Source organism: Silene latifolia, chromosome 9, assembly GCF_048544455.1.
Source record: "Silene latifolia isolate original U9 population chromosome 9, ASM4854445v1, whole genome shotgun sequence".
Taxonomy (NCBI): Eukaryota; Viridiplantae; Streptophyta; class Magnoliopsida; order Caryophyllales; family Caryophyllaceae; genus Silene; species Silene latifolia.
The window spans coordinates 66,700,107-66,772,195 of NC_133534.1; the positions used below are offsets into that span (position 1 = coordinate 66,700,107).

The window sequence follows — 72,089 nt, forward strand, 5'->3', positions numbered from 1 at the left end:
TTTTGTTTCTCTCTTACCTGAACGAATAGACTTGACTCACATATTGGCAAGCTACATTACATTCTGAGGTTAGAGCTCTATAAACTAGTGACATTCATGACCGGTTTCATTTAGGATGTGAGTAGTACTCTCTGTAAGGCATGTAACATCAATTTGCATAAGCATGAGCTTAGTCTTCTTAATACCTGTATGCATTCGGTCTGTGGATGGTGACACATGTTAGGAGAGGCAATTCCCTTTTTATTTCATTCTACCCATGAGCCCCACATAGCCAAATTGCCTTTTTGTCCTATTAGCTACATTCTATAATTTTTCCTACCCTAGCCGAGCTAGTGATGAGTAGCTGTTTGGAATGCTTTACTGCAGTTTGGTTATTTTTATCTGATTTCAGAAGTTGGTGGAAGAATTGAAGGGAATGAAAAAATGATGAATGAAAATGAAAAAAAAGAATGAAAAGAAATATTGGAAATATGAAAAAGAAAAAGGAAAAATCATGTGCGAAAAGAAAAAAAAAACGAGAAGTTCTATGATGATTTTCACTCCCATGTCTAATTTATATTTTATGGGGAGCTGACAAGTTTTTGGTGTATTGTGAGTTGAGTGCATTGAATTTGCACCATTTTGTTTTGGTATATTGAGTACAAAGTTGGGATGCAGTTCAATATTTGGATTCGTTGTTGCTAGCCTGGCTATTAACTTCACATATCTAAATTCATCTTAGCCCCTTCTTACCCATTACCTTACTTACCCAAATGTAAGTCCTCGGCATATGTCTTGGTCATTAGTATGGTTGGAATGCGTATGTACGATTGTAGAGACTTTATTCATGTTAACTGCATGCATGTTCTTATAGGTCGAATTAGGTGAGTGTCTTTACTTCTTTCTATTTTTCACATATATACTCACCTCGTACCTAAATTTGAGTGATGAGCGACCCGCGAGAGTCCGATATCTCTGAGTCTTGCAAGGTCGACGGTTCAGTAAGTTTGAAACATTGATTTAACTAGTTTTCACTCATCATTTGCCACTCTGTTAGTTGTTGCATTAAACTGGTTTTGGTGGATGATTTGTAGCTGATGCATTGGTCCCGTTCCATTGTTTTATCGTAGTTGCATTCATAGTTTGCTTGGGGACAAGCAAAGGTTTGGTTTGGGGAGATTTGATGCGTGTATTTTATATAAGGTTTTTACCTCATTTTTACACGCATTTCCGTACTATTTACGTGGCATCTAGCTACAAATACCCCCTAATAGTCTACTTTGTTTAGTTTTGTGTAAATTGCAGGAATAAACCAAAGAGGAGATCAATCGAGCCTAAATTCGTCCCATTTGCATGCATTTATGGAGAACAAGGAGCCGGCGCTTGGAATCTATCAATTTGAAGACGCGTGAGCTGGTTTCGGAAGGTGTCTTAGTGCCTAATCGTGCTGAAATAGCTCGATCGACTACTTTTCTAGTCGATCGAATGTTTTATATATTGAAGGTTACTCGATTGAGTAGTTCCAATATCCAATCGAGAAGGCAATACAAGGAGTTACTCGATCGAGTGGTTTATTTCCACTCGATCGAGGGGTTTGTCGCTTAGTTGCTCGAGTGGAAATAAACCACTCGATCGAGTGCTTTGGCCCGTATAAGAGTTTTTCCGCCTAATTTCGTATGAGCTTTTGTAATTAAGCTTTGGATTAGGTCTAAGGGGGAGATTTTCGTATGCTACAAAATAGAGTAGACTGCGTAACTCTTCCACATCAATTCACTTCTACTTTATCTTTTTCTACTGCTTCTTCATTTTACTCTTCTTCTACTCCTTTCTACTCGGATTCGGATTTGTAATTGGTATTATTTCTCCTTTTTATTCCTTAATCGCAATTATTATTTTGTTTCTACCTTTCTCCCATTGCTTTTATGACTGTTTATTCGATTCTCCATTTCTATTATTATTATGTTTAATTCTTGTTATCTATATGTTATTGTTGTTGATTCGATAGTAATGTGTAGCTAATTTTCCTTTGCTAAGACTAGGGAATCCATGATTATGAAGGAATAGTAATTGCCATTTTAGGTCTTGTGCTTGTGTGGTCTCTGTTGTTAATCGCTGCATTTAATTGTTTCTGTCTAATTGTGTCGACGCAATTAGTCATTTTATCGTAGTAAACCTTGACCTAGACCGGAAGGTTGGAAAGGGCGAGACTCGTAGCGAACATTAGGGCACTGTAGTGAGGGCGGAAGCTAAGCTATTTGTGCTTTAGGGAGAATTGAGACCGGAAGGAGATATTCACTGCTTCTCAGACCATACTTGCATTGACCTGAGACCTAGATTGCTTGACTGAATGATCATGGTGAACCGTCTGTCTTAGCTGCTTTCTCCATTTTTGCTTAATCTTTATTCTCTTACTTTTCCTCTCTTTCTTAGTCTTTTTAGTTTAAAACAATCGAATACAACCCCCCAAATTGGTTACCGTGACGAACTTAGACGAAGCTGACATTTTCCCATCTCCCTGTGGAGATCGACCCGACTTCCCTAGCTATATTAGTTAGAGCCAGTTGGTTATTTTTGATAGGTATACGACTACCCTATCAAATTTTGGCGCCGTTGCTGGGGAGGTGGCGCAATTTTGTTGCTTTATTTGAGTTTGTCTTTCGTCTCAAGGAATTTATTCCTTGAGACTGATCTCATTTTTGCAAAGTTTTGATTAGTTTTGCAGGTATTTTGTTCTATAAGAGAACATCGTCACACCTGCTCTGCTTTGTAAACTCTATTTGCCAGGATGCCTAATATAGCCAGCCATTCAGAGCCTAATGTGGATTCCCTTCCAAAAGGTTTCTTACTACCCACTACTGAGTCGGGAACCTTTGGAATCCACCCATCCTACATACAGCTGGTCGAGATAAATCTCTTTAGGGGGGTACCTGAAGAAGATCCGTGCAGGCATATAGAGCTATTTACGGAGTATTGCTCTACCATTCCTCTTGCTGCTGGGGTGACACAGGACAAAGTGAAGGGAGTTCTCTTTCCCTTTTCTTTAGCTGATGATGCCCGGGAATGGTTGAGGGATCTAGATAGGGAGGCAGCCGGTGTAACCGACTGGAGTTCTCTTGCTTTAGCCTTTTACAGGCGATATTTCCCACTGCAGCGCACCAATGCCTTGAGAGCTCAGATTACTTCTTTTGAGCAATTGCCCACTGAAGACTTGGATAGGGCTTGGACTAGGTTCAAGAAGCTTGTCCGTTCTGTGCCTCATCACGGGTTCAAGCGTTGGTTCCTTTGCACCCAATTTTACAACGGGTTATATCGGAACCAGAGAGCTATTCTTGATAGTGTAGCTAAGGGGAGATTCACGAAAAATGTGGAGGATGATCAAGGGTGGCATCTTATTGAAGATATGGCTATCCATGTTGCAGAATATGGAAATCCCCGAGGGAGTGGGCAAGTTAACGAGTTGGCTTCAGCTGTAGTGGAAAGTCCTAGCAAAAGTCTAGGTAATGTGGAGATTACGGAGGCTATGAGTGAGAGTGCACAGGTTTGTGCAATTACTGAGCATGTGGAGATATGCGGTAGATGTGGCATGGAGGGGCATGACCCTATTGATTGTCTGGCAAGCATTGAGCGCGTCCTTGCTTATCAGAAATACAAGCAAGGAGTTCCTTTTTCTCAATTATATGAAGAAATGAAAAATGTTTCTACTTCTTCTACGCCAGCGCCGCAGCCGGTCTCTCCTTCTACGAACGGGGAAATTGCCGAATTGAAGTCCCTGATGTTGAACTTAACACAACAGTTTGGGGAGAAATGCAATAGGAATGAAACTGTTATAGTGGAGTTAAGAGAACAAGTCGCGCAGTTAACACTCGCGAAAGACCAAGCTAACCATCCACCGACATGCGACCCAGTTAATGCTACGAATCTCCAAGGTGGCCTTGCTCATGAGGGACCAAAAATACCAGAAGACGGGGTTGTGACAGCTGATAATACCCCGGATGATGATTTGGATGAGTTTCTAGACGTTATTCTTGCTGCGTGCTGTCCAGACACTCGATCGAGTGAAAATGTTACTCGATCGAGTGAAATAATCCATCCAATCACTCGATCGAGTGAAAACTGTGGTCGATCGAGTAGTGCCCAATTCATAGATGCCCGATCGAGTGATACTTTTACTCGATCGAGTGAAAAAGAGGAAGAAATCACTCGATCGAGTGAACAAAGTGGTCGATCGAGTGGTCCTGAAACAGAAGAGCTCGATCGAGTGGTTCAAACAGCTGGAACAAAGGATGCATCTCCAAGAATGTTGGGTTGATTTTCAAAAGTTGCTTTGACATGATTAGGAAACGTTGGAGTGTTGGGAGTAACAGCACCCCTGGTGGATTTTCTTTTAGTAACCAAGATGAAATTTTTGGGTGTTTTCTGGGTTTTTACGATGAAGATTAAAGAATAATTCGAAAATTTTTCAGAAAATTAATCGATTTTTAGTGAAAAATAAAGCAAGAAGTAAAAGAGTTATTTATAGACGGTAAAAATGGGGTTTACTGCAACTAGCCGTTTTCTTAATGATGAAGCACGCTGAATCGTCATGGAGAAGTTGTCTAAAGATGAAAAGAGAAGGTTATCTCCTCATTACTGGCCTGACCCAACGATAATAAGGAGATAATGGGCAATTGTTGGGCCTGGAATTTCGCACTACTGACAAGATAGAATTCTACCCTGGCCTGACGATCAGGTTAGGTCCGATAGGGTAGTTCAAGTTTGGCACCAGTCGCTGAGCCTAGATTCCCGCATCATCTTCAGGATCAAGTTCAAACCTGGCCTGACAATCAGGGCATGATTGTCAGGGTAGCTCGAGCCTGGCACCAGGCAGGAGAGGACAACGGTCAAATGTAAGGTCAACATTTGACCAAGTTAAGGATAATTATATAAGATTATTACCACTTAAATATGGTAATTAAGAGAAAGATTTGGTCATAAAGAAGGAGCATTAGTAGGCATTAATGCGCAATTAAGGAGCAATCAAGACAACAATTAAGGAGGCAATTAATGACGCAATTAAGAGAGAATATTTGCTCTTAATGGTGAAGATTACTCTCCCGTTTGGAGAAGGCTATATAAAGAGAAGCAAGCATCACAAGATGGGACATTCGATGGAGAACATACACAACACATTCTACATTATCTCACACAAACATACATACTACAAGCCACACAATACTTAGAGAATATTACAAGCATTATCATTATCATACTTTTATTACATAGTGAAATCCTCTCTTGGCTTGGTACCTGTGGTTTTTTTCCCATTCAAGGGTTTTCCACGTATAAATCTATGTGTCATGTTTTCTTTTATTGTTCATTACTTTTACTTTTATTTCTATTTACATTATAATCAACCATGCAAAGGTACGATCACGATAACATCAAAATAGGATGATACTAGTTAACCACCATACTATTCTAGCCTTGTCGTATTTCTAGCCCTGCGCGAAATATGGACAAAACACAGTACAACAAATCGTTACTCCGTAATTAATAGCATTTCGTATATGTCATTTTGCAAAAATATATTTAATCTAAATTTTATAAATATGGAGTATGAAAATTCATATATTCTCCGCTAAATGTTTTACGTTATTTTAATTGACATTGTGTATGAAGATATTCACATAGAGTTTTACCTTCTAATACTATAAACTTACGAATAAACATAAATTCTTCCACTTTAATTTAATATCTCTTATCCATAGTGTGTAAATATTTAAATTCGCTTTAAATTTTATCGTCTTTATTTGCTAAGTTCTCTAATATCCCGATCTAAAAAAATTGTGTATTTATGCACGGGACTTGGAGCTAATTTATACCTAACTAGTTTAGACCTCATGCATTATATGCACGGTACTTAAAGTTTAATATTTTTATAAAATTAATTATATAATATGGTATCTTATAATTGTTTACATTTCTCATCATTGTATTTTGCTTTGATAAATAAAAGGTAGAACTGGAAATTGGTCAAGAGAATTGAGTAATGAGTTGAAATATATTTTAATGAAAATATTTTTATAGCATAAACCTAATGAGTTTCAATTTATATATTTTTTTTCAATTTTTTTGGTCACGAAAGTAATAAGAACGATTTCTAGTTTTGGTTTTATATAGAATATGGGTCAACCCATCATCTAATAATAGGATCAATAAAAGATTTAGCAATTTATAGTTTTATATCAATTTTATTTTATTTGAATTAATATATTATAGTTTAGAGTTTAGTGAAAATAATATAATTTGATGAAAAGATTAATTTTAATGAAAATATAATAGATGAATTTATAATTTTTAGTTTCCTTATTTAGTGAATGAACATAATTATCATTAGTTTCATTTTTTGAGAATATGCTTTTTGGCGGAAAAAATGATAGAAATTACCTATACTTTTAATAGATAGGGGATGCAATTTTGAAAGCGCCTAATTACACACAAGTCTAAATATTTGGGGTCCAATTGCTACTTTGCCCCATAAATGTCGCATAGAATGACGAAGTTTTGGGTCCAAAATGATGTTCGGCCGTTGGTTTGTCAAAACCACTGTACAAGAGGTAGCTTCATTGGCTGACTCACGCCGCCTTCCTACCTTCTTTCGCTCTCAAGTCTCACCTTTTCTCTGTCTCCATTTTATATATACAATTCACAATGTTTTCCCCAAATTTATCATTTTCTCTTCTATTTTCCAAAATTCAATTCAATATAATCACATAAATGGCGGAATCAAGGACGAGCTTAGAATCAGCTAGACACTGGGTGGCACAACACAAGCTTCGCACCGTCGGTCATTATTTCTCCTCTTTTTTTCTTTAATTATTTAATTATTAATTTAAAGTGTAATTAATGGATTGATTCATAATCTGAAAATAATAATGCAGGGTGTTTATGGGTGAGTGGAATAACGGGATCAATCGCATACAATTGGTCTCGTCCCACCATGAAAACTAGTGTCCGCCTCATTCATGCTAGGTTTCTTTCTTTCTTTCTTCTCTTTTTTTTTTGTTTTTTTTTTTTTTTTTTGTTTTTTTGTTTTGTTTTCTTGTATTTTATTCTTCCCCTTTTCCTATTTTTATGCATTTTGTGATGAATATTAATACCCAATTCATTTTATTCAAGGTCATTTCTTTAGATTTTGGGTTTAGAAGTCGTGTTCTGGGGTCTTAAAAGCCTACAACTTTGGACCATTTTTGGTGGATGTTATTGGTATAAGAGTATTAGGTAATGGGAGAGTTAGTTAGTTACTTTATGACTGCAAATGAGGAGTTAACACTCTCTCTTTACCCTTTAGCTTAGTTAATCCCTTCGTAGGGATTGCTAAGACAAGAGTCATATTTGGGGAGGAAAAAATTGTTCATTAGGTTGTTTGCCAAAGTGCATTGTTCTCCTAAGGGATACACACGTGAAGAGTAGTATTTTGCTTATGTGGTCTGACATGTTTTTGTTTGCTTTTGAATGCTGAAACAGTAAAGTCACTTCCCTTGGTGCTGTTTTGGCCTCCATGGCTCTTTCGATGAATTTGCATGTTAGTTCTTTTGATATAACTGGCTAAATCTTCGTTGCACCGTCTGGAATCGGATTAGTTGCTATTCGCCAAAGCGAGACTTACTAATCGTGTTTTGGGATAGAATAATATTGCAGAACTTTAGTTGCTCTCCTCTTCCCTCAAAGTTGTGAAGTACAAAGGCTCTTTTGACAAGAATTTCTTAAATGTTTGTTCTTAGTGAATTACTAAGAGCAAGTGCAATGGATGGTTCTTACCTTGAGTTTGTCAATAAGAACTTTAAAAATAAAGTTCTTTCCATTGTGGATGTCCTTGAGTTCAAAATAAGAACTAGGTTCTTAATTTTTTAAGAACCAAGTTCTGTTGATTTCAATAAATTAAATATTGTGATGGAGAGAAGAAAAATTAATAATGAGTCCTAATTAAGAACAAAATAAAAGTTCTTCCATTGAAGAAAAAAGTTCTTAAACTTAGAAAATTGTGAAAAATGACTTGGCATTGGAAGAACTTTATTTGAAGTTCTCCCATTGCACTTGCTCTAAAAGAGTTAGAACCCACAAGATTGCAATGGGTGCATGAATGTTAAGTAGTACTTCGTATGTGACAAGTACAATAAGGATCCTAAAAGGAAGAGAGTGTCAATTTCCTATTATGGTCCACGTTTGTTCACGGATGTGATTCGGCGTCCATATTTTACCGTGTTAAATAAGGGAAGTTGTTTCATTACCCATCTACGTCCATCCCATTGCTCTACATGGTGCAATGAAGACCCTTGATCTCATCTTTGAATCAACATGGACCATTGGCTGGAAAAGGATCATCCATTTGTTTACGACTTCACCCGAGTCGAAGACCCTTCGACTCCACTGTGGGATCGCTTGTGGTAGAGATATTACGTGGAAGTGCTAGTCAGCTAGTGTGGGACTATCCACTTTGACCCGTTTTTACAGTTTACCCTAAAGGAGAGGACTTGCTACGAATGTCTGAATGTCTGCTTTTATCAATATTTAGTCGTTATAAACAGCGCTAGCTCATTACCATCTAAAATAGGCCTCGAAGCAGATGAGGATGTATTGATCTCAAAACTCAAAAATTCACATGTCACTGGCTCATGATATTCCACAGAACTTACCTTACCTTCCTTTTTTACCCCTTAATTTTTCGACTTTCTATATGGTACTCCTACACTTTTTAAAACATACATGATAGCCCTAATTGTTGTCATTATCACTAAGTGCACCCCTAAACTTTATTTTGCGTCAATTAAACTAAGTTTTAAGCGTTAAGTGATGACTTGGACGCGTAACCAAGCTTGTCATTTATTATGCCATGACATAAGGACTCTATTAGGCCCAATATCTATCTCGATCCTAATATTTATTGATATATATGGGCTAAAAAAAATTTGACGGAAAAATAATTGATCCCCTACCAAATTTTCACGTCCAAAGATGGATATTGAGCCTAATAGAGTCCTTATGTCATGGGATGATAAATGACAAGCTTGGTTACGCGTTCAAGTAATCACTTAACGCCTAAAACTGAGTTTATTTGATGGAAATTAAAGTTTAGGGGTACACTTAGTGATAATGACAACAATTAGGGGTACTATGTATGTTTTAAAAAGTGTAGGGGTACCATGTACAAAGTCGAAAGATTGAAGGGTACCATGTAGAATATCCCTTTTCTTAATTTCTTGGTACTAATATTGGTTTTCGTCTAAACTTTGTCCTATTCTCTCTACTTTTCATTATGTTATTTGTATAATCCGTATTAGTTTCCATGTAAATTAAGATAGAAAGATCACACTAGCACAAAAGGAGTATATCGTTATTAAAACTCCTCTGATTAATTAGGCCTTCCCATAATGGCAAAGATGGAGGTCGTAAGGATGGTAGGCTTTAGGTTCGAATCTCCCCTTCCAGTGTACTGCACTTAAACATGGCTACTCAATACTCATACCTTTGCTGTTTTTTTGCTAATGTAGGTTGCATGCTCAAGCCCTTACATTGGCTGCCCTGGTTGGAGCTGCAGCGGTTGAATACTTCGACCACAAAAATTCCCCACCTAATGATGACCCTTACTCAAAGTTTGTTCCTCTAAATAGCTCCAACAAGAATTAAGTCGGGTCCTTTATTATGTCATCTTCAAACTGGAAAAGGTTCAACTGTGTGTAAGGAGCCCTGGTTTTCTGTCACCCCTTTGTTTATTTCTAGTACATATTCTTCATTTTATCTTCCCAATCTACTCAACCTGAGTAGATACAATAATGAAAGGCGTGTGGCTCCTCCACAGTTTTCACATCAGTGCAGGAAAGTTGCATGCCCTATTGCGATATATTTGCCGTTGTATTCCTAATTTCCTACTCGATGTTCGAGTTGAATTTGTGTCTTGTTGTACCTTGTGCCTTAGTTGTAGCTTGATTTCAACCGATCTTAAAAGAGTATTTCATGGCTACCCGCCTACCCTTTATTCTCGTTTTGGCAGTATGAAGTATTTAGAGGAGGGACAATTCTAAACAGGAAGAAGTAACAAAATATGTGGGTCATGGGTGCTTGGTGGGGGATTTTTAGAACAATCCGGATTCTTTCCATTCCCTCAAAAAAAAATAAACCTCCATTTCTTATTAACGGTCCGGTTCAAATATTGTGATAATCCAATGCGCTTAGGGCACTAGTAATAGAGATTTGTCAAAAGGTTTGTAAGTTGATGTGTCCATTATTTTAGAGGTTTGTCTACAAGCCCTCTATTGTTGGAGATGTGTGTTGGGGTTCATGGATGAGATGAGTTATAATATAGTATTCAGGTTTGTGGAGGGAGAATGCGAGAGAAGAAATAGTATAGTGGGCCATGTTATGGACCTTGAAGAGGTTTATTTATTGTTGCTACGAGGTTTGTAAGTAAATGAGTTTGTATATTATCTTATGTGGCATGAGAACAAACCAATTGAAGATTTATCTATTGCTAATGCCTTTATAATTATTTCATAAAAATAAAGTTTTAATGGATGGTGAGATAAAATATATTAAAATATGGGTGTTATAGAGGAAATGGAGAGAAAGTAATGGAGAGGATTCAAATTCGTTTTAAAATGGCATTTTGGTATTTGGTTAGGGTATTTTGGAACGAAGTCTTGGTCATTTTAGTATGAAAATGGGATAATTCATGAATTATTAGTGAGATGACGTTGATTTGCAAAGGACAAACCCAATTTTCGTTCTACCATTGCTAATAGTCTCCGCTTGTTGTAATTGGAGTTTCACATAAATTTCAATTTTACTTATAAAAGATTAGGTAATTTATTTTCTCTATTTCAATTGAATTTCCTTGGAAGTTTCAATTTATATAAATTCCGAAATGCTTGCAAAGGAAAAGAAAAATGAAATAAGGAGCATAAACCTAAGTACAAGATGCACAAAAATAGAAAAACTAGAGTGTTGGGCCCTAAATTATCCTGCCTGATCAGATATAGGCCAGGCAACAGCCAAGGACAACTTCCAGGCAAAAGATATCTAAAATCAGGCATTACTTCAACACGGATAGGCACCAAGCAGGAGTTAATAGAAGACAGGCGAAAGATAACCAAAGCGAATTGAAAAAGAAAAGCACCAAAGCTCTGCAGGCAACAAAATGCTTTTATATATGTTCCCTACAAAAAGGAAGACCAATTCCAGAAAGCAAAGATATAGGGAGCAGTCAAAGCAACGGCTAAGAAAGAAGTAACCATCTCCGGGTAAATAGGGCACATCCCCTATTTACCAGGAAAACCTAAACGGCACAAAGACAATGGGAAGCAACCACCTATAAATAGAAAGGAGGAGAAGACAAGAAGGATCATCTGAAAGACCATCACTTTTACTCATATTCTTTGTATTCTTAAGCAATATATTCGCTCGTCACGCCCGATATAACAATACTCGTCAAAGCTACCTAAAATCATAGTAACAATCACTCCCGGCTTGGTGCCCGTGGTTTTTTTCCCTTATTCCTGTGGTTTTTCCACGTATAAATCCTTGTGTCATTATTTATTAGTTTGTCTTACATTTAATTATACCAATCAGGCAAATTATTCGAGTTAGATCACCCTACATATAAATCCCTCGGCGGGACGCTCTAGATCAATAAAAATCCCGCCAAAACAATTGGCGCCCACCGTGGGGCATCTAACTCAAAAATAATCAAAAGCCCACCACCAAATACCACAAAAAACTAAATGGCAGGAGATAGCATTGAGCAACAATTAGTCGCCAAACAACGATTGTTGGAGATGGAACAACCGAAACAAAAAATGATCCAGTCAAGTCAAGTGGCGAAATTGAAAGAATCGAGAATCCACCCTAAAGATACAATTTGGGAGAAAAAGCTTCAGGATCAAAATTGAAAGTCCACTGGCACACCATTCTCCTCCATCATAAGGAACATTGACTTCTCCAATATTGGTACTCCAACTCCATCAAAATCCAAAGCAGGAGAAGAAATGGACTCCGGAGAACTCCAAAATCAAGAACTCCAAGATCAGACTAACACGGCCATTATGATGGCTATGCTCCAGAAATCCGAAACTTCATGAGAGATTTGAAAAGATCCCAGGAGTTCCTACCCCAATTGAAGAAGCAAATCCAGAAAGCTATGCCGATTCACCCTTCGTGGATGAAATAGCAAAAATAGACGCTTAAAGAAATTTGTGATTCCCTCAATGAGAATCTATGATGGAACCACTGATCCACAAAATCATGTTGCCTATTACAAGCAAAAGGATCTTCAAACATCAATTCCCGATGAACTATGTCAAGTCCGTATGTGTAAGGGATTTGGAACAACTCGAACGGACCGCCCCGCAATGGTACATAAACTCGCCAAATGGAAGCATCAAGTCCTTTGTCGACCTGGTCAATTCTTTCAATCATCGTTTGTTTGCCACAGGAACTAGAAAAGAGATCCAGTGACACGTACGGGGTTAAACGAAGCCTGGAGAATCCATCGATCATACATGACAAGATTCAACAAAGAAAAAGTGTCAATCCCGGATGTGATGTTGGAAGTACCGTTGAAGCTTTCGTGCAAGGGCTACCCCGGACGGTGACTTCTACGATGAAATGACCATGAAGCCCTGTCATACCTTTGAAGATGTCCAAGCATTAGCCATAGGCTATATCAGCCGGAAGAAGACAAAGGCTACAAGGCGATAATGCCGACAACAACTCAGGATATGACAAAACCAACGAGAAAAAGCTTTAACAACAAAGGAAGCGTTCCAGGCCATCTCCTACACAAGACCCGATGCATCGAAGTCAACTATACACATGAACAACGAGGTAACTCCTATACTTATCCTCCCGTCCAGGAATATAACTTCTCTGTTGACATTGCAGGATTAATCAAGAGGCTTGACCATATGGGAGACATTGTCAAGTGGCCAAAGAAGTCAGACAACCCCAACTCAAGAAAGGACACCACCAGGTGGTGTGAATTTCACATGGACATAGGTCACACAAATGAGAAGAATGCCCGGGATTACGGAGACAAGTGGCTTACCCGCTAAAGAAAGGATACCCGAAAGACTTGATGCAAACAAAGAACGGGGAAGACGATGGAACAAGAAGAAACACAGAAAGGCAACAACGTGACCTACCCCTTGCACCACCCATTTATGAAGTCAAATTCATCAATGGAGGATCGAAAATTTGTGGCTTTGACGGTTCAAATTTTGCTAAGAAAATTGCCGGGAGTCAAAAATGAAATCTCCTTTTAAACCTATCAATTTACCTCAAATTACTTTCGACGACACCGATATGCGGGGCATTCGGACCTCCACCATGATGACTAGTGATCACCATGCAAATAGGGACCGCACGAGTCATGAGAATCCACGATAGATGGAGGCGGCTCAAGAAACCCGATCATGCTTGATGTCCTTAAAGCAATGAAGATTGATGAAAGCCAAATCATAAAGAAGTCTAATGTACTAGTAGGATTCAGTGGAGAAACAAGAAACACACTGGGAGAAATACACCTGCCCACATATGTGGAAGGAGTATCTTCATATGAAAGAATTGGAGTCCCGGATCGCCTATCATCCTATAATGCCATATTAGGAAGACCATGGATCCACAACGTAAGGGCCATACCCTCCACCTATCACCAATGCATCAAAATACCAACAGAATGGGGAGTAGCAACCATTAAAGGTGAACAAAAATCGCCCGGGAATGTTATCCGAGTCACTAAAGCCTTCCAAGCGGGTAAGTCCCTCGCCTAGCAATTACAAAGTACTCGTCGGGACAACTCATGTGGCGAAACCAAAATGGAAACCGATCAAGTAATCTTAGACCCCGATTACCCCGACAGGCATGTCTTGGTAGGATCGATGTCCCCGATAATATCGGACGAATTAGTAAATTTTCTTAAAAGTAAATCTTCATGTTTTGCCTGGTCACATTTTGATATGACCGGAATAGATGCCAATATTATTACACATAAACTAAATGTTGATGAGTCTTATAAGCCTGTCGTGAGAAAAGAAGAAAGTTTGCATTTGAAAGACATGCTATCATTAATGAAGAAGTAGACAAACTATTGGACATGGGGATGATAAGAGAGGTCATGTACCCTAGCTGGCTAGCCAACGTAGTGGTGGTTCAAAAGAAGAATGGCAAGTGGAGAGTTTGTGTAGATTACACGGACCTCAATAAAGCCTGCCCAAAAGACCCATTTCCACTCCCACACATAGACGCAATGGTGGATGCTACAACAGGACATGAACTCCTGACATTCATGGATGCCTCAAGTGGATTCAATCAAATCAAGATGCACCCATCTCGATCGGGAACATCTTTCGCATTTATCACGGAAAGGGGCATATATTGCTACACAAAGAATGCCCTTTGGCACGAAAAATGCGGGGGCAACATACCAACGCCCGGTCAATACAATGTTTAAAGACCAAATAGGGGACACCATGAAAGTCTATATTGATGACATGGTAGTTAAATCAAAGAAAGTCAAGATCATGTCGGGGACTTGGAAACGACCTTTAAGATCCTAGAAGATTTCAATATGAAACTCAACCCATCCAAATGCCATTTTGGGGTATCCTCAGGAAAATTCCTGGGGTACATGGTGACCAAAAGAGGAATAGAAGCTAGCCCAGAACAAATTAGAGCCATACTAGAACCGGAATCCCCAAGTCGGTCAAAGATATTCAAAAACCGACAGACGAGTTCACCACTCGAATAGATTCATTTCCGGATCATCGTAAGATGCAAGGCATTCTATGACCTACTCGGGAAGAACAAAACATTCAAATGGTTGCTCGAACACGAGTCACCTTCCAGAGCTCAAAACATACCCGACTACACCTCCGCTACTTGCCAAACCGGACAAAGGAGAACCCCGACGGTCTACCTATCCTGTCACGTAAAAAAAGCGAGTAAGTGGAGTCCCGACCAAAGAAATTGATGGCCAACAACATCCATCTACTATGTAAGTAAAAGTCTCCTAGATGCGAAACGTGTATGGCCTACTTGAAAAATATGTACTTGCTTTAGTAATGTCCGGCACTAAACTTCGACCTTATTTTGAAAGTCACCCAATCATTGTAAGAACCAACTTGCCTATCAAATGCTCCGAGAAAGCCCGAGTTATCAGCGGAATGGCAAAATGGTCAAGACAAATCAAAGACCTATGATATAACCTTTGAACCCGGGGACGCAATTAAATCTCGGGCATTAGCAGACTTTCGTGGTGAATTCGGTCCTACCCTAGAACTAGACCTCATAAAAGAGGTCAATCTTCTTGACACCCAAAAAACAGACCAGGAATGGACTCTCCATGTAGATGGGGCAACAAATATGAAAGGCATTGGCCTAGGATTAGTCCTAAAATCACCACAGGGAGACCTAATTGCACAGGCTATTAGTTGTGAGTTCAAAGCCACGAATAATGAGGTTGAATATGAAGCCCCGATTCTTTGGATTAAAGGTATGTATAGAACTCGGTGTAGCAAACCTCAAGGTAAAAACCGACTCTCTTTTAATTTCCAATCAAGTTAAAGGAATATATCTTTGCAAAAGATTCAAAGATGATACTCTATTTGGAATATGTCAAAAACCTTTGCAAAAAATTCAGAACCTTTGACATTGACCAAATACCAAGAGACTTAAATACCCAGGCGGATGCCCTAGCCAGCCTGGGATCAAATTTCACCTGTTTGTGTTTGACAAAATACCCATCGTCCACTGCTGGAACCAACCATAGAAAGGCTCGAACAAATTTGCCCTATCCAGGAAGATACAAATTCTGGACTAAACCTTACTATGATTGGTTCCTACAGGGATACTCCCTACAAATAAAAACGAAGCAAGGGCCACGAAAATCAAAGCATCCACTTATACCATTATAAATAACACCTTGTTTAAAAAGTCTCAGACTGGACCTTACTTACGTTGTTCGGAACCAAATGAAGCCGGACCAGGTCATAGAAGACATACATAATGGATCTGCGGAAATCATAAAGGTGGAAGGAGCTCGGCAAGCAAAATTCTCGGATGAGGCTACTCGCCAAGCCAACCCCGAGAGCCGATCGCATAGCATACGACTCAAAATGTGAAGCTGTCAAATCCATTCCCCTTATATCCATCAACCATCGAATCGCTACATTCCATCTCCCCCGGCCATTCATGAAATGGGGCATGGACATAGTAGGCAAGCTACCTCGGGCACCTGGACAAAAAGTCTTCATGCTAGCAATGACCGACTACTTTTCCAAATGGATAGAGGCGAGACTCTTACAGCAAGTCAAAGAAAAAGATGTCATATCATTTATCAAAAGGAATATCATATGCAGATATGGAATACCTTCGAAATAGTCGTGACAATGGAACACAATTTGTGGGAAAAAGAACACTAATTTCGTGCACAATGGAATATCAATCTAGTCACATCTACACCAGGCTACCCTAAAGCCAACGGCCAAGCGTAATCAAGCAACAAAGTAGTAATCGGTTGCACGAAGAAAAAGTCAAAAAAAAAAGAAGAAAAGGAAGATGGGGTAAGAGCTCCCCTAGTCCTATGGGCCGACGGGACCATACCCAAAACGACCACAAAGGCCAAACACCATATTCCTTGGTCTATGGGTGCAAAGAATAATACAACAGAAATTCATGTGCCAACTACCGGTAAGCGGCTGAACACAATAGAGGAGAGAACAGCCCCTATTACAAGATAACCTACTCTTAACGGAGAAGAACCGAGAGATGCGGCCAAAGTCGGGATAGCCGCCTACCAACAGCAAAGAGCTTGAAGTTACAACAAGAATGTCAACATCGAGTATTCAAAGAAGGAGACCGGTACTAAGGAAAGTCTTCCCCAACACCGAGAGAAAAGAACGCAGCAAACTAGCCCCTACATGGGAAGGCCCGTACTTAATTGATTCAATAGTGGGACAAGGAGCTTACAGGCTACAAACTTTGGAAGGAGAAATGATCCCCTGATCTTGGAACATTTCCCACTTGAAACTATTTCATATCCGAGAAGCGGTAAAATTACCCACCCTATATACATGTGCTAAATTCCATACCTGCTATGTGCTAAGTTACCACTTAAAACTATTTCATACCTGCTATGTGCTAAGTTGCTTACCTGTTATTCTTAATCTCACCTAAAAACTTTATTTCAAATCCTGAAAACTTGTTTTACGCCTTCTTTCCACTTATTATATGTTACACTTTAGGCTTAAACAAATGTTCAGGATTGAGGGCCACTCCACCCAACCCGAACAAAGCATTTCTAAAAATGCTCTAATTTGGCACCGCCGCTCGATCCGAAAAATAAACCGAGCTCAAGATACATAAAAAGACAAGTACAAAGGTGGAATAGACCATAGTACTTGTCAAAAAAGCCCTCCGACAGCCGAGGGCCATAAGCCCTCCCGACCAAGCAATCACCCTCATTCTTATAAGCCCTCCCGACAGCAAATAAAGCCACCATTTCCTATAAACACGGGAATGAGGGCCATAAGCCCTCCTGACAGGCATTACTCTAACAAAAATAATATCACATGAATGTACAGTACAAATTCCGTCAAAAACAAAGAAGAAAATCAAGGAAAGGATATATATATTAAAACCTACCCAGGAATACATCCCTCCCAGTGGGGAAGAACACACCGTTTATTCAGCAAAGCCAACAAAAACCAAAACAAATCCTAAATTATTTGTTGGGGAACATCCCCCCCGAATAGGCCAAAACAACACAAAATCCCACAAACAGAAAAAAATCAAACTAGCCCATCTTGGACACGAGTGCAGCCAATCCCCTCATCGTGACCTCCTCTTCTTCATCTCCATCCCCTTCAACATCACTATTTTCCCCTTTGGATGGAGGAGAGTCCACCTCCTCGTCAGCATGCAACTTACAAAGCTCAGGATAAGTGGTATTGAGATCACCAATTCGATCGGGATTCCAAAAGGCTCGACTTCAAAGATGCTCTTTCATAGCATCCACACGACCCTTGCCAAAGAAATACGGCAAAGATCTTTATACCCGGCCCGAACCTCATCCCTCTCTACTGACCAATTCTTCATTTACCTTTAATCGCTTCGCATAGCTTTGTTTTTCACCTTCAATTCTTCCTGGGCAATATCAAACTTAGCCTCGAAGAGCTTTTAAGGCATCCCGAGCGATTTTAGCTTAGCAGACTCCACCAAAGAACCGAGCCTTCCCCGCCTCATTATCCTCCTTCAACGAATGATTCTCGGCCTTGGACACCTCCAAATCGCCTTTAAACTTGTCAAGCATCTTTTTCAAGATTTGTACCTCCCAATCCAAGGCATTTTTAGACCATGGATCGATTCCGGTTTGACAGCACTCCTCAAAGACATCATTAACATTCTAAAACAAAAGAAAAATGCCCATCTAAGCCACAAAAAAGAACACACACACAAAGACCCACAACAAGCAAAAACAAAAAATATATACCTCCTGAAGCATGGTAACCAGGTTGGCAAAGATAATCCCCGGAACGATACATAGCGCCCAAAGCACGAGCGAAGCTTCCTCCGCACGGTACTTGAAATAAGGATCATCAACCACAAAAGCCCGAGCTCGAATTTGATCCTTAGCAACCGGACCTCATCCATACGAGCCCCGACTCCCCGACCTCATGAACTCCTCCCAAAGACTCATCCACCCTTTTCCTCTTTCTCAGACGATCACTTTCATCCACAATCTTTTCAGCGACACCAATCGAGCCCCCGTACATGCATTCCCGAATTTGAACAAGACTATCACTCCCCGTTGCCTCACCGCTCTTTGACTTCTCCCCGTAATTTGAGAAACCCCCGCTTTCACCAGAGACAGGACCAAAGCTAGCATTCGGCGAAGCCCGGTAGCCGCACGACGAGTTTCTAAATCAAGCAATATAAGCATGAATCCAATACAGAAAGAAGGACAAAACAAGCAAAAGAACTTACTCCCCGACGAAGATGCCCCTGGAACCTTAGTGCTCTTCACGGGCTTATAAGTGCTCAACTTAGCCTTCTTAAAACGAGGCATAGCGACTTGCCCCTGCACAGGCGAGGCCAAGCCCTCTCCTCCTCAGCAACGCCATAAACGCTCGCTATCCCGGTCACCGACCCCTCAAAGATCGGGATCATTCACCCAATCATTTACTAAAAGAAAGCACGGACAAAGTAAGTGAACTCTCCAAAAAATACTATTACCAAACCGAAAATTATGCGGGGAAAGAAAGATTACCTCCTTCAACAATTTGGGTAATTGAGATAGTCCAGTCGGGGCAATTGAATCACCTTGATAAACATATAAGTCCGAGCCTCACCCTTATCATCCCCCGAATCAAAATTGGTGATCGGGTGAGCCATCTTTGACCGACTCGAAAATTAAACCTCCCGAGTAGAATGACTCTTCAGGTGATAGACATTCTTAAAGTCATCCAGAGTAATAACCAACTTATGCTTAGAACATAAATGCTCAATAGAATGGACAATCTTCCAAACCATTGGCATGAGTTGAAACGGAGGAACCCTAATAGCCCTAATCACCTCGGTCATAAAAGGAGAAAGGGGAAGTTGACCACCACCCCTGAAAGCCCACTCAAAAATACGAGAACCAACCGGGCTACTCCAATTAGCCCCGACGGGACCATTTTCGGGAATCCAAACCTCGGCCCCATGAGGAATGAGACCCCCGCCCTTTATATAATGCTCAAAAGCGGGTTTGATTGATTAGCCTCATGGAAAGAGATCGCCAAAGCCTTATTAGGAGAATACTCAACCCCCTTATAAGACATAGACAGAATCTGCGGAGGAGGAACAACCTCCACCACATCATCCTCGGGGATGACATCGGGACCCCTCAACCTCGGCAGAAACCATTTCAACTTCAACAGAACTTTTTCAACCTCGGCGGGAGCTTTTGAAGCCGATGTCCTTCTCCCGCCACCACCATATATTATTTTTTTCCGGAAGATGAATTTTTGCAAAGGGAGAATTTTTTAGAAAGAGAAAGAAGAAAGTTAGAGATTGGAATGTGAAGACATACACGGAATAAGCAGGATATTTATAGCCGCAAAACCATAACGGCTAGGAAAGCAAGTGGTTAAGATTAATCATGACTCTCCTAGGGTTTTGTGAACCTACCCTATTTATGGCAAGTAACCGTTACAAGAAGTTGAATCAAACACAAACTCTGAATCCGATAGAAAGTCCCTGCACAAATCACTTGCACAGCCCAAATTTTTATCTCCTCATTCCCTGGCCGGACTCAATAAAGGAATAAGCGAGATAAGGGGCAATTGTTGGGCCCTAAATTATCTGCCGATCGGATATAGGCCGGCAACGACCAAGGACAACTTCCAGGCAAAAGATATCTAAAATCGGCATTACTTCAACACGGATAGGCACCAAGCGGGAGTTAATAGAAGACAAGCGAAAGATAACCAACGAACGAAAAGGAAAAGCACCAGTTACTCTGCAGCAACAAACAAAGCGGCGTTTTATATATGTTCCCTACAAAAAGGAAGACCAATTCCGGAAAGCAAAGATATAGGGAGCGATCAAAGCAACGGCTAAGAAAGAAGTAACCATCTCCGGGTAAATAGGGCACATCCCCTATTTACCAGGAAAACCTAAACGGCACAAAGACAATGGGAAGCAACCACCTATAAATAGAAAGGAGGAGAAGACAAGAAGGATCATCTGAAAGACCATCACTTTTACTCATATTCTTTGTATTCTTAAGCAATATATTCGCCTGTCACGCCTGATATAACAATACTCTGTCAGGCTACCTAAAATCATAGTAACAATCACTCCTGGCTTGGTGCCCGTGGTTTTTTTCCCTTATTCCCAGGGTTTTTCCACGTATAAATCCTTGTGTCATTATTTATTAGTTTGTCTTACATTTAATTATATCAATCAGGCAAATTATTCGAGTTAGATCACCCTACATATAAATCCCTGGCAGGACGCTCTAGATCAATAAAAATCCTGCCAAAACATAGAGTATCCTTATTGATGCAGTAAGGATCCTCTCCAGTACCCTTAAAAGTACCCTTAAAGTACTGTAGGGTCCAGTTCTTTTATAGAAACACGATTGCTTTGGCCTTACAAATCTAATGGCTCATATTATTCATTATCATTAAAAATAAAAAAAATAAAAATTATTTAATAGGACGGTCTCTTATCATAAAACCACTCCAATTAAACAAAAGCCCAAAATAATGTAAGTTTATCAAAGTAACCAGTATTTCTTTCATCTCATTTCCTACACATTCCTGTCTCTTTTTCCCAAGTTCTATCTCACTTTGCTCCGCAACTTACATCAGTTACTCTACATCAACTTTACAAGTTCATCACTTTTACAAAAAATACCACATACTATATTTACATTTTGTAGGTTTTAATTTGAAAACTCGTGATTTAAATTTACTATATTTACATTTTGTAGGTTTTAATTTGAAAACTCGTGATTTAAATTTTGACCGACTTTCTTTAAAAATACAAAGTAAAACACGACACGATTCTAAAACTAGGATTTTAACTTTGAAAACATCGTATTATAAGTTATAAACTTTGAACTAAAAATTCAAAGTTTTTAATATAAAACCACAAGTATTAAAATTATAACTACAACTCACAAATATAAAACCATATACTAAAGCATGGAAGTATTGAATTAAAGTTTTCAGTATAAAACCATGAGTATCAAATTATAATCACTCCTCACATATATAAACCAGTAATTAAAGCTTGGAGTATTGATTCAAAGTTTTCAATATAAAACTCAAAGTTTTCAATATAAAATCATGAATAACCATAATTAAAGACCGAAAGTATTGAATTAGTAATTAAAATCTAAGATATAAAAGATCATTTCCAAACCTAGCAAGCTAATGCTGGTTGGCGTCAAAGGTCGTCGGTAATGATTATCAACGATTTTCATGTTTTTGCTTAAATTGATTGGTGACAAAGAGGGGGAGAGAGAGAGAGATGAAGGAACGTGAAAGTGGTTTAGACACGGTAAGAAGGCAGTGGTGGCGGCGACGGTGTGGCCTTGAAGGCCAGTGGAGGAGATGGAGTAATGAGATCTAGAAGATGTGGTGGAAGACGGAGTGACTAACTGACTAGTGAATATAGGACTTATCAATTTTTATTTTTTTAGTTTAAATTTAAATTCCTTTTGTTTTGGGCTAATCTCTTATTGGGCTCGTCCTATGCTATAGGACAATCCTATAAGAGAGTTACTGTAAAAAAAAAAATACACAGACATTTCTCCCTCCTTACTTCCTAAGTTTATCATTGATTATTCAACACAAATTGCCACTACCACAAATACTCAGCCCTGACAGCCACAGGAAAATCACCCAACCTTCAACACTTTCGTACCGTCACCTTTTTTCCTACCGTCCCACTGAAAAGCCATGTTAACCGTCACTTATTTCCACCTCTCTCGTCACTAATCCACCCCCACTAAATTTCCAGCTTATTTCCGTCACAAAACCACAACCATTGGCACTAAATTTCCGTACCGCCACCATTTTTCCATTTGTTCACTTCTCCCGTCACACTGAAAAGCCTTAAATTTCCAGCTTATTTCGTATCTTTCAAAACTTTGATCGGGTAAATTATTTTGGGTAAAATTGGGCAAATTGTCTTAGCTCTAATCAGTTTTGGGTAAGAGCGATGATTAAAGCTTTTGGTTAAAAACGATTTTGGGTAAGAAATTCAAGACCAAATGACGAGATTTGATAAGAGTGTTGATTATGATATTTTTATTTGTGATAAGAAAAAGATTATAATGATAGATTATGGAATGAGGATTGATGGTTGGGTATGAAAATAAAAGCTCAAGAAAATAAAATGGGGGAAAATTTGGAGAATATAGTGATATGAAATATCTGAGAAATAGGAATGAGTAATCTTGACCCTTGCTTTTTTCATAGTCCACGTGGCTGAAGATTAAGCATGTACGGGACCTCCAGTTCCTTGTAAGAACTGGAGAGGAGCTAGACTCACAAGCATGCCTTTGCCTCTCAATTTCCAACATCCTTTGACTTTTTTAGCCTGTGGTGTAGTATGTTTGGGCTAAAAATCACATAATAGGGAAAGGCCCACTTAAACAAATAATGGGTCATAAGAAAAAGGATAAGGAGAAGGGGAGCCCATAGTTGGAGTAAAGCGCGGGGGAAGGGGAGTGGGCTGACATACGCGGGAAGAGACCGAAAGCCCACTGAAGGAGATGCTTGGAATTAGGAAAGAGGAGTTAGGGAGAAGTTAGGGAGAAGTCAGGGAGAATTGAGCGACCAAACATGGAAAGAGTTGTTATGGAAGTTATATTCCCTTTCCATAGCCAAGGAAGGATATGACTAGGGTTATTACCCTATAAATAGCCAAGGGAGCAATCAAAGAAGGACACTCACATTCATATTCATTCATATATACACATACATTCGTCCAAGATCATACAAGGCCGATACCTCGCGCCAGCAAGATTTGCATTGCGATAATTGTAATCATCCTCCTATTTGAAAGCTAGTGCAATATTTGGCAGGGTACCGTCCCTCCCGCGGTTGTTCCCACATTGGGTTTTCCGTGTCACCAAATCTCACGTGTTAATTTATATTTCGTACTTTATTTCCTTATTTAAATATCGTCATACAAACAAATTATCAAACATTCGACGAGTAAGACCGCATTGACCCGAATCAACCAATTTGGTAAAAAATACCTAAACAGTTTGGAGCCCACCGTGGGGCATTGTGGTCGTCAATCGTTGATAATCTAAGAACGTAATGGATAAGTAAGCATCAGAATCCGTGTCAGGGAGCAGACAGCCGTCACCACCGCCGACCTCTACTCAAAATCCAGCATCGACAGTGGTAACGCAGGCTCCCGGACATACTTCAAGAACCACACCAACAGAAAAAACTTCTTTGCCTCCTAAAGCTCCTGCTGTCACGACCCAAGCTAGATCAGATAAGGGAGCGACAAGCTCAGGCCTCACCCCGCCACCTAGCCCCACACAAACCTTGCTCGCTGGCGTGGAGAACCTCAAGAAAGCCATGGAAAACATGAGAGAAGACCAGAAGAAAGCTGAAGCTGAAGCAAGGAAGAGGGACAGAGAGCTCTGGGCGCAGATAGACATCCTGAAGCAGCAGTCTGCCACCTCGATAAGCAGGGCAGGGGAAGGAAGGTCTCCACTAATAGATCTGACGCAAGGGGCATCAGGCAGCAGGAATTCACTTCGACAGATACCAGCCGAACTGGTAACAAGGTTGGATCTAACTACAGTACCGACGGATGAAAGAATAACCCCACAGGGGCTGGGATACCTCACACCAGACACTTGGCCATCACCGGTGTGCGGAGGCACGAACAGTGGCATCCCCCGTCGGCGTTTCGCGCGCAAAGAATCGATCGGACACTGGAGCAGACCCGAGTGGAACCAAAGAAGTGAATCGGGCGGCAGGAACAATCGTTACTTCTACTCCCCTAGCTGCTGGGACAAATCAAAACCTTCAAGAATTCGGGTTAGGAGGCAAAGATATTGAACCGGCCCGGGAGAGCGACGGGCGGACCCGACTCAGCAAAGATAACGAACCAAAGAAGATTGGAGCTAAGAGAGATGCTAAGCAGGGTCCCAAGATTGCCGCCCCCACTCGAGAAAGCAGCACCTGACAGCTATGCCGACTCACCATTCGTGGACACCATATCCATCACAGCCATGCCAAAGGGATTTACAAACCCAAATATGCCTCTCTTTGACGGCACAGCGGATCCCTTTGACCATATAAGTCAGTACAAGCAGAAAATGATGACAATAACAGCCGTGGGGCAAATCAAGGAGGCTTGCATGTGTAAAGGATTTGGATCCACCTTAACAGGACCGGCACTTCGATGGTTTGTAAGCCTGCCCAACAGGTCGATATCCACATTTGCCGACTTAGTGAACGCATTCACCCAAAGTTTTGCAAGCAAGCAGAAGCCGCAAAAGCATGCGGGAGATCCGTACGTAATCGTCCGGGGCGGGGAGAAACCATTGGAGAATACAATACTAGGTTCAACAATGAGAAGGTAGCGAGACGAGAGTGCGACGTTTCGACAATGCAGTAGAAGCCTTCGGGAGAGGCCTCCACCATGACTCCGACCTATATCAAACGGTGACTATGCATCCCCGCCATAGTTTTGAGGCAAGATAAGAAAAAGCAAATTTGCCGCAATCGAGGCCGAGGAAGAAGACATCCTAGCCGAGCCACCTACCTAATACACCAAGTGTTTCTAGTACCTCGGCCATGGAGAAATCGGAAGAAAGCAAACCACCAAAGAAGAAGGATGAGAGATATAGGCCATATGGAAGGGGAGTCAACAGAATCGAAGAAAATCAAGCAACTCCCTACTGCGCGCGAATACGGATTCACTACAGGCATCGGAGGAATCCTGAAGGCACTCAAGGAAATGGGAGATGGAGTAAGGTGTCCCAAACCACCAGTAGAAGGGCAGGCATGGCGGAAAGATAGCAAGAAGAAGTGTGAATTCCACCGCGACATCGGGCACAACACTGAGGATTGTTACACATTACGAAGAGAGATCAAGCGCCTATATGAGCAAGGAGAGCTGAGCCACTTATTACCACGTGGGGGCAAGCAGCAGGATAAAGTAGGCTCTACGAAGCCTGCAAACCCACCCACATGCACTAAAATCATAATAGTGATAACAGGCGGCTCAAACCTGAGTGGACTGACATACTCAACAGCTAAAAGGCATGCCACAGAAACCAAAGGAGACAGGCCAGCAAATTCTTGCAGAATTTCTCACAGCGATCTGCCAGCAGTCACCTTCGATGAGGGAGATACGTACGACGAACGGGAACATCACGATGCACTCATTATCACCTTGTCAATGGCTAACTGCACAGTCAGAAAGGTCTTGGTAGATACAGGCAGCTCGGTCAACCTGATTATGCTGAAACCCATAGAGAACATGGGATTCAGCGAGAAGGATTTGCAGAAGAAGACTATCCCACTAGTAGGCTTCAGCGGAGAGACAGCCAACTCACTGGGCGAGATAGTCATCCCAACCTACGTGGGAGGAGTCAACAAGCAGATCAGGTACTTGGTCATAGACGGGCCCTCTACCTACAATGTCATCCTGGGTAGGCCGTGGCTACACCAGATGAAAGCAGTCCCTTCAACATATTATCAATGCATAAAATTCCCCACACCATGGGGAGTAGAGACAATAAGAGGAGATCAGGAGGAAGCTAGAGCCTGCTATAAGAAGGCACTAAAGTGCACTGCCAACCCCCTCGCATAGCAATTACAGAAAAAGCCTGTCCAGGATGAATATATCGAGCCCCCAGCAGAAGAGCTAGATCAAATTAACCTGGACAAGCTGCACCCAGAAAGAACTGTGCTAATTGAAGCAGGATGCACAGGGAGCTTGAGACAACAACTAATCAAATTCCTGCATGATAACATGGATTGCTTCGCATGGTCACACGACGACATGATAAGAATAGATCCGTCCATCATAACTCATAAGCTCAGTGTGGACCCAAAGTGTAAACCCATCCAGCAGAGAAGAAGGAAGTTTGCAGCAGAAAGAAACAAGGTAATCAACCAGGAGGTAGATAGCCTCCTGGCAGCAAATAAAATAAGAGAAGTAAAGTATCCAGAATGGTTGTCGAACGTAGTAGTGGTGCCTAAGAAGAATGGAAAGTGGAGAGTATGCGTGGACTTCACCGACCTCAACAAAGCATGCCCTAAAGACCCCTTCCCACTGCCTCATATTGACGCAATGGTGGATGCAACAGCTGGGCACAAAATGTTGACGTTCCTGGACGCATGGAGTGGGTACAACCAGATCAAGATGGACCCTGCAGATCAAGAGAAAACGGCATTCATGTCGGAGAGAGGAATATATTGTTACAACGTCATGCCATTCGGCCTAAAGAATGCGGGCTCCACATATCAGAGGCTGGTTAACCGCATGTTCAAAGAATAGATAGGAAGAACTATGGAGGTATATATTGATGACATGGTGTTAAAGTCGGAAAAAGTCAAAGATCATATGCGGCATCTGGCAGAAACATTTAGCACCTTGAGGGAGTACAAAATGAAGCTAAATCCGTTTAAATGTACCTTCGGGGTATCCTCTGGCAAATTCTTAGGCTACATTGTAACTCAAAGAGGGATAGAAGCCAACATCGAGCAGATCAAAGCCGTCTTACAATTGGAGTCACCTGAAAAGCCTAAAGATGTTCAAAGACTAGCTGGCAAGGTAGCAGCCCTGAGCAGGTTCATCTCAAGATCCTCAGATAAGTGCAGGCTATTTTACGACATACTAAGAAAGAGCCAGAAATTTGAGTGGACCGCGGATCACGAGCAGGCATTCAGAGAACTGAAACACTACCTCAACAACCCACCGCTACTATCAAAACCGGAACCAGGAGAACCACTATTCCTATACCTGGCCGTCACAGAGGTGGCAGTAAGCGCTATCCTAGTCACAGAGCAGGGAAAGGAGCAGAAGTCAGTATACTACGTAAGCAAGTCTCTGCTGCCGGCAGAGACCAGGTACACATCTCTTGAAAAATTAGTACTAGCACTGGTAGTAGCATCTTACAAGCTGCGCCCCTATTTTGAGTCCCACACCATACATGTTGTGACCAACTACCCGCTAAAATCTATCATGAGGAAGCCGGAACTACCAGGCAGAATGTCAAAATGGTCTGTACACCTCAGTGGGTATGATATCCAGTACGACCCCAGAACAACAATCAAATCGCAAGCACTGGCAGACTTTGTGTCAGACTTCAGCCCAGCTATCCAAAATCTGGCAGACGAGGAAATCCTCACCTTGGAGGGGAACAAGGTGGCAGAAGTCTGGCAGATGCATATTGATAGAGCCTCCAACTAAAGGGGGGCAGGTGTAGGGTTGATCCTGCGGTCACCACAGGGAGACCTGATAGCACAAGCGGTAAGGTGTGAATTCAAGGCAACAAATAATGAAACAGAGTACGAGGCCTTGATATTAGGAATGAAGCTAGCTCTTGAATTAGGAGTCAGGCACCTGCACATATCCAGTGACTCTCTACTAATAGTCAACCACGAAAATGACGAGTTTATAGCCAGAGATTCAAAAATGATTGCATACTTGAAAGTAGCAAGGGAGTTAAAGCAAAAATTCGAAACTTGCAAGCTTAAGCAGATCCCCAGAGATCAGAATGTGGAAGTAAATGCCTTAGCAACCCTGGGGGCAACATTCAAACCGACAGAATTGTCCAGTATCCCCATAGCACACATGCTAGAGCCTTCTATCCAGAAGGCAGATGAGATAGATATAGGAGAACTGGAGGATCCACGAACGAGAGAGGAGTCCAGCGATTACGAGATAGGCGAGGACTCTCGGCCCCACCAATACGCCGCTTTGACCAAAAAAACGAACAGCGAGATGACGGGATTGGCGCACACCCTACCTAGATTGGCTGCGTCATAGCAAGCTGCCAGATGACAGGAAGGAAGTGAGGGCTTTTAGAATAAAGTCCTCCAGGTTCATACTTATTGACGGTATACTATTCAGGAAGTCACTGGTAGGCCCCTACTTACGATGCCTGGACAAGAAGGAGGCTCAGACTGTGTTACATGCTCTCCATAGTGGCGAATGTGGAAACCATGCAGGGGGCAGGAGACTGTGATGTAGAGTGATGTCGTCGGGTCACATCCAATCAAACACATTTATAATACTCAACAAACAACTAGTTAGTGGTAAGTCGAGGTCGATCCAAGGGACGGTGTGCTTTGGGTTCTAAGTCTATCTATCTCAATTTATGCTAGTGTCACAATTAATTGGGTTTGTAGTTGTGTTCTAAACTAATGCAAGCAATATAGTAAACAAGCAATAAAAGGAGGATGTAAACAATTAATTAAAAGTGCTAGGATATCATGGGGTCATAGGGGATTCATGGTGTTGATCATACAAACATGTTTACAATTATAAGCAAGCAATTAATGTTGTGGAGGAACCGAGTTGGTTTATGTTTTACGGTTCATAGGAAGAGTTGGGTCCCGGAGCCGAATCGATTAGATTGTACAACACCTACAAGTCGACTTACTTTCCTCCTATTCAACTTCTATGCATGGTCTAACAAGACTCGAGTTGATTTATATCTTACAAGTCAAGTTGAGTAGATAAGAGATGGTTGTAAATGCAAGGATTCATAGGCTTAGCATTTCATCAAACATAACATGTACATAAAGTTAACATCACAACAAGCAAGCAAATAAACCATGAAAGCATATTAATTTAAGCATGAATCAATCCCATGTTGGTTTCCCCTAATTACCCACTAATCCTAGCTAAGAGACTACTCACTCATTATCATGGGAAACATGTCATTAATGGTGTCAATCATCACAACAAGTATAAACATGATAATAGAATGAAGAAATGAACAATAAAGATTAAAGAGTAAAGGAATTATACCAAACTTGAAATGATCCAAATAATAAAGCAAAGAATAATAGAAGAAACTTGATTGATTGATGAAGGGTTGTCAATCCTCCAATAATAACCCAATAATCTTCAATTACCCAATAATAAACTTGAATAATAAACTTGAACAATAATTAAGGAGAGATTAATGTGAGATTTTGTGGAAAGATTAAAGAGTAATCTATTCTAATCTACTCCTAATCTAATCTAAAGAAGGATTTTCTACTCTAAAAACTTGATAAAAAAGGTCTCTCTTTGATTATTTACAAATGGGGTATTTATAGTGGAAATTAGGTGGATGCATTAGGGTTAACTAAGGGCTAAACTAGTAATTACACTTTTTAGTTTAAGCAGGGAGGAGCCGGTATTTCTTGAAGGAAGGGCTTCTTTCTTTGAAGCTTGAAGAAGACGAAAATGTGCTGAGCTGGAATCCGGGCGGATTGACGTCGGGACGGGCGGATTGTGGAAGGGGAGGACGGGCGGATTGGGGTGAAGACGCACGGGTTCTGTACATTGGGGACGGCCGGATTCCAGAGAATCCGCACGGGTTGGACTGCAGTTCTCGTTTTCTCTTATATTCTCCCCTTTCCTCTACCTCCATGTTATTCTTGGTCTTTAGTTCTTGCTTCCTCCTCATACTAGTCCATCAAATATCGTTAAATAGCTTCCGAATACGCACGAAAGACGGGAATTTCCGCCTTATTAACTCCTTTCCTACAAAACATATAGAATGCGATAGAAAAGCAAATATGAAGGTTTTGACGGACAAAATGGTCAAAGAATGTTATAATAGTATGCAAAATAGGCTCAATCAGGGGACTAAAGGTGCGCAAATAATGATCACATCAGTCTGGCAAATAAAGCTCTCAGGCAGGGATACTTCTGGCCCACAATGAAGGCAGATGCAGCAGAATATGCACGCAAGTGTGACGCCTGCCAGCGCTCAGCACCAATGATCCATCAGCCAGCAGAACCCTTACACCCTATCATTTCTCCCTGGCCATTCATGGCATGGGGCATGGACATAGTAGGACCTCTGCCAAGAGCCACAGGAAACAGGGCATGGATGCTGGCAATGACAACTTACTTCTACAAGTGGATAGAGGCAGAAGCATTCACAGAAGTAAAAGACAAACAAGTCATTTCGTTTGTAAAACGAAACATCATCTGCAGGTTTGGTATCCCATCAGAAATCATATGTGACAATGGCTCACAATTCATCTCCAACAATACCGAGGGATACTGTGCCAGGTGGAACATCACCCTGAAAAAGTCAGCACCCAGGACTCCAAAGTCCAATGGGCAAGCTGAGTCCAGCAACAAAATCATCATGGACAACCTGAGAACGAAGTTACAGGAGTTAGGAGGAAAGTGGGCAGATGAATTGCCACTAGTATTGTGGTCAGATAGAACAACGCCAAAGATAGCAACAGGTCAAACACCCTTGACTGGTGTTTGGCGCGGAAGCGATCATTCCATCGAAGTTCTAGTCCCCACTCACGGGTATGGATGTATGACAGGGAACCGAACAATGCGAGAGATGGTCAAAAGCCCGGACACGATGAGACGAGTGCGAGCAAGTGCAAAAATACGTCGATCGCCTACAAACATCGGTGGCAGGAGTTACAACAAGAATGTGAAAGTCAGGCTCCTGAAGGTAGGAGACCTGGTTCTCCGAGAGGTATTTCAAAACACTAAGAATCGAAAGGCAGTTAAATTCGCCTACAAATGGGAAGGACCATACCAGGTAGAAGAGTTGTTGGCCATGGTGCATACAGACTGATGACTATGGACGGTCAAATCATACAACGCCCATGGAACATACTTCACCTGAAGAGATATTACTTTTAATAATAAGTAGATTTTAGCCTTCAGAATGATGTACTACGAAAAGCCAAATCATTTTGAAATAAAAATCCGGTGGTAGGCATACCGCCAATTTCATTCCTATTTTTGGTGTCTCTAACTATTTCAAACTTTAAACTGCTATTAGATGGTGTGGTCTGGCAGCGTCCTGGGACCACAATTGCTCTAGTACCCCATGAGATGGCGTCTGGTACTTCACATCATTTTAATAGATTTTCCTATTTTCAGGCTTCTCTAGGTACATCACTCTGAATCCTAGTGTCTATGGTATGTTGAAAGGGTATCTAGCAGGACTGTCAACTGCCAACGCGGGGTGACAAGGCACATGGCACTCCAACATGCTAACCTATTTTCTTCACAAGGAGCACCCTCACCAGGCGGATTGTGGAACATACGAAAGGGAGCCTGGTTGACAGCTAAACACGCTTATCCAGCTACCCCTGATACCACCCCCTGGACGTAGCTCGCACTAATCGTAATTAATCAGGACCCCAGCATGCATGCACACATACATGGAACGTAGGGATCTCTGCGCTACCAGAATCCTGCAGCGTCCCATTGGTCCTAGAATGACGATAAACTTGCCTAAATTACGCCCCTGTTGGCTTTAAATGTGATGAACACACCTTGCGTCATGAACAAGGTTAAGTAGTCCAAAATTGCGGCATACGCCTAAATCAGTCGTCAGACTGACATGACAGCTAGCTAAGTCGGGATCAGCCTTTACAGGCTGACACGACTGGTCTAAATCAACCTCTCAGGTTGACACGGCCACCACACCTTACATTGCGGCATACGCCTGAATCAGTCAGCAGACTGAAACGACAGCTAGCTGAGTCAGAAAGTCAGCCTTTTCAGGATGACAGGACTCGCCTAAATCGGCCAGCAGGCTGACACGACAACCTCCTAAACTAAGGAAACCTAAGAAACAAGCACACAGGATATAAGCTAAACTTGCCAAAAATTAAGGCAAGGGGCATTCCAAAACATGGCCAAAATACGGCCCCTGAGTTTAACCGCCACCTTGGCGGAGCTACCAGAAAAAGTTTAAAAAACTTACAAGTCTGCCACCACTGGGCCAGACTACCAAAAAGTTCATTGATATAAAAAAAAACAACTTAATTATCGGTCACATTAATGACCTCCACTTCTGGCACCTCCTCCGCCTCGCCGACCCTCTATTTCGTGTACCGCACCGCACTTTTGGCCTTGCACACCCTCACCGCCATAGCTTCCCGAGCTCCTCGGCAAAGCATCCTGGGGCATCCCAAAGATCTCCACCGGCTTGCTCGCCCGGTGTAGGAGAATTCACCTCCCCAACTTCGGGCATCGGCGCACTCGGATCGGGTTGGGTGGGGTAGAGCATCTCCACTGTCTCTCCTCCTCCTCTATAGCTTCTTTGGGTGGGAGCCTCCTCAAGAGCAGCACGCATCCCGCTGATTTTTCCCCGCCAGGTAGCATAAACAACAACATTGGTGGCCAGGGAGATCAGCTCGCTGATCTTCTCATCAGAACGCTTGAGGGAGTCAGAGAAGGTCCGCACACCTCTTGAGTGCGTGCGGTGATCGATCGCCCCTTCCTTGACTTCTTCTTGGCAACAAGCAAGCTCGGCCTTCAATTCTACCACGCATTCCTTCGGATCGGATCATTTCTTTGTGCCAAGTCGGAATCGTCCCCTTGACTCTTGGTTTTTGGCGTTGGTGGCACGACTGGTGGTCTGCACTATGTTGATCATTTTCCTGTTGTAAAGCGCAGACTGGAGGGTCTGGGGCAGGAAAAATCAAAAGTTAGCAAGAAGGATTCAAAAAAAAAAATATATATTTTGGAATAGGTAGAAGACGAAGATCGCTTACCATAAAGGCGTTGTGCACATCGTTCTCAGCCATCTCCTCTGCAGAAAATTCCGAGAAAGCCTCTTTTAGAGGAGGGAAGAGCAGCTGGTCAATCTCTGGCCAGTAGGGCACTTTATCAACATTCCCAAAACCTTCTGGGAAGTGTGCAATAGTGCCTCAGCTAGCTGAAGCACGAGGACTGGCAAGAGGAGTAGGGGGATGGCGAGACAATGGATTAACCTCCAAGGGCTCAGGCCCAGCAGAACTGGAATGCGTAGGAGGGGTCTCGAAAGAGGCAGTAGGAGCACTCCTCTTGGAGGCGGATGCCACGTCAGGACTGGCAGTAGATCTCTTTCTTTTTGTACTTTGGAGGATGACTTCAAGAGGATCAACTTTTGAACCTACAAGCAGACATCATCTCAGGCGTCAGAACAATTAAAGCATTAGTAAAAGTTGCATGCAAACTGAAACAACTGTAGGAAGCTTACCAGAAGACATGCTGTGAGCTGATTGGAGAAGGTTGGAGGAGAAAGTAGGTGAGAAACCAGGAAGCAGGTCAGGAAACTTTCTCTCGGATTCAGAGATACAGAACAACTTGCTGCGAGCAGGAATCTGGGCACCAATGCGAGTCAGATCGCAGGGACCTACACGAGGGCGATGAAGTAAGCTAGTAAGAAGCGAGATAAATAAATCAGGTGACAGGGAGGCTAATTACTCGAAGTTATGACTCATTTCTCGAAGATGTAGTCGGCAGGCGGCTGGATGGAGTCCTTCCTCACGAAGAAGAAGTCCTCAAATCATTTCTCATCTCGGGATTTGGACACATGCCTGAAGGGAGCCTCTCCACGGCCCCAGAGTGAGAATTGACCCCTACCCAGGGACCTAATGTTGTACATGTGGGCTAGATCACCTAGGGAAAGAGAGTTGCCGGTGTTTTGACTAGCAGCCAAGGAGTAAAGGAGAACCCTCCAGACAGTGGCAGAGATTTGCGCCATGGCAAAATTATTTGTAAAGATGAAGTCTTGGATGAGTTTGGGGAAAGGGAAACGGAGGCCATATCTAAACGGGTACAGATAAAAACAAACCCATCCTGGACGAAGGGCATCAGCTTTCTGACCCTGATCAGGGATGGCAATATCCACCCCATCACCAAGACCAAGAAAGCCTTTGATCATGGGAATGTCAGCAGGAGTCAAGACAGAGTCACAGTCATGGGGGTAAGTGGAGAGTCCCCGAGAAGGAAAGATTGGGTCAGGATTACGGTCAGTGGCGGTGGAGGTTGATGAGGAGTGTCGGGTTTTGCCCATTGTGAAGAAAGAGAGAATGGAAATTAAGAAGAAAAGGGGAAGGAAATACCTGGTGGAAGGAATGATGGAGGATGAAACAGTGGAGCCGGCGAGGTGAGAGAAGAGGGAGGTTAAGGGTTTTAGGAGAGAAATGGGGAGTTTTTATGAAAAGTAATTAATGGAAGTGGGGGTGGAGGTTGAGGTTATAAAGGAAGAGAGAGGGAGTATGGTGCGAGAAAAGAGGAGGAGGGCGGCTGAAATGATGGGTTGCATGAAAAGGAGTGAAAATGACGGCTTAGGGTTTTAGCAGACGATTACATAAAATTCCTTGCTCGACACCTCGAAGCGTACTTCGCAAGAAATTTGGGGCAAACTGTTTGGGCTAAAAATCACATAATAGGGAAAGGCCCACTTAAACAAATAATGGGTCATAAGAAAAAGGATAAGGAGAAGGGGAGCCCATAGTTGGAGTAAAGCGCGGGGGAAGGGGAGTGGGCTGGCATACGCGGGAAGAGACCGAAAGCCCACTGAAGGAGATGCTTGGAATTAGGAAAGAGGAGTTAGGGAGAAGTTAGGGAGAAGTCAGGGAGATCAGGGAGAATTAAGGGAGACGACCAAACATGGAAAGAGTTGTTATGGAAGTTATATTCCCTTTCCATAGCCAAGGAAGGATATGACTAGGGTTCTTACCCTATAAATAGCCAAGGGAGAAATCAAAGAAGGACACTCACATTCATATTCATTCATATATACACATACATTCGTCCAAGATCATACAAGCCCGATACCTCGCGCCAACAAGATTAGCATTACGATAATTGTAATCATCCTCCTATTTGAAAGCTAGTGCAATATTTGGCAGGGTACCGTCCCTCCCGCGGTTGTTCCCACATTGGGTTTCCGCGTCACCAAATCTCACGTGTTAATTTATATTTCGTACTTTATTTCCTTATTTAAATATCGTCATACAAACAAACTCTCAAACATCCGACGAGTAAGACCGCATTGACCCGAATCAACCAATTTGGTAAAAATACCTAAACATAGTACATGGACTAAATGTCTACATGCAAACTTTGCAACTTTGGCTAAATGTTTAAGACTAAATCAAATTTGTGATCTTTTATAACCCTTCTTTTATTTTTACTTTATTGTAATCGATCGTAAGTGCAGCTTATACGTAAGTGGGGTCCTTACTGGTGATTAGTGTTCGGACGTGTAAGGTTCCGGGACCTTGCTTAAGGCTAAGGTCATAGTTCTCTCTAAGAAGCTTATGTAGTTCTAGTTTAGAGACATGTTATGTTATTGTGTCTGTAACACCCCCATTTATTTAAGGGCCTGAACTAGGACTCCTCAGATAAATGACGGTGTTACCATCTCGGAAACCCGAGGCAGTAGATAACAAAGGAAAGAAACACAGTACTTTATTAAAATGTTTATAGTGAGATTACAACTGTAATTAAAAACAAAGCTTCCAAAAATATGACCAAAAGATAAGTCTGATAAAACTCCTAATAAGACTAAGGTGGGCTAGGCACTAAGTCAGTCATCCAAGCTCTCTCTTCCGCCGGCTCCCATCGGTCTACGAAATACTGTCAATCTGCTCCCAATAATTGGATCATCACAGCGTACACGAATACACGTGGTCACCCGAAGGCGAGTAGGGAAAACAATGCAACAATAAAATATGATATGCATGCTCCTCCGTCACCTCCATCTCCATCTCAACTCATATCTCATATCTCATACCCGGACAACCTGACCATACCGATCCCCGGTAAACTATATATATCGACCATAGCCGATCGCCGACTTCCTTGTTGAGGACACCAGGGCAAGTCCTGAGAACCCGCCTGGGCCTTATTACAACTCACATCGTATCTCAACATCGTCACTCCTACACCATCCTCCAACTCCAATGCATATGAAATGCTCAACAATAATAATGCAACATAATATGTATATTAATGAATGAAATCATGCCGGCTACCGAATGTTGTGATAACATACTCAACACGATCAATTGATCAATCACCTTCCCGTATATGAATCATAACGTAAATCAACAATCCACGAATCAAGTCAACACAATTCAACAACAACGATAATAGGTCAAGTGTATTTCCCTACCTCAAGGTGCCAGCAATTCCAATTAAGTAGTTCAAGCGATCCAGAAAATAAAGCAACAAACGATTATCGATCCTTCACGAATCCGTCACCTAAAACAATTATAATATTTATAATTACTAACTACTAAGTATAGCAATCTCCCAAAATAGAAACTTTCCCGATATAGTAACTTTCCACTTTAACCGATCCGACTCAAAATCCATCTCTAATTATTTAAACGACTCGGGATTAAATTAAATAACTAATATGATAAATAAAAGATTAAACGAATTATACGATTAAGAAATACCCGAATCAAACTTTAAACAACTCAAACATCCCGACTCAAACCCGTCTCTAATTAATTAATAACTCGGAATTAGATTAATTAATTAAGCATGCGATACCTTAACGAATTCTAATGATTAAACAATGACAAAAACCCGTTTCGAAATCAAAACAACCCGTTATCAACACTACCCCTTCCCACGTGCTCACCCGCCACCACGCGCCACCACGAGGCCGTGTCAACCACCAGACACGTTCCCCAACACGACCCCACCACCAACCACCGGCACCAGCCTGGTCGACTGCCGCCGGCGAGTCGAACCAGGGCTGCCAACACCACCCTAGCAGAGGGTGCCGCCACCAATGTACCCCCTTTTGCAACCCCATCGCCACCATCGCTATCAACGACACCCTATCCTACCACCACCATTCGCTCGTCGTCAAGCCCCGCACCTGACACGGTGGCGCCGCCGTTTCGACCTCCCCCGAGTCCACGGTAGCGCCACCCCAATCCTAACCACCTAAACTCGCCTGAAACTGCATACATAAACTCGTTGCTACCCCCCCGTCAAAGCCGCCTTTCACAACCACTACCACCACCCATAACCACCCCAACAACCACCACGTCACTCGTCTCTCACCACACTACCCTTATACCCTGTCAACAACTACCATAGACGCCAATATAAGACACGAAACAATCAACCAAAACCCGACATCAATACTAAAACAGAGGAAATGGGTTGAGTACTTACCTTTCCGCCGCCACAACAGCCACCACGGCCACCCACAGTCGTCGACAATAGCCCCTACCCCTTCCCTGCTGCGCCGTCAACACCCAGGCTCACTCTCTCTCTCTCTCTATGCGTGAAAGTTGATGTGGAAGCTGATGAAGGAGGGAGGCGTGAGGGAGGCGGGTTGAGGGAGGGATTTGGGTAGTGTTTAGGTTAATTAGGTTTAGGGTTTAGGGTTAATTGGGCTGAACATGCTATTGGGCCAACTCAAATGGGTCGAGGGTAAATGGGTTGGCTCACATTTCGAATTCCTTTTAAACCCGTCTTAATTAACTTAGCTCGATAACTTAACATAATTCTCGACTAACAATTAACCCGACATAATTAGTAATATAAAATGTATAATAATAAATAATATATAATAATATCCGTTTAATTAATTATATAAAATACGGGGTATTACAGTCTTCCCCCCTTAAAATGAACTTCGTCCCGAAGTTCGCTCCCGTACCCAAACCTTATAAGGGTATTGCATATCGTACGACGTCATGCCATTCTAACACAGTTAACACACGCTTTTGACACAGTATTTAACATAACAAACACGAAATGTTACATTCTGCCCTCCTAAAAATAAACTTCGTCCCGAAGTTTAACTCGTCATTATTTAACCCAACGGACTACGACTAATAACTACCTGAGAACGCAAATGTATAACCACTTAACTATTCATCTGAGAACACCGTCATCTTCCATTTAAATTCCGATCTCGAACTCAAGTAACTCAATAACCATGATCGCACTGGACCGTAAACGTAACTCGGCACAAAGGCCCCACAACTCAATACTAGTGGCCAATCTCAATCTCAATATCAATAGTTTAACTACACTCTCCTTTTACACATCAACCAACTAACAGAAGTAGGAACAAAACATATAGAACTCATTTGCAGAGATACCCCACAACGAAACATCTACTTGATCAAAACTACCATCTACAAACAAGTGCAATATAAACATTAAGATTTTACAATCCTACCCGACTAGAAACATGGTTACGTCCTCGTAACCTCTTTTCAATTTTCATATACCTATGCAACAAAATCATTATCAACCACATGTGACAGGAAAGAATACATGATAAGAGATTGCGCATCAACATTAAGGTCGAAACGAGGTTTTATTAAGGAATTAACTGATTGTCCACAAGTAGCATTTATTACTAGCTCATGCTTAACTTAAAAACACAACATCAAACTAAAAGAACAACAAGAAAGGAACCAAGGTTTACACGGTTTCACAACTAAACAAATTTGATGATCAATTATAGACTATGAACGAGCGAGAGCAAAATCAACAAAACAATTTAAGAACTTCTCACATTTGTAAACATATCACAGAAATAGATCTACCACTACTATCTATCACAATCACAGGATCTTATTGACATGTCCATACAACCATTTACTCACTCACTGGTTTAGGTCACGAATTAGGTCGATAAATTTAAGCAATCAACAACATACCCATAATTCATATTGTAAATTATAAAAATTGTTTGCACGATATCAATTCTGAAAACATGTTTCCCAATAAAAGTAACTACATATGATCTATGACAACGACAACATTACTTCCATATCACACCTATGTTTCACATTTTAGCAACCATATCATTCAATTGTGTCCAGCAACTTAGTATAATTCATTCTCAGCAAAACAAGAGATATTGTATAAATAGTTTAAACATATACATTTGCCATCATATACTTTGTAGAACACTAGCTATGATAAAAGATTAGCAACTTGAACAACTTCTCTGATTTGCATGATTGAATAATTAGGCAACTCGTAGGCTCAATTAAATGTAACTATAATGACTATCATTTAAACCAATGCATATCATGTGAATCATCAAAAGAGTTATCCCATTATAATTGCCAACATAGTTATCATGACAATTTTTATTATAATATAATTGATAGTAACGACTCGAGAATATAGATATGCCAATTGTCATGTTATATCAAACAGTTTCCTTTATATCACACCCATACAATTGCAAGAATCACTTTAGCATTTTATGACAATATAATAACGAACATATTCAATAAGGAATAACAACATTGTTTATTATCAGGTTATAGTTTTAGGTCCAACTGAAATAATTTAATGCGATGAAGGTAATAAATATAACTATGGCACACAACTCATATAAAAGACATTAGAACTCAGATGCATCCTACATGTGTGAACGTTTAGACACAATCATTACTACCATCCATGTGTAAACTTTTAAACATAACTATTATAATTTTTTTATGCGAGTATATTAGAACAATCAAATTACTTTTAATACCATCAATTTTTACTAAGATATGACAATATAGTTTTATATTTATATATATCCGACCACTATGCAAATATGATGAACATACTAGAGATATTACAACATGCCAAACATGCATAAAATATGCAACAACTGGACTCGTATAAAATATTTCACCGTTGATTAAGAATCAATTTAAGCTATCCAATTTTACTCACGCTATCATGCCAACAATGTTATCAACTAAGTTTTAATCTTATCACTTGTTAAGATACATAACTACTGAACATGCGTGCTACTATCGTCATATAAAGCATTATAAATTCACATTACTAAGGCTCATGAATTAATCAAACAACTGTATGAAACTCAACTTAGAACACACATTTTACAAGTCATGTTTCACGTTGTAACTTTCAAAGATCACGAATAAATAACAGTTCGATTAAAACTTGATTCATATTATTTTTATAAAACACGGAGAGTTAAAAACATAGGGGAAAAAGAATTAGGTCTAAAGCACGAAAATTTCATTCTTAACGAATTTTACAACTCAGTTGGTCCAAACAAACATGTGACAGCAATTGGTCCAAAACTTGGGTCAGTTTGCAAAACCTACCGTTTAATATAGAGACATCAAGAATTTTCGTGGCTTATCAATTTGAAAACATATGCGAATTTTATGATTGATGGAGTTGGAATTATGCGAAAATGATTAATACAATTTAAATGAGGATTTTTACAAAATCGTTGGTCAAACATCACTCCACAGAAACTTCCTGACCACAGCCCACTAAAATATTTATTACTCCTAATCCGTATATCCTATAAGCATGAAACCAACGCCAAATGAACACTAACTCACGGGGCTATATCCCATGAAATTTTCATCCATAGGCAATAAACAGAAAAGAAATGGCAGTAAGGTCAATTAAAGAGTACAATCAAACAAAACAAGTTTCAGCACTAAGTCGTTCATTTTCTATGTTCCAAACTCTTACAACCATATTATCGATACTAACCCATCCTAGCTTAAATCTCACACTGTACTTTCGTAAACATCTATCCCGTAGAATCCCTTCGCATCTCGATCTACTCCGTACATCTAAATCACGATTGTTATGACTATAAACATGCAATTCAAAAGTGTTTCTAATTACTGTCACAAGACTATACTAGCATGGCTTTGGGATCACATAACCGCATATTACTAGACATAATAGTACTATCAGCACATCATTCAACATCCACCTAGGTAACTATCATCGACTCGCAATTATTTTCATGCTCACGACTACCACAACACTTCATTGATTATTAACCTGAACTCGAAATTTTATTTCTCATATCCACAACATTATATGATCACGTCATCATTCATACAAAATACTTACCGTAGCGTTGTCTGCGAGAATGGTTAGAATATATGGGTCTCAAGGTATACATCAACTCCTTTATGCAATAATCAATGTATCAATCAATTAACACTTAGGCAACGATATAGGAATTTCATGCTCAACCTCAAGCAACTTTTGCTACCCTTTCTCTCATATACACTCAGGGTTTCCGGGTCAAACCGAGAGGGGGCTGGTTCGGTGTGAGGGGGCCCCTAACTCATACCTTACCTTAGTGTGCTCCTAACGAGTTCTATCCGGGGTTCATTTTATTTAGACACATCCTATGTTCATTGGGCTCATTGGTTTAGGTCTGAGGATCGTTCGCTCTGATACCACTTTGTAACACCCCCATTTATTTAAGGGCCTGAACTAGGACTCCTCAGATAAATGACGGTGTTACCATCTCGGAAACCCCGAGGCGAGTAGATAACAAAGGAAAGAAACACAAGTACTTTATTAAAATGTTTATAGTGAGATTACAACTGTAATTAAAACAAAGCTTCCAAAAATATGACCAAAAGATAAGTCTGATAAAACTCCTAATAAGACTAAGGTGGGCTAGGCACTAAGTCAGTCATCCAAGCTCTCTCTTCCCGGCCAGCTCCCATCGGTCTACGAAATACTGTCAATCTGCTCCCCAATAATTGGATCATCACAGGCGTACACGAATACACGGGTGGTCACCGCGAAGGCCGAGTAGGGAAAACAATGCAACAATAAAATATGATATGCATGCTCCTCCGTCACCTCCATCTCCATCGCAACTCATATCTCATATCTCATACCCCGGACAACCCAGCCATACCGATCCCTGGTAGACTATATATATCGACCGTAGCCGATCCGCCACTCGCACTTGTTGAGGACACCAGGGCAAGTCCCTTGAGAACCCGCCCTGGGCCTTATCACAACTCACATCGTATCTCAACATCGTCACTCCTACACCATCCTCCAACTCCAATGCATATGAAATGCTCAACAAGTAATAACGCAACATAATATGTATATTAATGAATGAAATCATGCCAACTACCGAATGTTGTGATAACATACTCAACACGATCAATTGATCAATCACCTTCCCGTATATGAATCATAACGTAAATCAACAATCCACGAATCAAGTCAACACAATTCAACAACAACGATAATAGGTCAAGTGTATTTCCCTACCTCAAGGTGCCAAACAATTCCAATTAAGTAGTTCAAGCGATCCAGAAAATAAAGCAACAAATCGATTATCGATCCTTCACGAATCCGTCACCTAAAACAATTATAATATTTATAATTACTAACTACTAAGTATAGCAATCTCCCAAAATAGAAACTTTCCCGATATAGTAACTTTCCACTTTAACCAGTCCCGACTCAAAATCCATCTCTAATTATTTAAACGACTCGGGGATTAAATTAAATAACTAATATGATAAATAAAAGATTAAACGAATTATACGATTAAGAAATACCCGAATCAAACTTTAAACAACTCAAACATCCCGACTCAAATCCGTCTCTAATTAATTAATAACTCGGAATTAGATTAATTAATTAAGCATGCGATAACTTAACGAATTCTAATGATTAAACAATGACAAAAACCCGTTTCGAAATCAAAACAACCCGTTATCAACACTACCCCTTCCCACGTGCTCACCCGCCACCACGCGCCACCACGAGGCCGTGTCAACCACCAGACACGTTCCCCAACACGACCCCACCACCAACCACCGGCACCAGCCTGGTCGACTGCCGCCGGCGAGTCGAACCAGGGCTGCCAACACCACCCTAGCAGAGGGTGCCGCCACCAACAGCCCCCTTTTGCAACCCCATCGCCACCACTGCTATCAACGACACCCTATCCTATCACCACCATTCTGCTCGTCGTCAAGCCCCGCACCCAGACACAGTGGCGCCGCCGTTTCGACCTCCCCCGAGTCCACGGTGGCGCCACCCCAATCCTAACCACCTAAACTCGCCTGAAACTGCATACATAAACTCGTTGCTACCCCCACGTCAAAGCCGCCTTTCACAACCACTACCACCACCCATAACCACCCCAACAACCACCACGTCACTGGTCTCTCACCACACTACCCTTATACCCTGTCAACAACTACCATAGACGCCAATATAAGACACGAAACAATCAACCAAAACCCGACATCAATACTAAAACAGAGGAAATGGGTTGAGTACTTACCTTTTCGCCGCCACAACAGCCACCACGGCCACCCACAGTCGTCGATAATAGCCCCTACCCCTTCCTCGTGCGCCGTCAACGCCGGAGCTCACTGCTCTCTCTCTCTCTCTCTCTATGCGTGAAAGTTGATGTGGAAGCTGATGAAGGAGGGAGGCGTGAGGGAGGCGGGTTGAGGGAGGGATTTGGGTAGTGTTTAGGTTAATTAGGTTTAGGGTTTAGGGTTAATTGGGCTGAACATGCTATTGGGCCAACTCAAATGGGTCGAGGGTAAATGGGTTGGCTCACATTTCGAATTCCTTTTAAACCCGTCTTAATTAACTTAGCTCGATAACTTAACATAATTCTCGACTAACAATTAACCCGACATAATTAGTAATATAAAATGTATAATAATAAATAATATATAATAATATCCGTTTAATTAATTATATAAAATACGGGGTATTACAGTGTCTTACCATAAATGTGGATATAGAGATTGACTGTACTTGAATTGCAGACATGAGGGTGTTCTCTTGATATTCGACACGGTTGGCTCTCGGCTCATTGGATTTATGTGGCATGTATAAGCCCCATCAATTTGCCCAAGCGGTCTCGATTTACCTTTTTCATTCAATAAAATTATTATTTGATTTAATTTAATTTAATTTATTGTTTAATTGATTATTTGCTCTGTAACATCGACATTGATCAAAATAGATCACTAAGTACGTGACTTAGTTTTGGAACTCTATTTGGATGATATTTTTTTTTTATCAAAGTCTCCAATTAAGGCATTAAATTAGAGCACTTGAATACCTAAATGATTAGTATATGAGGCTAGTTAATGACTAAGTTCCTAACTCATATATATTTGTCATATTGATATATCAAACCAAACATATAGGTATGTGTTAGAAAACATGTACAAGATAAACCTCTTAAGAACTTAGTGTCACTAGAGTATCTTATCACTAGTTAGTAGTGAATATATAGTCTTTAGACCCGAGTTTTTCACTATTTATACATGTTAAGTAAATTGTTTTGACATTATCAAACGTCAGCCGTGATTGGTGGCTATAAAGGCAATGATTGGACTTATTATGGATCATGTGATAGTATGTGGTTAAGAATTGTTCCTTTCTTACTGAAGGGAGTTTATTTTTTCTGGCCTCTCTAACAGTATGAATAGTAAAATTGCGTGGCCGGGTTCATACAAGGTGATTTTCAGTTGCCTGTTTTAACAATTCAACTCAGAAATTCAGGAAAAATGATTGGGACATATATGGTTGGAACTTTTCCCACCTTAACCTTGATTAGGACAATAGTAGTAAAGAGAGATGTTTAACTCTACATCAATAACTGGGAGACTGTTGGATTTATGTCTGGAGTCCGCTTAAGGTAACCCGATTTATATTCTAAGTAACCGTAACGTTTAGGTAGAAGCCACTTATGGGCCAAGCATTTGCCAAATTTTGGTCCGGCCCGGCCCATATTAATTTAATAATAGAGTGATACTTTTTTTTAAAAAGTTTGTTAAATTAGTTCAAACCGTTAAATAAGGGATAAATAGGCCCAAACATTTGACCCGGCTCTGACCACACATATGGGCCATTTTTATCTTCCCGACCCATGATCCCCTCTACCCCATATACATAGATATATTGGAGACAGTTTTAATCATCATATTCTTCTGTGAGTTATGATATCGATAAATCCATGGGTTGTTTGGTAAATAGTAAATTGCAAAAAAAAAATAAAAAAATTTAGCATATTTGGGGCTTTTAGCATATTTGACTAATCAATATGCTATTTGGGGTGTTTGGTAAACAACATATTGAAATAGTAGATTAGTGTCATTTTACAAAGGATTAAGATAATCTGCTAATTTAAATATGCTAATTACCAAACACTTTTAACAAAATTTGCTAATCGAATATGCTAATCAAACTTATCAACAAATTCTGCTAATTATAATCTGCTTTAACTATCTGCTTCTGCCAATATTAATCCGTTGTTTATCAAACAGGGCCTTAAACTCTTTGTATTAGCATACAAATGGCAATCTCCTGTTCATTCGGGTGGATACTAGTGGAGGCACTACAATTAGAGTACTCTTGGTTATTTATAGCATTTGGATTGATCGGATTCGGTTCTTAGTTCTTATTTATTGTATATTATTTACTCATGTATTTAATCCGCTACGAGACATTTCAATTACCCTCTTTATTTTAACTAGTGTTAAACCCGTGCAAAAAATGCACGGGGCGTAGTAACAATCGCTAAAATTAGATACGGAAGCATATAAATGAGCATGATTAAATTTGTAATTTCGTGACAATTTAAAAAATCCACAATTGAATATTCGACGTACAGGTTACTACGATTGTTACTACGCTAATCACTACCATACGATACAAATTATCCAACAAATATATAAGTAATATGAACTTTACAAATACTCAAAAATTTCTTGGTAAACTACGTTGGTTGTAATATTCGATGTACGCTTGTTACTGTCGCAGATTAATAGTTTAAGGCCTTGTTTGCTTGTAACCCTCGAGATCGCGACATAAAGTTATCCATGACTGAAGACCGGTCTTGTAAGATAAATGCTCACTTGAGATAAGGACTGGCCCTGGCTTTTGTTTATTGTCATGGCAAAACAAACAATGGGAAATTGTCTTCTACTGAACCGGACCGGAAATTTACTTGAATCTGAAGGCGCGAGTGTAATCGGGCATTGTGCACATACGACTAAAATATGAGTATAATCTCGGTAAGAAACAACCGACCCAATAATACCATAAACTGGGTAAATAATCACCGACCCATCTAAACGATCCAATAATAAAACCTAATAGAACATCCCCATATATATACACTCACAGTTCAACAATCCCATTACAGTAAACCTATTTTTTCGGCCGTCACTCTTTCTAATCGCCTCACATCTCACACATCCGCCGCTCTCTAATCTCCTCACATCGAGCCGCTCTCTGATTTCTCATCAACGATCTCAATCAAATCATGTGATCGTCGTTGCTTTCCCGTCGTCTATTGCCTTTCTCAGTTGATTTCCCGTCGTCTATTCCCTTTATTCGGTATGTCAATTTCATATTCGTTTAATTATTCATTTTTTCATGTTGATTTTGTTGTAATTATCATGTTTCTTGATAGTTTTTCAAATTTTCGATTGAATTTTGTTAAAGGTTTCATAGATCTGTCCATATTTTGTTTTAATTTCAATATTTCGATTGAATATTGTTAAAGGCTTTGTTTATGATGTTTATTTTTGTGACAAATTTGTTGATCTTAATTTTTGTGACATATTTGTTAATTATTTTTGATTTTTTTCGTCTCAAGGATGTTAATTTATCGAATTTGTACAAATTTGTGTATACATTGAATTTCTGTGATTTTTTTCGTCTGAAGGTCTCAAGGATGTTAATTCATCAACGATTTTTTATCATCATTTTCGAATTAACAAAGCAATTTCTGTGCATGTTCAATTTCTGTGATTTCTTTGTTATTTCAGGTGTATCAAATTTATGTTCATTGTATCATTTTTGTGTTAATGTTCTTCTCTACACCTCAATTTGAGAGACTAATTTCTGGGTTTGAAACCCATGAATTCAACCCCAATTGTTCAAATTCAACCCTAAATGTCTAAATCACCAACCCGAATCACCAACCCGAGTCAAAAACCCAAGTCAAAAACCCGAGTCCGCAACCCGAGTCAGAAATAACTCGAGTCCGCAACCCGAGTCCGCAACCCGAGTCAGAAACCCGAGTCCAAACCCAAGTCCAAACCCGAGTCCAAACCGAGTCAGCAACCCGAGTCAACCTTGTGAGCAACCCGAGTCTGTAACACCCCCATACTCCAAGTGCCTTACCAGGACCACTCAGGTATGAAGACATCACCATCTCGGTCGCCCGAGGTATGATAATCAAATAGACAAAACAGAAACAACATTTATTATAAGTAGTTTAATGAATAAGTACAATCCTCGAAACCAAACTGAAAGTACAATACATTATTCCAAACTATCTGTCCTCAACTGAAATGTAAATAAATGCTAAACTACAGCGGAAGACTCTATCGTCATGTCGTGGCCATCCCAGCTATCCCAGTACTCATCTCTATACCTGCTCAATATCTGCTCACCATCCCCGAATGGATCACCGCAGGTTTACAAAACAACACCGGGGTCAGTACTAATCACACAATCAATGTAGACAACAATAATAAGACAAACAGACAGCTGAACTGTCACACACACACACACACCACCAACTCCCATCATCTCAATACTGACTGTCCACTGGACCAACCCTGCCAGTGGGGGACCGCAGCCGTTCCCACCTAAGCCCCGCTCATCGTACGAGCGATAACCCTGTCCATTAATGTGCACATCCCCTTCCGTGGCGGGTTCCACGAAGGGCGAAACTAGGGCGTGAAGTCACTCCCGCAAGTGACCCCACTCAGCCGAGAACGCATCTCGAGAGCTATAGACAACCAAGCACAATCACAATCACAATCACAATCACAATCATCATATCAAACAACTAACTACAGCACATCACCAATATCCCATTATGGGACTAATACTGAGTAGGAAATCCTACCTGGAAAGCACAACACGCAGACGGTATCTACAGCTGTATCAAAACGGCTCCTCTACGAATTCTCCTCCTATCATACATAACACATAAAGACTACCAATTACTTACTACTCAAAACCCCCAAACCCTAAATTAGGGTTTGACCAAAACTAGCAAAACATTATAAAAATTATGCTAGAAGCTTACCCTCGACGCAAGGAATCCAACAACACGAAAAACAACAAGAACCGACCGTCTGAACTCCGGGAATTGTTAAGGATGCGATTAGGAAGAAGAACTGACTGCTTTCTCTCTTAAACAGGTTTTAGGTTTTGGTAAAAGTGTTTTAAAAAAAAGACGATTATATTTAAATACCTTAATCGCATAATTAACAAAACCCGCGAAAAACACCCCGTAAACCGGACACTCGATCGAGTACCCAAGGTACTCGATCGAGTACCCCCTTACTCGATCGAGTACCCCAGCTACTCGATCGAGTACCCGACAGGTCAGAAACTATTTTATTTCGCAACTTGCCCTTACTCGACAGAGTAAGGGCTACTCGATAGAGTACCCCAAGACATATAAATACGGAGTATTACAGTCTTCCCTCCTTAAAAGGAACTTCGTCCCCGAAGTTCAAACCACCACTAAACGAAGGTACTCCCATAAGCCTCCCGACTCGAAGGTCAAACAAAACACAACGTAAAACATGATACTAACCCCAACCTATCCCGACAAACATACCGACACAACATATAAAAGGTGTATATAGAACTCTTAAAAACTCTCGCGATCATCTCCTACCCCCCTAAAAGAAACAAGGTTACGTCCCCGTAACCATACATACCTGATCAAAAAGGAAAGGGTAACGCTCTTTCATGATATCCTCCGCCTCCCATGTAGCTTCCTCAGTCTCGTGGTTAGACCAAAGGATCTTAAGCAAAACTGTCTCACCACTCCTAGTCTTTCTAACCTTTCGGTCTAGAATCTGCTTAGGCACCTCAAGATATGATAAAGACTCATCTAGCTCTAAGCTCTCTGCCTCCAACACATGTGACGGGTCACTCACATACTTCCGCAGCTGCGATACATGAAACACATTATGCACTCTCTCCAACGCAGCCGGTAAAGCCAAACGATAAGCCACTTCCCCAACTCGCTCTAAGATCTCATAAGGCCCTATAAACTTCTGACTTAGCTTGCCTTTATTCCCAAATCTCATAACTCCACGCATCGGAGATACTTTCAGAAGAACCTTGTCCCCAACTTGAAACTCTATGTCCCGACGATGTAGATCTGCATAACTCTTTTGTCGATCGGGTTGCTCTCATCCGTTCCCGATCATCTTAATCTGTTCCACCATCTCATGCACCATCTCTGGTCCTAAAACCACTGCCTCAGCACTATCGTCCCAACAGATTGGACTCCTACACCTCCTCCCATACAAAGCCTCAAACGGTGCCATACCTTTACTAGTGTGATAGCTGTTGTTGTAAGAAAATTCTATCAAGTCCAACCTCTGCTCCCAGCTACCACCAAAATCCATCACACAAGCTCGCAACATATCATCCCAGGCCACCAAAACGTTTTCTTCAAATCCTTGTATAGCTTGTCTCCACCTGGAGGAACTGAATATGGTGTGCAATGCGCTTCTGTCATGATCGTCTTTTTCAACTCCTCGTCATTCGGAACACACCACCTACCATCAAACCTCAAACTGCCATCTGTATGAATAGAAAAGCGGGACTCTGTCCCTTTCTCTACTCCAGCTCTCCACTCCACTATCTTAGGATCCAACGCCTGCTTATCCCGAATATCATCATAAAACTCCATATGCACTGTCATATCACCCACGACATCTCCTTTCTGCATCATATGTATCCCAAAGCTCGCTACCTCATCCCTCAGCCTCATCAAAGATAGAGCTGTACACAAGGAATGTACATTCTTCCTACTCAAAGCATCAGCTACAACGTTGGCCTTCCCTTCATGGTAGATGATTTCCATGTCGTAGTCGCCAATCAACTCCATCCACCTCCTCTGTCTCATGTTCAACTCCTTCTGCGTGAAGATGTACTTAAGACTCTTGTGGTCAGAAAATACCTTAAAGATTGCTCCATAAAGGTAATGCCTCCAAATCTTGGGAGCAAACACCACTGCACCCAACTCCAGATCATGAGTAGGGTAGTTCTCCTCATAAGGCTTCAACTGCCTAGAAGCATAGGCAATCACTTTACCATTCTGCATCAACACACATCCCAACCCATTCTTCGAGGCATCTGTATAAACCTCGAAATTCTCGCTCCCCTCAGGCAATGCTAGGACAGGAGCTGTGGTCAAACGCTCCTTTAATGTTTGGAACGCCGTCTCACAACCCTCATCCCAACGAAACCTGTTCTCTTTCCTCATCAACGCTGTCATCGGTCTAGCTATCTTGGAGAAATCTTTCACGAACCGTCCGTAGTATCCAGCTAAACCCAAGAAACTCCTAACCTCGGCAACATTCTTTGGTGCTTCCCACTTTGTCACCGCCTCAATCTTCGCCGGATCCACTGACTACCCCATCTTTAGAGATTACATGCCCCTTAAAAGCAACTTTCTCTAACCAGAACTCACACTTGGACAGCTTAGCATATAACTCATGATCCCTCAAAGTCTGCAACACGATCCTCAGATGCTCCTCATGCTCCTCCTTAGTCTTAGAGTAGACTAAGATGTCATCGATAAACACTACTACAAACTTATCCAAGAACTGTCTGAAGATTCTATTCATCAAATCCATAAACACTGCCGGCGCATTAGACAACCCAAACGGCATCACCACATACTCATAATGGCCATACCTTGACGTGAAAGCTGTCTTTGGTATATCCATCTCTCTAATCTTCACCTGATGGTACCCCGACCTCAAATCAATCTTAGAAAAGACCGTTGCACCGCTCAACTGATCAAACAGGTCATCTATCCTTGGCAAAGGATACTTGTTCTTTATCGTCACACGGTTCAGCTCCCGGTAATCTATGCACAGCCTTAAACTCCCATCTTTCTTCTTCACGAAAAGAACTGGTGCTCCCCAAGGCGATACACTTGGTCTAATGTATCCCTTCTCTATCAAATCATCCAACTGCTTCCTAAGTTCCTCCATCTCCTTAGGACCCATACGGTACGGTGCCTTAGAGATTGGTCCCGTCCCTGGCTTCAACTCAACGGTGAAATCTATCTCCCTCTTCGGTGGCAACCCCGGAATCTCCTCTGGAAAAACATCTGCAAACTCTCCCACCACCGGTATCTCGTCAACTGTCGGGCTCTCTATCCGGTCATCTCTCACATGGCACAAAATCAACGGACATCCCTTCCTCAGATACGACTTCAAGGTAACAGCTGCAATCAACTTAACTTTGGGTTTGACTAGAAACCCACGATAAGACACACTAACACCCTTAGGGCCTCTTAGGGACACTTTCTTTTGATGACAGTCTATCTTAGCCATATACTTCCCTAACCAATCCATCCCAACTATCATCTCAAAACCATTAAAAGGAAACTCTAGCAAGTCTACAGGGAAATCGACTTGCCCAACTATCAAAGATACATCTCTAAACAACCTCCCACACGATACAGACTCACCCGAAGGTATGAAAACTTGCTCCCTAACAGACTCATATACTCTCAAACCCAACTGTTTTACATGACTCGAAGACACAAACGACTGAGAAGCCCCCGAATCAAACAAAACAAAGGTAGGAACACCATTAACAAGAAATGTACCGGTGATAACATGCGCATCCTCCTCAGCTGCTTTCTTCTCCATCATGAATAACTTGCCATCGGTCTTTCGCCCACCTCCCGGACAAGATCTTGGCCGATGCGGTCGGCTTAGCACCCGACCCTTGATTGTTGTTGTTGTTGATCGGTGTCTTCTGATAAGAATTACCTCCGTTGCGGTTGCCTCCACTCTGGTAGCTCTGACTTCCCCGGTTTGGCCATGATCCCGCCGGTCTGTTGCTCGCGAAGCTGCGCAGTCTCTCGGAAAGATCCGGTGCACTTGTGCACTCATGTCTCTTGTGGCCTACGCCACCACAACCAAAGCAGGTCACTCCCCAACTATTGCTCGCACTCCCACGGCCACGCCCAAAGGAAGCCCCAGCACTAAACCCAGACCCAGAAGAAAACCCCTTAGATTGATTGTGGTTGCCTTTCTTGAAATTAGATTGGCCACCACCCTCGCTCTCAGACTTCCTCTTCTCTCCACCAGACCTCTCCTGAGCCATCTCCACCAACCTCTCAGCTCTTCCAGCCCTCTCATAAGCTTCCTTAACATCGGTAAGGATTCCCACGGGTAACTTATCCATAATCTTGGTAGTCAATCCACTCTCAAACCTCAACGCCAGGTTCTCCTCACTCAAACCCATATCCTCAGCATACCTGGACTTCTCATTGAACTGTCTGTAGTACTCGGCTACCGACATATCAGCGGTCATCTTAAACTTATCAAACTCCTCCCTCAACCTACTCCTCACATGCTCCGGTACGAACTCCTTCCTCACGACCCCCTACGAAACTCCCCCAAGGTATAGCGGGTAAGCCTTGGTTGGTGTATATCTCCTTAGCACTCACTTTCACCGAATCCCACCACTTGCCAGTTTGCCTCCCTCGGATAGAATGCAGCTGATCCACTCTCATCTCATCGGGAAAGCGAACTAAATCTAGTATGTTCTCCATCTCCCTCAGCCAACTATCAAGAAGGTTAGGCTCCTCAACTCCCTTGTACTCCTTCGGGTTAAACCTCGCAATATAGAGGATGACTTTAGCATGGTCAACCTCCTTCTCCTTACTCTTATCCTTGTCCTCATTCACTCTCTTCAGGGTCTCAGTAAGAGCATCCTGGTGCTCCAACATCTTAACGATGTCATCCGTGGTCATAAGCTCTGCTCTCGCGTACAAAGCATTTCTCTTGGGCGGCATCTTGAAACTATACATATATAAGAAAAGGGGTAGATATGAACATACGTACTAAACTTCAAAACACGAAAACACGCTGCCCAGAACCTACTCGGTCGAGTATCCAAACCCACTCGATCGAGTAACGGGCTACTCGATCGAGTGCCCCCATGTACTCGATCGAGTACCCAAACTCCAGAACCAAACAGACTTTCTGATCTCTTACCTACTCGATCGAGTATCTAGGCTACTCGATCGAGTGACCCCCTACTCGATCGAGTACCCCTAGTTACTCGATCGAGTGCCCCAAAACTCGATTCTGGATTCAAAATCGCCAAAAACCCACCCGATCGAGTCAGTCTCACTCGATCGAGTAACACTAATACGTAAGAGCTACCCGCATGTTACTTCGTACACTAACATGCTAACCTTATAAAACCACATAATAACATAGTAAATATGCTACGCATCTATTCTACTATCAATAAGATCAATTCATCATGCCATTAAAGCCACATTGTAAACATCCAACATGTTATTCCAACATCAAATCTACACATATATTACTTTTCTTTCACATTCCCAACTTCTCCTTCAACATCCAACAATACACACTTCATCACATTGTTAACAAGTTAACCAAGCATACATATACTCGACAAACACTTTCCCCCGTGATCGGTTCAAAGTTGTAGGGCGACCCCCGCGACTTTAGGACGTCTCCCAAGCCTTTGCACTAGCTCCTACAACTTTTACCCCGGGTTCATTTTAATTGACTCCCTATGTTCATTAAGTTCATTGGTTACAGGTTTCAGGATCGTCTCTCTGATACCATTTGTAACACCCCCACACTCCAAGTGCCTTACCAGGACCACTCAGGTATGAAGACATCACCATCTCGGTCGCCCGAGGTATGATAATCAAATAGACAAAACAGAAACAACATTTATTATAAGTAGTTTAATGAATAAGTACAATCCTCGAAACCAAACTGAAAGTACAATACATTATTCCAAACTATCTGTCCTCAACTGAAATGTAAATAAATGCTAAACTACAGCGGAAGACTCTATCGTCATGTCGTGGCCATCCCGGCCTATCCCAAGTACTCATCTCTATACCGCTCAATATCCGCTCACCATCCCCGAATGGATCACCGCAGTTTACAAAACAACACCGGGGTTAGTACTAATCACACAATCAATGTAGACAACAATAATAAGACAAACAGACAATTTGAATCCACACACACACACACACACCACCAACTCCCATCATCTCAATCTTCGACCGTCCACTTTGGACCAGCCCCGCGATGGGGGACCGCACCGTTCCCACCTAAGCCCCGCTCATCGTACGAGCGATAACCCTGTCCATTAATGTGCACATCCCCTTCCGTGGCGGGTTCCACGAAGGGCGAAACTAGGGCGTGAAGTCACTCCCGCAAGTGACCCCACTCAGCCGAGAACGCATCTCGAGAGCCATAGACAACCAAGCACAATCACAATCACAATCACAATCATCATATCAAACAACTAACTACAGCACATCACCAATATCCCATTATGGGACTAATACTGAGTAGGAAATCCTACCTGGAAAGCACAACACGCAGACGGTATCTACAGCTGTATCAAAACGGCTCTTCTACGAATTCTCCTCCTATCATACATAACACATAAAGACTACCAATTACTTACTACTCATAAAACCCCCAAACCCTAAATTAGGGTTTGACCAAAACTAGCAAAACATTATAAAAATTATGCTAGAAGCTTACCCTCGACGCAAGGAATCCAACAACACGAAAAACAACAAGAACCGACCGTCTGAACTCCGGGAATTGTTAAGGATGCGATTAGGAAGAAGAACTGACTGCTTTCTCTCTTAAACAGGTTTTAGGTTTTGGTAAAAGTGTTTTAAAACAAAGACGATTATATTTAAATACCTTAATCGCATAATTAACAAAACCCGCGAAAAACACCCCGTAAACCGGACACTCGATCGAGTACCCAAGGTACTCGATCGAGTACCCCCTTACTCGATCGAGTACCCCAGCTACTCGATCGAGTACCCGACAGGTCAGAAACTATTTTATTTCGCAACTTGCCCTTACTCGACAGAGTAAGGGCTACTCGATAGAGTACCCCAAGACATATAAATACGGAGTATTACAGAGTCAACCGAGTCCATGCTCGAGTCAAACGACTTAAAACCCAGATATGCAACTCCAAACCCAGAAATATTCAGATCTAACCCGAGCCCTTCTCAAGTAATAACCCCAATCAGAACCTTAAAACTAACTTGGATCCGAACTCAAAATTAAACCGACCTAAAGCAGTATCCTAATGAATTCTGTCTAATTATTCTGTCTCTTGTATATTTAAAAATAATTATTTTAAAATCTTTTGTTCTAACCATTATGTTTTGGTTTCTCTTAGGTTTCAAATTGTAACCAATTAGAGTATGTCTACACTTATCGAGATAAGTACAATTACTATCATTTACATAGAACAATTGTTGATTTTCATTTTTTTTATGTTGATGTAATGTCCTGATTCACCCATACTAAGTATTTTTATTTCAATGCCTCATCCATAGCATAATGAGAGAAGAGAGTAATCTACAGCATAATGAGAGAAGGGAGTAATGATGATTTATTTGGGATATATTCGTAAAAGGTAAGTAACACTAATTTTCATTACTTTTTTTTATATGTTCCCTCTAATTGAAGGAATTTGCCAATCTAATTACTAATTTTATTGATTTTTCAGATTGTGTTTTAAATATATATAATGATATTATGGGATATTGACTGAAGTATTCTAAAAAGATCTACTTCTGATATATAATTTTTGAGGCATAGAAAGATAAGTATTTAAAACTTGATCTTATGAGATGCTTACTTGTTTCTTTTCCTCTATAGTTTTTCCGCTTCTGTTTTGAGTTTGAGTTGTTGCCCTGTTCCATTGCTAAAACTTTAGCACATCTAAGGCTGTTAACCTGCTGATTCCTTGTCTCTTTTCTTATTTGTTCTTCTTTCTTTCCTGATTTGTTTTACTTTGTACAACCAAAAATTAAGTGAGTTAAATAAGCTTTTCTCTGAAATAATTTTTTTTAAGGACCTTAGTAAATGAATGAATGTTTGTGAACTTCTATTTTTGGAATATATAATGGGATAAAGCTGCTGTTAGTGGGGAACATGTTAATTTTTGCAGTTAGTATCTTTGTTTACAACCAGTAAATAAACTTTTTTTGGCGCATTTTTTTGAAATTTTGATGAAAAATTCTTTTAGCGCATTATTTAGAAATTTTGCTGGGTTTAAATTTTCAAGATATAATTTATTTAAATTTTCATTTTGCAAATGTTATTGTACAATCGGTAATGTCATTTTTAACCTCACGTTTTCAAGGACACCCCATATTTATTTTGTCATATTAAATGTTTCTCAGCTATTTAGAATTACAGAATCAGTTCTACTGTTGTAATTATTTTGAGACCATTATGTTAATAAATTCATTTTTGGAACGAATATGAATGTCTTTATAAATATTTTGAGACCATTATGTTAATAAATTTAGTTTTGGCTGATGATGACTATTGTTTTAATTAGTTATTATTTTGGCATGTTTTTTGAAAGACTAATTTTGAGACTCGCAATTTCGTTAATAGCATGATTTTTCGGAACACATGAATGCCTTTATTATTATAATATGGATGTTGTCGATTAAAATTAGCCTTTGAATGTTCGGCTATTTTTGGTTGAGTATTTTTTCTGTCTCCTTTTATGATATTGACTAATTAAGCAATTATTAGGCCAGCAATTCTGAAATAAACTTGCGTCGTCTAACATTGAAGAGAAAAATTAGAACTATTGTTCCGAGTGAAACAAACAGCCATGCTAAACTACTTGAAAATAGAAAAATAATATCCGAACTATTGCTGAATTACGTCAAACTAAAATAAAATATAAGACACTTTTTTGCTTCTTATGCCATCTAATTCTTCGCTGATTTCCCTTTTTTTTTTGCTGATGCTTCGTCTTGCACATCTCCGTCCTTGTCTATCGCACATAATGTCCTCTTGCTTGACGGTGTCAATGACTCCGTGTTACTTCCAGTTTCATTTTTTCCATCCTGCATTTTTTCTTGTTTGCATAAGTTTAAGTTCTAATAGATCATAGCCTATGATAATTAGCCTTCGAGGTAGGTATGATGACTATTGGCAGCTAACTAAAATGCCACCCAACAAAAAGTGGTATGGCGGCATTTAGTTATTGTTACCGAGTTTTCATTAAATTTCGATGATTCTCGATGATGAGTGGTATCATACCGATCTGAGAGATATTTTATATTTTGTCATTTTTATTTTAATTATTTGTTTTTTTTTGCTTTATAATTTATATTTTTATGTTGATTTAATTGTCTTTTTTTTTCTCGTCTTGATGTAAAGCAAAATAAAATGGAAGCGAAGGTCGTCCGATATTTGATGAATCTAAAAATGCATGGATTGTATTTTGTATTTATCTGTCTCTAATTTTATTTATGAATCTTAGATTTTATTGATGTAATTGTTGTAATTTGTAATTTATGATTTTTAGATTTTATTGATGTAATTGTTGTAATTGGTAATATTTCATCTGCCTGTAATAATGTAATTTTATATATCTGCCAGAATCTTTAGACGGAATTTAGACGGATTAACACCAAATTTGTAATAATTTGTAATTTGTAATCTTTTGTCTAGCTAAGATAGAAATTTAATGTAATTTTGTTTTGTAAATAATAGATTTTGAATGTAGATTTTTTTTATTAGCCGGCAGAATATTTAGATGGAATTAATAGCAACTATTTCCAAAGACGGAAATTAAACCGTCATTATCAGCCATCAGCAAATGTGGAGAGAGAGTAATTAATTCCCCAAAGTTTTGTAGGGGTCCTCCATTGCTGAATATAAGGAACCAATAGGAATCCAAAGAAAAACCTAGCTTTTATACTAAGTAGATTCTAATCTCGAACAATGCATATAATCTTAGACTTCGATATCAAAGTTAATTTAAGCACTGGCAAAATCCTTCATACTTCACTAACAAATTTATATTGTAGGCTGTCAAAAAAAAAATTTATATTGTAATACGTATACGTATTATTAGGGGGGAAAAGATTCGTATGCGTTTATTAACATTGGAACTTGCCAAATTTTCATTTTGGACGGGTTTTTTTTTGTTTGAAATTAAGACGGATAAAATGTGACTATTTTACGATAAATGGAACATTTCTTCAAAAAATGTTACTAATAGTATATTATTAAAAAGTGACAATTTTATTTATAACATTTTATCATTAAGTGCTCACTTTTTACTATAAAATATTGACATTTTCTCGTCTTAATTTAAAACCCTCTCAAGGGAGACTTAGGCTATGTTCTTTTCGACATCTATTTGTCTCTTTAAGTTCAGTTCAGTTCAGTTCAGTTCTTATAAGTTCAGTTCCTATAAGTTCAGTTAAGTTCAGTTCCTATAAGTTTAGTTTAGTTCAGCTCTTATAAGTTCACTTCAGTTCGTATAAGTTCAGTTCAACTCCTATAAGTTCACTTTAGACAAGTTCATACAACTTATATTAACTATAAATTCATACCCGTTTTTTTTAATATTGGCGAATTAAAAAAAATAGTACGTTTTTCATTAAAATCAATGCAAAAAATTGAATATTAAAATTGTCATATACTCCCTCCATTCAACTCAATATTGCATATATCACTTTTGCACAAATATTAAAAAAAGTATATTATAGTAATAAAAGTACAACAATTGGATGGAAAGTGTTAGTATTGTGTTGAAAAAGTGGGCCTTAATAGTGACATTATAGTATTATAGTATTAAAAGTACAACCAAATAAGGAAAGGTGTAATGTGGAGTTGAATGGACCAAAAAGGAATATGTGTAATGTGGAGTTGAATGGAGGGAGTACACATTATTGTTAAAAAAAACATGCAGTAACTACATCCACACAAATTAGTGTAAGTAAAATAGTCAAACACATACTACATGTTATCTTCTTCTACATCTAACATCTAACAAATTAGTGTAAGCGTAAGGAAGCTATGTACAAGGTACGAAATAACATAGTAAAAGACATTTGGCGAGACAATGATTTCGATAATGTCAGTGAAAATGAAGATGAAGATGAAAATGACGAGAAGAATGATAATATGGAAATAGATGGTTAGAAAAAAAAATGTAATATATAATTTATTTTTTATTGTAATGTATTGTAGTACTTGTATAAAAAATTAACTTATATAAAACGTAAAATTTTTATAAGTACAGTTTGACTTCTATAAGTTCGGCTCATATAAGTTCAGTTCAGCTTCTATAAGTTCAGTTCAGTTCAACTCTTATAAGTTCAGTTCAGTTCAGCTCTTATAAGTTCAGTTCAGCTCCTATAAGTTCAGTTCAGCTCTTATAAGTTCAGTTCAGCAACTTGAAGTCCAAAAGAACATGGCCTTAATAAACGAACTTTTGCCTAACTCCGCTGCGCTACCTTTCAAGTAGACCCGGTAAACGGGCCAATTCAGGTTGGGTCGGTTCGGGTATGTCAACATTATCGGGTTAATTCGGGCCGGGTCGGATTGTTTCGGGATTTGGTGTTTTTAGGATATGTTGGTCGGGTGATTTTCCGGTCAATCGGGTCAGGTTATTTCGGGTACGAGTCATTTTCGGGTCAATGATTAAGAGAGACAAAAAAATTACATTTAGTGTTATTACATATTTTAAAATTAGTTTTAATAATTGATACTTTATTTTAGCATAAATAAAATTAAGCATCCTTTTAAATTTGTCATTTTAGGTCCTTTTAATTCAACTAGAGTTATGTTTTGCCGGGTAATTTCGGGTCAACAAAGCTCGGGTTGGATCGGGTTGATTCGGGTTTTGGGTCACATCCGAGTGTTGTAGTTTGGGTCATTTTTGGGTCTCGGGTAAGCCTTTTTGGGTCGGGTCAATCAGGTCGGGTTGATTTTGCTAGGTCTACTTACCTGGCAAACGGGTCAATCGAATCGGATTCGGGTCGGGTCAGTTTAGGTTTTTCATTGATTTCGGGTTAATTCGGGTCGGGTCGAGTCATTTCGGGTCTCGGGTTTGTTGTTCAGTCTGTTTTGGATCAAGCGGGTTGACTCATTTTCGGGTCAATGAATGAGAGATAAACAGTCATTTTAAGTCTTTTCGGTTCAATTAGAGTTATGTTTTGTCAGGTCATTTTCAGGTTTGGTGGTTCCAGATTGGGTCATTTTCGGGCCAGGTCAGTTACGAGTCTTGAAAGCAAGGGTCATGTTCGAGCCGGGTTGAGCCAATTCGGATTTCGGATCACATTCAGGTGATGTGTTTGGGTCAATTCCAAATTTCGAACCAGCCTTTATAAATCGGGTCAATCAGATCAGGTTGCTTTGCCATATCCACTTTCAAGGCACACTAGCTGACTAGCATCGGTAAATAGGAAATGCGATGTAGCTCTATTTTGGACTGGCAAATCAACAATTTGTCAATCGTCAAGCTTGCGTAAAACTTAATTTAGCAGTTTCTTGTTGCAGTAATTTCAGTCAGTAACTGACACTCTGCATAGCAGAGTTGTTACTTTACCCCCGTACTTCACGACGTAATCTGTTACTTTTACTGCCATTTTCTATCATTCTTTGTATTATTTTCTTCTCGTCCTATGTTTTTACATTTCTTTCCCTTTTTGCGTAAATGCCCCAGTTTTGTACGACTAGTTTTTGTCAATCTTTTTTTACACTTTCGAAACGAAATAGACTCATTTTTGGTTTAATTGCATGTGAGAGCTTCGGAATAGAAGACGAAACCAATCCACATGTCTACTCAAGCTGATATACATTGGCACAAATTCCTAGTAGATGATTTGAGTTGTATATAAATTAAAATGTATAATCCGTCTCATTATAGACGGGACACTATTCGTCTATAGCTATAGACAAATAGTGTCTGTCTATAGCTATAGACTATAATGAGAATTTGTGTAAAATGTATTACCAAGTAGATACAATATACAAATCATCTATTTTCATAATTACTCGTATAAGTTATACGGAGTATTACTTGAAATTTGCAAATTAAAGGTACGTTTCTCATTTCTTAAAAAAAATTAGATTCTGGAAGTTTTAGTTTTTTTAAGCTCCAAAATCAATACTAATTGGGTGAGTCGGGATGCAGCATGCCGGTTACATCTTAGGTAGAGTCAGGGTGGATTAACCCTTGGCTCATGTTAAAGGTGGGTCAACCCAGGTTAGGACCAGTTCACTATTGGAAAGTGGGGTATCCCCAATAGACGGCGGGGTTGAACCCTTTTTCGCTACCTCAACCTATAATAGTATGACTATGAATCAAAATGGGTGCCGAGGGAAAAAAAATGCAAATAAATCTTTTAAATTCTCAATCCATGACTTTAAATAACTTGGTTATTAAGTTTTAGTTTATAATTGTATTTATACAACACATAAATAAAATGTGCACTAAAATAATGTTATAGAGTTATTTTGTGTTTTATATGGAGTATTTAGGGATTATTACTTTTAAAATACGTAATCTAATCCAATAATCGGTATTTATTGGAATGTCAACATCATTAGCTTTGGATTATAGAAAGGTAAAATACAATAGATTATATAATTTTAGCAAATTTAAGATTATAAAAAATTTCATAGTCATACACTGTAATACTACATTTTTCTAAGTCCTGTTAATCGGCCGAATAGGGCTTACTTGGCCGAGTAATGCGTCGTGTGTTTCTGGTCAGGCTATTATCCAGGAATACTCGGCCGAGTATGGTAATACTCGGCCGAGTAAGGGATACTCGGCCGAGTATACTCTATACTCGACCGAGTATCCGGTCTGACGGGAATTATTTCCGCGGTTTGATTAGAGATGATTAAAGTTATAAATTAAGTTTTAACAGTTTCACTTTTACTTTTTACAAACCTTAAACCCTCAAACGTAACTCTAACCACCTCTAATCTCTCTTAAGATCGTTGATTGCTCGTGAGTCTTGTTCATTTCTCCCTTGCGTCGATTGCGTCGGTAAGCCACTAGTCCTATAAGTTTTGTCAGTTTGTCCTTTTAGGGTTTACCTTAGTTTTGTAATTTGGGAGAATGGTTTATAGTGATGGTGTTGGGGTTTGTGTCCTTAACAGTTAGTGCAAGGACTTATAAACCTCTAAAAGGATCAAAGGGCATACTTTGGTATTATTATCAGTTGATCCACGTTTATCAATAACGGTTGGCTTGCTAGATAAGTTTGACGTTATTGTCATACAGATGGCGGTGATCAACTGGTCCCTAAAAGTCACACCTATAGGATACGTTCGAGAGATGTGACGGTATGAAAATACTGTCATGTAGATGCCAAAATTGACTAACCAGTTAGTCCGAGTTATTTGACTAGTAATTAGTCAAATATGTGATGTTGAGATATTATATTTAATACGGATTAAATATCATGGGCTAAGGCGAATTAACCAGTTAATTCGTAAAATTAAATATACGTGATTTATATTTAATTAAATGTATATTAAAAATAATTATACAATCTTTTGTTTTGTCGGACACGTATTAATAATTGACTAACCCGTATTATTAGCGATGCCTTAATTTCCGATAACCGATAACGAGTTTATAATCGACCACGTCATATACACTTAGCGAGTGATGGACCGGACCGCGAGTTTAAGTGAAGAGAAAATGAAAAGCCCATGAGGGCTCCTCTCACTCGGTTTGGCCGAGAATCACCAAGACAAAAGGAGAGCTTTCTCCTCTTGTCTAACCTAATCTCATTTTGCAAAAAACATTAGGGTTTTGGGAATTGTGCCTCCCGAAATTCGGATCTCACATCCTACACAAATCACAAAAACTATCCTCTCAATATTGCAAAGGCAATTAGAGGAATTGATCTAGCACAAGGGCATATCTCGGACTATCTTGGGTGCATCATTTAGGAGGAGGTCTAATTTGATCTCTCATTGCCTTATTGCACTAGGACCGAAGGTTATTTCTAATCTTTATCATTTCATTGTTATTTTCGTTTTATGACTATAAACTACATATGAATTTTGCGTTATAATCCTTAATTCGAAGGGTAGTATACGGATATTAACCCACAAGTGGTATCAGAGCGAGGCCACGCAAATTTTTATATGTGTTTTTCATTAAACGATTTTGAAATCGATGATTTTGTTCAAAAAAAAATGTCACGGCTGAAATTTTTTTTTACTCGGCATTTTTTTGTCTCGGCAATTTCATGTTGCTGCGTTTTTTTTTTTGTGTTGGGATCCGTGTCTAGTTTACACGGTTGTAATTTTGTCTTGTTTTTCATTTTAATCTTTGAATATTGCATTGTAATCGATATTCATTGCGATATAAAGAAGATCCGTCAAAATGATTGCATCGAATTTCGTGTGGCACATTTTTTTCTTTCGAAAATTTCTGGAAAACCGTGCCTTGATGTTCACGGCCTGTTTTTTTTTCTGTTTTTGCATTGAATTGCGTGCCACACAATTTTGTTAGATCGTTCGATCTCTTGTTTTCATGTTGTTCTTAGCGATTTGTTGTTTTAATCGATAATTACAACAAAATGTAAAGAACATGTCTATTGTATTTTTATTTTAATCCGGATTAGAGTAAATTACGATTGTGTTTTAATCAAACCATTTTGTTTTGATCTTGAGCTGCTCACGATTTGAGCCGTGCAAATTTTTTTTGCCCTTAGAAGCTCACGGCATTTCTGCCGGTTTTAAAAAAAAAAAAATTTTTTTCGGCCCCTGGTACTGTTCACGTCAACAGTACAGAAGAAAAAAAAAAAAAAAAAAAAAAAAAAAGTTTTTGTTTTTCTTTTTCGGCCTTTTTAATGCATAAAATTTCTTTTATGCTCTCGCTTGATTAGTGAAACGGTTCACCCACGCAAAATAAAGTTACATTAACATGATTTATTGTAACGGATTATCTCGGATTAAAATTAACTTGGTGAGCGGTTTTGTCATGTAATTTTAATTATCTTTGGTGGTTTGGATAAAAATTAAACATAATTACGGAATTATGTCATGAATAATTTTATTTTTAGTTGATGCATTTTATTTATCGTTATAGTTTATTTTGAATGTTTTTGAATGCCTTTTAATTACGTATTTAATTATTTTGCAAACGGTTGTAACTTAGTGTGGCCTTAGTAGAACGTGTTACCGTAATGATGGAACACGGTCTTGGTTGTATTTTGAGATCTCGTATCTCCATTTTATTTCTTTTAATTACAGTTTTTATTTAGAATGTAAATAGGTTTATATTTGTAAATTTTATATTGTAATTTTTGAGAAGACTAAAGTTGGAGACCGGATGCTCACTCCCGCTACATGGATCAAGATGGAACATCAAGACAAGCTTCTCGGGTCCAACGGTGGATTCCAAAGTTGTTTTATGTTTTGTTTTACTAGGATAGGCCACACTAGGAATTTTATTTACGTATCGCATTCATTTATTTATTTTTCGTAACGATATCATGCATCATATTCCGCCTAAAAACCAAACCACCTAATTATTGCATGAAAACTGACACATATAGAGGTCACGAGTTAGTTTTCATTGACATTCTCATGTCACACGATTTTAAAGCCATCATCTAAATTAATTCGTTCACGACAGACGCTAGTTATTCGTTCACTTAAAATGAATTAAAACTTAGTTGATGGGATCTTCCTCGTATAAACAAAAATTGAGAACGGTCTTTATAGGTCAAACTCCAATGAGTCCCTTCTTCGTCGGTAGGCATACTATGACCCCTTCTACGTCGGGTAAGTTGGAACTGATTGACCTATTTTATCTCAACACTATGGTCACTCGTACGATCCTGTGACTATGGTGGACTATAGATAGGATTTACGGAAATCTATCGACCAAGAGTTCTTCCGGAAGAATTAGCTAAACAGTTGGCTTATCAATTTACAGAAATTGAATCTTGGGATCACTTGTATCATTCTTGAGGGAGATCAATAATGCAAGTGCGAGAGTCTACATGTTTAAAATGAATTTTAAAATAGACTTAAATCACCTCGATGAGTTGCTTATTTCGTTTTGTTTTTCTTTCTTTTTCAGTGTAGATCACGTTTTAAATCGCTAAACAACAAATGGCTGGTTCTCCTGATAACCCAATGCCAAGTGCCACATTGGACCGTGAGTCCTGGCTTCGGATCTTCATGAATCAGATGAATCAGTCTACTCGACTGAAGAATGATGGATCTAACTTCGCGGACTGGGAGGCGGCATTACGGAATGCTGCCGCTGCTGATGGGAAGCTCAAATATTTATTAGAGCCCCTCCCGGCAAACCCAGGTCCCACGGCTAGAGCTGCTGAAATCGCCAAGTTTAACGATTTCTGTATGGAAGCGGGTGCGATTAAAAACGTACTCATTTTTGCAATGGAATCCAATTTGCAGAAACGCTTCATAGCCCATGGTGCAAACAAGATTTTCACCACGCTCACTAAGGAATTCTCGAAAGCACCGAGAATCGTGACCTATGAGCATACCACTCGCTTCTTTGATGCGAGACTCCAGAAGGGCCAACCAGTTAGCCCACACATTCTCAGCATGATTGAGAATGTCGAGAAACTGGAGACCTTTAACTGTAACATCAGCGAGAATATTGTTATCGACCGTATTCTTCATTCACTCCACGATGGTTATTCGCAATTCAGAGCGAATTACTATATGAATGATTTGAAGAAAACTCCGCATGAACTGCACTCCCTCCTCGTACAGACCGAGAAGGACATGAAGTTCAGTGGGAGTTCGAAACAGGATGTTCTCGTTGTGTCAAACAAAGGGAAAGGTAAGGGCAAAGCTCCGGCAAACCTAACAGTAGGTAAGGCGAAGTTCAAGAAGTCGGGTTCAGGTAAGAGTGATCCTGGTGAGTCGAGCAACTCATCAGGCATGACTAAGAGCAAGGATGGTAACATGGAGTGTCACCATTGCCACAAGACTGGGCATTGGAGACGTACATGTCCCGTATACCATGAGGACTTAAAGGCAGGTCGTGTTAAACCTGTTGGTATGTCTTCTTCCTCTACTACTTTTATTCATATGATTGAGATTAACCACGCAAGTTACGGAACTTGGGTACTTGATACTGGTTGTGGTTCTCATCTGTGTAATCATGTACAGGGGCTCCGAAACATCGAACCCCTCGTAAAGGGTGAGGTGGACCTGCGTGTTGGGAATGGAGCAAGAGTAGCTGCCATCTCCAAGGGGACATATGTGATCCAGCTTCCAAGCGGATTTGAGTTGTCATTATATGACTGCTATTATGTACCTAGTCTTTCCAAAAACATTATTTCAGTTTCTGCGCTTGATAAACTTGGTTTTTCATTTGTAATAGAAAACAATGCTTGCATTTTCTCATTACACGATATGATTTACTGAAGCGCGTTTCCATGAACGGAATTTATGTTTTAGATCGGACCTCGGAAATATTACACGTAATGAATAAAAAGTTAAAGGTTGGTGACAAAGATCAAACGTATCTATGGCACTCCCGTATGGGACACATTAATGAGAAACGCGTAAAATGACTCATCAAACATGGAGCTATCTCGGCCTTTGGTTTTCAATCATTTGGCACGTGTGAATCATGTCTCATCGGTAAGATGACTCGGATTTCCTTCAAAGGTGTTGGAATGCGCGCTGCTGACCTATTAGGACTCATACACACGGATGTATGTGGACCTATGTCAATCACCGCACGAGAAGGCTATAGGTATTTCATCACTTTCACGGACGATTTAAGTAGATATGGCTATGTCTACTTAATGAAGCACAAAAGTGAATCCTTTGAGAAATTCAAGGAATACCAAAATAGGGTACAGAACCTATTAGGTAGAAAGATTAAAACACTGCGTTCAGATCGTGGTGGCGAGTATCTTTCTCACGAGTTTGATCAACACCTAAAGGACTGTGGGATTGCCCTACAGTTAACTCCACCTGGAACACCTCAATTGAATGGTGTGTCCGAACGGAGAAATCGAACACTACTTGATATGGTTCGATCCATGATGAGTCACACGGTTTTACCTGATTCATTATGGGGTTATGCTCTTATGTCAGCCGCTCTAATACTTAACCGAAGTCCGTCTAAAGTGTTGACAAGACTCCATATGAACTATGGAAGGGAACGGTCCCTAACTTGTCCTTTATACGGGTTTGGGGCTGCGAGGCTTATGTCAAGTGGAGACACGAGGATAAGCTCGGCCCGCGATCGGTCAAGACATTCTTTATAGGTTATCCTAAAGGAACCCTTGGTCATTACTTCTATTCGCCAACCGAGCAACGTGTTTTTGTTGCGGCTAGTGCGACATTCTTAGAGAAGGAATTTCTCGAGAATGCAAAGAGTGATAGAACCTTCGACTGTCGGAGATTCCGGAACCAAATACCGAGCAATTATTGGAGGAACCTATTCCTTCAATCCCGGCTGCGGTTAACATTCCTGAGGAACCTAGGAGGTCGGGAAGAGTCTCTATTCCTCCGGACAGATACATCGGTATGGTCGAGGAACATGATATAGATGACGTTCTACTCTTAACGAGTAGTGAACCCGCTACCTATAAAGGTGCCATGACCGATTCGACTCAAAGCTATGGCTTGAGGCCATGCAATCCGAAATGGACTCCATGTATGAGAACAACGTGTGGGATCTTGTTGACTTACCAGCTAAGGTTCGTCCCCTTCAATGCAAATGGCTTTACAAGATAAAGCATTCTGTGGAAGGTCAACAAGATATCTACAAAGCACGACTAGTTGCTAAAGGTTTCACCCAAGTGCCAGGTTTGCACTACGATGAGATTTTTGCACCCGTAGTCATGCTGCGTTCCATTCGGATTATCTTAGCGATCGCCGCTTTTCATGACTATGAAATTTGGCAAATGGACGTGAAAACCGCCTTCTTAAACGGCTTTTTGGAGGAAGAGTTGTACATGGTACAACCCGAAGGTTTCATCGATCCAACACATCCTAAGAAAGTGTGCAAGCTTAAGCGTTCCATTTATGGACTTAAGCAAGCATCAAGGAGTTGGAATCATCGCTTCGACCAAGTGATAAAAGAAAATGGATTTACTCGATCGGTCGAGGAACCATGTCTATATATCAAGTCGAGTGGGAGCAAGATTGTCTTTCTAATATTGTATGTTGACGACATACTCCCGATTGGGAATGACATACCTCTCTTAACTTCGGTGAAAGTATGGTTGAAAAACCATTTCCGGATGAAAGATCTGGGAGAGGCACAAAGAATTCTAGGCATCCGTATCTATCGAGATAGATCACGACGGATGCTATCTCTCGATCGGGGAGTCTTACATAGACAAAGTCCTAGAGAGATTCAGCATGACTAACTCCAAAAGGGGGTTTCTTCCTATGGCTCCAGGGGTGCATTTGAGCAAGTCTCGGGCACCAGAGACACCGGAAGAGAAAGAGCGCATGGCACGGATTCCTTATGCCTCGGCAATAGGATCTATCATGTATGCCATGATATGCACACGTCCCGACGTGGCATATGCATTGAGTATGACAAGTCGATTCCAACAAAGCATCCGGGTGAATCACACTGGTTAGCTGTCAAGAACATTCTTAAGTACCTCCGGAGGACTAAAGATTGGGCATTGACTTATGGAGGCTCTCCAAAGCTATGCGCAACCGATTCTGTGCAGATGCTAGCTTCCAAACGGATCGAGATGACTCGAAATCTCGGTCTGGATTCGTTTTTACTCTTAATGGCGCGCTGATCACGGTGGAAGAGTTCCAAGCAAACGATTCGATTCAGATTCTACGACCGAGTCCGAGTACTATGCCGCGTCTGAAGCTACAAAGGAAGCGATATGGATGCGTCAATTCTTACATGGACTATCCGTAGTGCCTAGTTCGAATGACCCGATCACCATCTATTGCGACAATAGTGGTGCCATCTTCCAGGCTAAGGAGCCAAAGTCTAGCAACAAGTCTAGACATGTACAACGGAAAGCTCATCTAATCCGGAATTACGTGGAGCAAAAGGAAGTAGTGATAGAAAAGATTGCTACCGATGATAACATAGCAGATCCTCTCACTAAAGCATTACGACAAGATAAGCATGAAGGGCACGTTAATTCCATGGGAATCAAACGTGTTCCCAAGTTGTAGTACTCTTTTATGGATCAGATTCATTCTCCTTTGTACTCTATACGACATCATCGTTTTGATATTTTATATATATTTTGTTTTTCATGTGGAATTGTACGACGATTTTGAACACCACAAAGTGAACTGAACAAACATCATATCTTGTTAGTCCTTAATTGCCCACATGAGTGATAACTCGGCAATTATTTCGTGACGTTGGTTGATGGTGGGTTCAACGAGCCATAAGTCAACCGGTTGACTGACCAATCACAGAGGCGATTTATACGGATATTTCGTAGGACACTATTGTGACATCGACGTGGAGTCCTAAATGTTTTATAACATTCGTTGCCCGGTCGTGGATAGGACTTCCATGGTGATCCTAAGAGTCGATTCTTAGACTATCGACTGTCTCTTGAGACTACGGCAGATTGTGGGTGACTTTGGTTTCTTTCTCACGGTCATCCGTAACAAGGGGCCAAGTAGATTTTTTCTGGGTCATTTCATGCTGTGCTTAGATCGGAAGGAGTCGAGTTGAAGGAAATATTCAGCCTTTATCGGGTACTCGATATTTCTCAGGGCCACTCGAGGAGTCAGAATCGAAATGCATGGCCATGCTCGGATACGGATTCGTTTTATCAGTTAAGTTACTCTCTAGTCGGGGAAACCACTCTAGATACAGATCGATTGTAAAATACGACCTTTGTGGATCCAGATCTGCAAATTGTTTTACATTGAGTGGGAGAAAGTTTAAATGAATATGAGAATCGGTTATCGCACCTACACTTGTTCGGACAAGTGGGAGTTTGTTGGAGCTTGTGTCCTCCAGTTAGTGCGGATAACGTCATTGCACATACACTTGTACGGACAAGTGGGAGCTTGTTGGGGTTTGTGTCCTTAACAGTTAGTGCAAGGACTTATAAACCTCTAAAAGGATCAAAGGGCATACTTTGGTATTATTATCAGTTGATCCACGTTTATCAATAACGGTTGGCTTGCTAGATAAGTTTGACGTTATTGTCATACAGATGGCGGTGATCAACTGGTCCCTAAAAGTCACACCTATAGGATACGTTCGAGAGATGTGACGGTATGAAAATACTGTCATGTAGATGCCAAAATTGACTAACCAGTTAGTCCGAGTTATTTGACTAGTAATTAGTCAAATATGTGATGTTGAGATATTATATTTAATACGGATTAAATATCATGGGCTAAGGCGAATTAACCAGTTAATTCGTAAAATTAAATATACGTGATTTATATTTAATTAAATGTATATTAAAAATAATTATACAATACTGTTTTGTCGGACACGTATTAATAATTCAGCTAACCCGTATTATTAGCTGATGCCTTAATTTCCGATAACCGATAACAGTTTATAATCAGACCACGTCATATACACTTAGCGAGTGATGGACCGGACCGCGAGTTTAAGTGAAGAGAAAATGAAAAGCCCATGAGGGCTCCTCTCACTCGGTTTGGCCGAGAATCACCAAGACAAAAGGAGAGCTTTCTCCTCTTGTCTAACCTAATCTCATTTTGCAAAAAACATTAGGGTTTTGGGAATTGTGCCTCCCGAAATTCGGATCTCACATCCTACACAAATCACAAAAACTATCCTCTCAATATTGCAAAGGCAATTAGAGGAATTGATCTAGCACAAGGGCATATCTCGGACTATCTTGGGTGCATCATTTAGGAGGAGGTCTAATTTGATCTCTCATTGCCTTATTGCACTAGGACCGAAGGTTATTTCTAATCTTTATCATTTCATTGTTATTTTCGTTTTATGACTATAAACTACATATGAATTTTGCGTTATAATCCTTAATTCGAAGGGTAGTATACGGATATTAACCCACAGATGGTATGTGATTATTGTGTGTAGGTGACGGTGTCATGGAGAATTGCTATTGATTGTTTGTGTGTGCTTGGATTGCGAAAAGGTAGGGTTTCTCTACTCAGTTGATTGTATAATTGATTTAAGATGCATTGTTGTGATTAATTGATATGATTAATATTGTTGATTGATTGTTGTTGGTGGATTGGAGTATGAGGTGTTGGAGTATGAGGTGTTGGAGTTGAGATGGTTGATGATGTTTCCGAGGTGTTTCCTCGGCTGAGTGGAGTCACTAGCGGGAGTGGCTTCACGCCCTTGATTCGCCCTTTGTGGAACCCGCCACAAGAGGGGATGTGCACATTAATGAACATGGGTTATCGCTCGTGTGATGAGCGGGGCTTAGGTGGGCAAGGCTGCGGTCCCCCTCTAGCTGGGCTACACACTTTAGTGTGTAGTCAGTTATGAATTGTGATTGGGACTTGGAGATTGATGGTGGAACAACTGTTTACCTTTGTTGCATTTTGTCTTATTTTGATTATGCAGTGAACTGACCCCGTTGTTGTTTTGTAAAATATGTGGTGATCCATTCGGGGATGGTGAGCAGATTGTGACAGGTGATGACGGTCTTTAGCTATGGGGACGAGATGGGGAGTCATCACTTTGAGTCTAGCTTCCGCTGTTACGAGATTAGCTGTTTTAGATTTCAGTTGTTTTGAGTGGTACTAAACATTTCTTTAGTTTGGTTTTTGGAGCTTTGTAAACTTTAAGTTATATACTTTAATAAATGTTGTGGAATGATTTCTTTTGATATACTAACCTCGGACAACCGAGATGGTAACAGTCTCTCATGCTAGGGTGGTCCTTGGTAAGACACCTTGGTATGTGGGGGTGTTACAAAGTGGTATCAGAGCCAGGTTTCTGGAACCTAAAACTAATGAACC

The 72,089-nt window shown here is 40.4% G+C and overlaps 2 long non-coding RNA genes across 2 annotated transcripts; both read left to right on the forward strand.

The window, feature by feature from the left end:
* Positions 1 to 6,480: 6,480 nt before the first annotated feature.
* On the forward strand, positions 6,481 to 9,994 carry LOC141599887 (uncharacterized). The gene is made up of 3 exons (XR_012524004.1): positions 6,481 to 6,805; positions 6,900 to 6,990; positions 9,510 to 9,994. It is a non-coding gene; the product is annotated as an uncharacterized LOC141599887 (long non-coding RNA).
* Positions 9,995 to 46,464: 36,470 nt separating this feature from the next.
* LOC141602736 (uncharacterized) lies at positions 46,465 to 57,839 on the forward strand. Its single transcript, XR_012524646.1, has 3 exons — positions 46,465 to 46,656; positions 55,543 to 55,782; positions 57,555 to 57,839. It is a non-coding gene; the product is annotated as an uncharacterized LOC141602736 (long non-coding RNA).
* Positions 57,840 to 72,089: the final 14,250 nt, after the last annotated feature.